Consider the following 72,089-nt stretch of genomic DNA (forward strand, 5'->3'; position numbering starts at 1 on the left):
TTTTCACTGCCTAGCTCATTTCTAGAAAGTCCAGTTGAGAAATGCTCACTTTGTCTGGGGAACGCCTTTATGCATCATGAATGAAAAATAAAATAAAATGGGCACGCGACCCTATGAAACTTACCTCTCTGCTCTTGCTGTCAGCCAGACACCTCAGATGAGCATGACGTGTCCCTGCTCCTGAATGAAGATTCACCCAAGTCTGTGTTCCTCTCTGCTCCATCTCTGGCTCTAAAAGAAACACAGACAGAGATGATTACAAGATCCTTTGTGCAGACGAAAGACAAGTGTGCACACGAATTCTGTTTAGCAAGAAATACTACATCCCCAATGGTAGTACTTGAATCCTCATTTGGGGCTGGAGCTCAACAGGTCAACACATCAGAAATAACACAAAGTGCATCTGGAAGACGTGTCTCAAAGCCCAGAAAATCCAACACGGGAGGGGGCTGGACAGTGGACCACAAGTGTCCATTTCCATTGCAGCTCCCTGTAGAGAACAGCACCAATCAGCAGGCGTGAATCAATTCATTCACAAACTGCACAATGACTCTGTTCTTTACATGATAAAGAAACACACAGAGATTCCTGACCAAAAAGTTGGGAGTTAATAACGACCAAAGAGGTTCCTGTTCCTACGCCTCATCCTCTCACCCCAACTCCTGGGTGATGCCCACAGGCTTCAAGTCAGCTCTCAAATCCATTGAACTCCAGTCACAGAACTCCATCAAAAAGGATGTCACACATGTGACACTTACATAAATTTTGCATCAGAAACAGTGACGCCAGCAGGAGCAGAGAGGTGACTGTCCCCCTGTACTCAGCACTGGTGAGGCCACAACTCTAATTCTGTGTCCAGTTTGTGGCCCCTCACTGAGAAAAAGACACTGAGGCATTGGAACGTGTTCAAAGAAGGGCAACAAAGCTGGTGAGGGGTCTGGAGCACAATGGGGCCATATGAGGAGAGGCTGCAGGAGATGGGAATGTCCAGCCTGGAGAAGAGGTGGCTCAGGGGAAACCTCATTGCTCTCTATAACTTCCTGAAGGGAGGTTGCAGTGAGCTGGGGGTCGGCCTCTTCTCTCGTGTCATTACTGATAGAACTAGAGGGAATGTTTTCAAGCTGCGGCAGGAGAGGTTCAGGCTGAACATTAGGAAATATTACTTCTCAGAAAGAGTGGCCAGGCACTGGAATGGACTGCCCAGGGAGGTGGTGGAGTCACCCACCCTGGGGGTGTTCAAGGAACGTCTGCAGAAATCCCTGCTGAAATCCTGACCTCTGCCACAGGTGGCTGAGTGACACAAAAGCTGTGTCCTTGGTTCCCGGCCTTACCTTCACATGCTGTTCATCTTGCTCTGCAGCTCCTGTTCTGAATAGTCTTCTTATATTCCCATGTGATGTACCCTGAAATACATCATTTAGTGAGTCTGAACAAAACATAAGACATTAATTGGAACTGTGAAGAAATGTTTTTTGCACTTTACTTGGAGGATGTTACATGCTATAACTTCTGCTCTCAATTGTAACACATGATTTTTTATAAAAAGAAAGATAACAAGTCAGCTCTTCAGTGTGCACATTGATGAAACTTGGTGAAATACACCTTTAAGAAAAGGTAATTTGAAAACTTCAATATTCTTATCAGAATCTCTGCTATTAGTTACCGTTCCAATGTTCTGATCTGATGATGATTCTCTCAGAGTTGTTTTGTCACTCCCCACCTAAAATGCACTTCAAGTGCTTTAGGAGCATCACTGGAATTTTGAATAAACTCGATATATTTTAGGAAAGCTGCTACAGATGCACGACTGCAGTACTTTGGAAAAATATAATCTTGATTGAACGCTGAACAGTGTTATTTAATTATAATCCAGGTAATTAAATTAATTAAACCAAGGGAATCACCTCCCAGTCAGTCAGCTCCCACCAGGGAACTCGCTTCCCTGCCAAGCAGATGCAACCAACACAAGCTGCTACATCACTCTAGGGCCCCACTGAGTCTTCCCAAGGGGTCTCCAAAGGCTTCCCTGTTGACTTCTGGGAACCTGGAAACACTCACATGGAAACCAGTGCCCCCTAATGTGCCCCAGAGGTTTCTCAGGGCCCTGCAATTAGCTCTACAGACATCCAGACATGCCCCAGAGCAAGTATGTGTGCTGTAGGGAGCCCAAGAGACATTCCAGAGTATGCTAGTACTCCTCAGTGCGCTCAAGGGTTCTTCACCTGTCTCTAAATATGCCATACTTGACTTTGTTTTCTCTTCTGGAGCTTAGTTCTCAGCTTTGCTTTCTCATGCCATTTATCATTCAGTTTAGAGATTATTTTAACTAAAATATTTTAATCCACCATATTTTCTGAAAACTAAGAATTGATCCCGCTCAAGGAAACAGAAGAGAAAAACATCACCCACAGGCTGCAGATATTTACCTCGACTTCTCTACATGCCATCCCCAGTGTGCTTTTCAACTCACCTTGCACAGTGACCCTGGCTTTTGTTTCAGAGTCCTCTGTCTCACAGGTGTACTCCCCACTGTCCTTGGCGGTAGAGTCATGGATGATCAGAATGGCCCCAGTTCCCTCCTGCTGCAAGTCGTACTTCTGGCTTTTTCTGATTGCTTTGCCATCCTTGTACCACCTGATGTTCACATCTGGTTTCGACAGCTCACGGCTCAGGCTGATGTCCTGCCCTGCTGCTGCTGTCTTATCCTCCAGCTGTTTTGTTACCTCAGTAGGTTTTTCTGAAAGAAAACATTGCTTTTTGAATAACATACACTTAGGGTAGGATGCCTCTCTCAAAATACACGCATCTACATGCTGGAGATAAGTTAGAGAGGCACTTGCAACAGAGGCCATCCTACAGCCAGCAGTAATCTGTAAAGTACAGACAATAGAATTCCAGGCACCATTAATTCTCTCTTAAATCTACCCCATTGAGGATGATGAACCATGTCTGAAAACTGCCTCTTCCTTCTCTCCACTGATCACACTGGGAGCCTCAGATGATGCTCTCAGATGCACATGTTCTAGATAGGAATTTGTTGTACAGCTAGATGATGTGAAGGCCATCCCTTCAGCTTATACTTAGAGGATATTGCTCCCACAGTTCCCTCAACAGATCATTCCTGATTTACTGTTAATGGAACAAGCTGTAGTGAGATGCCCATTTCCAACACTACCCCAGTGCTTTGGGTAGTTCTCACATTTGTGTCAAATGGTTCCTCCTTTTACTTATTTTTAAGAGAAATTCTCAGTGCTTCAAGGTTCAAGTAGAAGGTTGCTATTCACTTTAACCATATTATGAGTTAGCTCTCATGACAATCTTATCAGAAGACAGTTGAAGGAATCAGACCCCAGAATCTCTCCCATCTCATTACCTTTCACAGACAGAGAGGCTTTGGAGGTTAGACCACGGGCAATAAAAACGACTTCCCCAGCGTCAGTAGGAGTCACTCTTTTGATAAGGAGAGTCTCTTACCAACCCACGTTAGAAGCTTTAAATCGCCCACCACTTTCCACTCTGCTTCCATTCAGTGTCCACTTGAACTCATCAATGCTTTCATGGGACAGAATGCATTCAAAAGTGCCATCTTCTACCTCCTGGATTTCATTGTTTTTCAGCCGTTTGCTAATGCCAATATTCTGCTCTGGAAGATAAGATATAGGTTAGTATGAGGTTTAGATGGAGAAAAGGCATTCGTGACCAATGTGAGTAGCAGTACTGGTGTTTGAACTCAGGATTTGCAGATCATGGCTGCGTTCCTCACTGATGTATTCTCTAAGACATTCTCCTCTCAGAATTACCAGAAAGCTATAAAAAAAAAGAGACGTGAATCTCTTGTCTTTGCTCTGGAAGAACTACAAGGAGAGCAGCTCAGTCCATGGAGCACAATGAAGATTCAATGAGCTACAGAGGGAAAAACCTAACAGAGAGGACAACTCTAGGATGCTGCGTGAGAAAAAGGGTTTTGCCTACGACAAGACATTAAATGTTTCTATTAGCTAATTTGTTACCATCCTACCCCTACTGGTGTTCAAACCATTTCTCCATTTTAGGGATGTTTAGAAAGGAAACATTTCCAGGACATTCTTGACGTGTTTTGTGATTTTCATGGCAAAAGGAGATACATTTACTTCAAAAGCAATGGGAATTTTCCAGACATCACTGCGCTAAATTGCAGAAATACAGTTCTATTGTAGAAACTATTAAGGCTCGTGGGGGAATAGGTGTAAGACATAGTGACCACACTGAATGTGCTTTTAGCACTCCTTCACTTTCCACAGTACTTACCCTGAACGCCGACATTTGACTTGGCAACATCAGTGCCAATATCACAGGTATATAAACCTGCATCTGACTTCTCGAGGTCATGGAGAAGGAGACATAGGGTCTTCCCAGACTGTACCAGCTCATACTTGTTGCCAGAAGTGAGCACAACACCGTCCTTTTTCCACACTGGTTTGACCTTCTCTTTAGAGACTTCGCATTCCAATTTAATCACACCCCACTCCTCAACAAAAGCATCATTCAAACACTTCATGAAGACAGCAGGCTTCTCTGCAATTAAACAGGCAAAACAGAACAACGTGATACAGAAGTTGAGACATTTCCAGTTGTGTTCAGATTTTTAAAGAGGTATCAATAAATCTTTACCATTACTGACGACACCAATATAGAACCTAAAGTGGTTTCATGTCTGTTGACTGAATACGCTTTATGGAATTCTCAAGTATTCAGTAGGAGAATACAGGGAACAGGAGGGACAGCCTGCATTGCCGTGGGTGGGACTGATATCATATGAAAAAATTGGGATGTAGCTCTTCTAAAGCTGGAGAGCTGGCATTGCCCTCACGTGGAGCAGAGCTCATACAGCAGGCCACAGTATTAAGAGGATAAGCTGCTGAACACTTTTGATTTTCCTCTTTATTGACTCCTTTTATCTATCTTCTATTTCACACATCAGAGGTTTACACTGGGGAAAAAAGATCCACCAAATGCAAAAGAAAGGAGAAAGAGGAAATCCTTCAAACTCTGAGCACGTAGAGTAAAAGAGCTTAATTACTGGGGAGAGCAGATTAGAATCACAGTATCCTTAGAATTGGAAGAGACCCTTAAAGGCCATCTAGCCCAGCTCCCCTGCAATAAACAGGGACATTCACAGCTAGATCGGGTTGCTCACAGCCTGGTCATTAGTCATTCCAGAGGCAAAACACACACTGAATGATCTCTCCCTGCAGTCATGAATCCTTGGAGACAACAGCATTGACACTGCATGGCACTGAAGCAGTAAAAAAATTTGCTCCTGTAACTCTCCTTGTGTTAAGTAAAATGATGATAAAAAGCAATTGAATGCTTTGGCAGGACACCAAAACCATCCTCCTTCGTTGATATCTGCTGCAATGGAACCTTCCACTGGAAGAAAGCCCCTGATGACTTGTCACCCCAGAGAGGTGAGCTTTAGAAGCAGGACTGCTGCACAATGGAATGAACTGTCACTCCTTAGCATCTCTTACATCCAGGAGGGCTGTGATCAGACCCACCTCTCACCTTCAGGCGCGCGCTTTCTGACACCTTGTCTGACTTCACTGTCACTGGGCCAGCATCCTCAGGCTTAACCTGCTTCACTGTCAGTGTGCAGCAGTTGCCAACGTTCTTGATGTCATTGTAATTGTTGGTGTAAAGGAGGTTGCCATTCAGAAACCATTCCACATCCTCGTCATCATGGGACAGCTCGCAGGAGAAGACAGCAGAGCTCTCTTCTTCAATTTCCACATCCTGCAAGTGCTTCCTTACTTGTACATTGTGGGCTGTAGGGAAACAAGGTGAACTGTTACCACTGTTACTATAAAGCATACTGGGATGTGGTAGAATGGCTGGACTAGATAATCTTTGTGTAATCTTCTCAGTGAAGTTTATACATTTGCAAAGTTAGCAGGAGAGAACGGCAGAAATCAACCTCAAGAAGAGAAATCTGAGGTGAAATAGGACATGGAAGAGGCCACCCTCCCTGCTCATACCTTCAGCTGTCAGCGTGGCCTCAGTCTCTGCAATTCCCGCCTTGCACTTGTACACACCAGCATCATCGGGCTTCAGCTTCAGAATCTGGAGCTCTGCTGAATGCTTATCCCTCTTGATCTTGTACTTCTCAGAGGGCTCGATGGGTGTGTGGCCCTTGAACCATTTCACAACCTTTGGAGAAGGCCTGAAGTCACAGGACAGGATGACAGAATGACATTCCAAAGCTGTCTTGTCCTCCAACTTCCTGGTGATTTGTATATGGTAATCTGCAAAGCAGGGGTGGAAGAGAAGAAAGGATGAGGACAATTGGAAGAAGAGGAAAGTCTCTTGCATCTATTCCATTCCAATTAATTTCATGTTCACAATGGTTCTTTGAACAACTCTAAAGATAAAACAAATGATTGTCTATAGGGAAGGCCATTGATTACATTTCTATAAAGTAATACTGTATAGTATCTACCAAATGCAAGCTCCAGCTCTTGCTCTGTGCTTATTAAATTGCTCCCAGTTGAGGCTTTTATTCAAATAAGAGTGACTTGAAAATATAATAAGTACTTTAGGATGTGAATGGAGACTCTTACACTGGGGACAACAGGAGATAAAAAGCCTGCAAATTTCTTTCAGATAAAATCAATGACAAACTGCATCAAATTTAGGTGCTACCAAACTTAAACTTGTCTACTTCAGAAATACAATTAATTTCACCTGATTTGACTTCTTTGGTATAGCCAAGGACAAAACCTCAGCTCTGTAGATCTGAATAGTAAGCACATCACAACTATTCATACAGATCTTTTACTGAAACGCAGCTGTCTCATTTAGTGTCCAATGACTTTGAACTGGAAATGGAGCAGAACCTCCAGACACACACACAATATTTCAAAGACCCCAGTGAAGGAAGACTGTACATTAATTAATTCTCCATCTTCATGATGTAAACCAAGCCAGGATATGTTACCTCTGACGAGCAGATTGGCTGTGGATTTTGATTTGCCAATTGAGAACTGAATGGTGCCTGTCATATCAGTGGTGGTTTTCAGTATGGTCAGCCGGTGGATGGTGCCTTCTTAATGCATAATCAAGTTTCTGCCAGCCTGTAAGACTTCCCCACGTAGATACTACTTGGGAGGTTTCACAGAAGGAATGGATATCTCGCATTCAAATTTGGCTTCTTCAGGCTCAGTCACATCCTCATCACACAGCTCCTTTACTAGATTAATGGATTGCTCTTTAAGAAGGATGGAAGGAGAGAAAGCAGAGATTTAGAAGGAATGTAAAAAACCCTTACATTATCACCCTACTTACTCATGTCAGCATTACTGCACATGAACACTACACCTATCAGCTCAAAATGCCTTAAAACATCATTAAAAAATACTAGAAAGAAAGGAATGTTGTTAAGAAGTCAGACAATATGACTGACAACCTGAAGAGAGCCCAGATCTTCTGATTCCCAGTCCAACATCCAAATCAAAACATGACCTTCCCACCCCGATATCAAACTCCTCGCATTACGAAGCTGGGGACTGAACTCTTGAATAGTGTGCTAACTCAAATGTCTCCCTTTTCTTTATCACACTTAACATCATATATATACCCTAACATTGTATATAGTAAAAAAAACAAGCAAACTCTGTGCTCTTTTCAAACAGCATGAGAAAGTGAAGAAAAAGACAAGGTATGTTTTTTATCCCTCAACGTTCAAACATAAATCTGAAGTCTAGCGGTAGAAAATCAACCTCCTAAGAAAATAATCTGTTTTACTTAGCAAAAGTAAATCCCAAAAGACAAGCTGGATATTTTGAGGGCAGAAAGGTAGGTAGGTAGGAGTATTTATTTCTGTGAAAGGTCCTGGTGGTGTTTAACTTCCTTGACATTCAAGCAAAGGATGTTAGCTGGTTTATAACATAAGATAATTTAAGCAAAATGATCATCAGAAGCATAATTACCTTTAACTGTAAGATGGGCACAAGATTCTGCCTTTTCTGCTATAGATTTTATTTCTGCTGCATCCTTGACTTGGACGCGTGTGTAAGTCAGCGAGTAGGTCTTTCCTGAAGCAGAGAACCACAGAGTCACTAAGGCTGGAAAAGACCACTAAGGTCATCTAGTCCAACCACCAACTCATCCCTACCAAACTGTGCTCTTGAGAGCAAACCCACAACTACACTTGGCTTCCTTGAGCAAACAGCTCTGAGGCACATGGCCAGGCTGAGCATCATCCAACTGGTTTCACAGCATCACTGCCTGTTCTCTCATGTCAATGAAACCACCCATTCCACCCCAACCACATCCCACCAAAGCTGCTTAGTGCTCCCAAAGCGAATGCTCACCAGTTGTTTCCAACTTGAAGGTCATCTTCTGGCCAGCAGCCTCGCAGATGTATTCTCCAGCATCTTTCTTCTCCAGCTGCTCCACAACCAGACGCCGTGTTTTGCCCACAGATTCCATTCTGAACTTTCTGGAGGAGGCAAGCAGTCTTCCATCCTTGTACCATTTTACTTCGGTTGGATCCTGTGCTACTTCACAGCTGAGGGAGGCACTTGCTGCCAGGGCAGCACTCACCTCTTTCTGCACCTGCTCCTGGTTTATAAACACAGGTTTTGGCTCTGAGGGAAGAAAAGAAAAAGTATTGACTGAGGGACTGAAATGAGACCATCTTGCAGGTTTGTATGTACAGGTTGGAACAGGTTTAGGTTACCACTTGTGCCCAAACTAATAGCCTTCACTAGAGAATATCAGCTCTTCTGTTAAAACTAAGTGTCAAATCTAGGCAAGAAAGAACCGAGGAACTGAAGGAACCAAGAGGGTCCTTGAACACCAGTCCCATGGTTGCAAGTCACTATGCAAACATATTGAACCCAAAAGAACATCTGTCCTGCAGGCAACCAAAACCTGAGTTCCTTTTACTTAAGACCCACTGTGAAACATCAAAACACATAAACGTGTGATAGTCAAATCACTGGCTGCCTTTTCATGACCCAGAACAGTACTCCTGGCTTCCTGAACAGACTCCTCATGGCCTCTACCATTGCCACAACTGTGACTGTCAAAGGCACAAAGGAAATATGCTCACCAATGCAGTCCTTTCTTCTTTGTGTGTTATTTGCAGCTATCTATTTTGCTTTGAGCTCTGGGAATAGTCAGCTCTACCAGGTCTCTTACTGTGAGTAGCAGACTCACCTATCCAGATGCAGCCTCCAACATAAAGGCATAGTAAAAAGTCAGTGTACTACTAGGAGAAGTTCCTGCTTCTCCTGCCATGAAAGGCTGCACGTACAACATGCACTCCAGCCTCACTGCACATACTTATCTTAGTCAAATGTTTCTGTGAACAGGAATTACAGTTTGGGACCTCAGGCACAGGAGAGATTTGAATAATATCTTGAATATTGCTTCCACTGTACATATATCAGTAATTATTATTCTACAGACAGACTGAAACAGGTCTTTGTGCCATACTAAAACCAAATACTTTCTACAAACCCAGGCAATCAAGTCTAGGGAAAAAACCTCAGCACAGACTACTGCAACTGGATCACTGTATAATAGAAACTAGATTTTACTTTACTGTTCTCTGCTGTATTTCAGACAACACCTGTCTTACCTGTGACATGAATCTTGAAGGTGAGTTTCTGGCCAGCAGCCTCGCAGCTGTACTCCCCTGCATCTTTCTTCTCCACCTGGCTCACCACCAGCCGACGCTGTTTGCCCTCTGACTCCACCCTGAACTTCTTGCACCAGGTGATCAGTTTCCCCTCCTTGTACCACTTCACCTCCGTCTTCTCCTGGGCCACCTCGCAGCTCAGCGTGGCATTTTCTGTTGGTGCAGCCTTCACCTCCTTCTGCACCTTCTGCTTGTTGATAAAGGCATCCTCTGCTTCTGGAACTGGAAAACATTGGGTAAAATAGACATTAGATATGAACAGCTTGTGACTGGAAGATATTTAAAGTTGCTTCTGTGTCGTATTGGGCCATTTCCTGGAGCAACACTGCTTCACAGTGTTTATCACACATTATAAAGCATCCTCAGCACAGTCCATATGGTCATCCCATCCCTCTGGGTAGTCTTTACTATCAGCTGGGACTCTTTATTTTCAGATTTCTTCGAATGAAGACAATGACAGATCTATATATATAGATATATATATACCACACCTACACCCCCACAATCTGTTACAACTCCATATTTCTCCCCATATTTGCCCCCGACAGCCCCCAGTAGCCCCATATCACCCTAAGGCCCCCACAACCCTCTATCTCTCCATACACCACCCCTTAAAGCCCCATACCTGCCCATATCCTCCAATAGCTCCCCACAACCCCTACACACCCTCAGAGCCCCCTAGAGCCCCTAGTCCTCCTATGGCCCACCACAGCCCCATATCCCCCCTACAGTCCCCCTCAGCTCCCTTTACAGCCCCTGCACAGCTCTATAGAACAGTCTGATAGAACTACCTCTAGTAGAAGCAATCTCCACACAGAGATCCTTTCCCAGTGGCACTCAGCCCTTCAGTGGGGTCTAACAGAGCTGCAGCCAGACTCAAACACAACTGCTCACACAGCTCAGCTGCCTTCACCTGTGCTCCAGACGCTGACACATTGCAGCCCCACATCCCCCTCTGCCCCCCCACAGCCCCACACCCCCCTGTCCTCCCCGCACTCCCCATCAGCCCATCCCACCTCAGTGCTGCCTCTGTCTCTTCTCTCCTCTCCCCGTCCCAGCGCCGGCCTCCCCCGGCCTCCCATTGGGCAGCGGCAGCTCCGCCGGCTCCGATTGGCTGAGCTGCAGTGCGCGGGAGTGGCCATTGTGGGGGGGGGCAGAGGGGGATGTGGGGACTGCTTCCCAGTTGAGACTACCTCAGCTTTCTGGTCAAGGCATCGACACTGGTGAGTTTTCCTTTGCTAATAACTTTTGACTAAAAAATAACAAAATAAATAAATAAATAAATGCCACAACACAAAGCAGAACACACACACAAAAACCCACAAAAACAAGGAACTTGGATTTAATGGATGCTGAAGATTCAACACCTGTGCATTTGTCATGTGAGTTACTTATTTCTTTTGCCCTTAGTTTGGACACAAATGGCATTATTTTCTTCACAGTAACAGAAATGGGAAAAGGAACTGAACTTCTGAAGTTCAAACTTCTGGGTTTTTTTTTCTTTTTCTTTTTTTTTTTTTTTTGCCTCTTGGAGACACCTGTATTTGGTGGTGGAATGGAATTCCCCCATCCCATTTTAGTGCAGATTTTGTTGTGCTCGATGTGGAATAAACCCTACCCAGCCTGTTCCGCACCGTTCCCTCTGTTTGCAGTACGTAGCCTTTCAGGAGTGTTTATTTGTCATTTCTTGTTCTATGTGACCCTCTGTTTGGCTGACTTTCTTTTTAATTCCGTGCTTTAATCAAGCATGTTGTGAGCTTGTTAGTGCACCAATTATTCTGGAGGGCCAGACTCAATAAAATGTCAGGCTGAGAAGTTGTTTGGCTGTGTTATGTGGGACAAGAGCAAATTCATATAGAATCCAGCCCCAGAGAAAAGCAAATGTAGCCAGCAGGACTTGAGGGCTGAGCTGTAGGAATGGAAGCGTCCTCTGCTGTTTGAAACAGAGGGCTTTTCTAAGCTGTGTTTCAGCAGAAACCAGGTAGTGCTGGGAACAGGCAACTATTGGCAAGGGCTCAGTGCAGCTCTTCCCTCACCCTGCACCACGACTGACAGCATGCTCTGTTTTCTCTCTCCAGACCAAGTTCTCCCAGTAAGAGGGCAGAGTCAGCAGCTGGCAGTTGGCGTTCCTGCTTCTGCCTGGGCAAACCATCCCCTGTGGCCGAGAACCAACTGCAGAGCAGTGCCAGGGAGCCCTCTGAAGCTGAAGTCTTGGTCCTGGCAGGTAAGGGTGCAAATCCAGCTTTCAAAACACTGCTTGTCAGCAACACAGGTAGAATTCATGCTTTCAGTGGGCTTGTACCTCTTTCTGTATTCCTGCGTTCGAGCCGTGCCTGACATCTTTGGTTGACACTTGTCTTTCCCAAATGAGTCTCGCAAGCTGCTTGAAACCTGCTTGACAGGCAGCACCAAGCCTTTGCCTCCTTGGATAGTGAAAGTTTACACTAACTGCTGTGTATCTACTCTTTCCAGGTGAATCCATCCCTTGCCAGTGCAGGAACACCCCGGCAAGTAGCGATGATGCACGTTGTGCTTCCATCAATGGAGTGCAGTTAGGATGCATGAGTCACTGCAGTTCCAAGGACAGCCTTTCACGTGACAGCAATGATGGAGAGGAGGAGGTCTGACCTATTCAGTTTTGAGCCTCTCCATGCAGGAAAACCTTGCGGTTCTGGAATGTCTTCACCTACGAAGGTAGTGAGGGATTTGGAGCACAGGCCTTACAAGGAGCAGCTGACGGTGTTGGGATTGTTCAGCCTGTAGAAGAGGAGGCTCAGGGGAGACCTTATAACTCTCTATAACTTCCTGAAGGTAGGTTGTAGTGAGCTGGGGGTTGGCCTCTTCTCTCGAGTAATCAGTGATAGAACTAGAGGGAATGGTTTTAAGCTGCGCCAGGGAAGATTCAGGCTGGACATTAGGAAATATTACTTCTCAGAAAGGGTAGTCAGGCACTGGAATGAACTGCCCAGAGAGGTGGTGGAGTCACCGACCATGGGAGTGTTCAAGAAACGTTTTGATGTGATGTATGGAATATGATTTATCCGGGAAGTATTGGCAACGGTTGGACCAGATGATCTTCTAGGTCTTTTCCAACCTTGATAATTCTGTGATTCTGAGCTGAGAAGCTTTTCTTGCTCAAGTCCTGCTTCCAAGTTTAACCACCTATGGGGAAGTAGATGTCACTTTTCTAGTGTCCTTCAATTCCGTGTCCGCATTTTCCTAAAAGTAAAAGAATTTGGAGGTAACCAGCTGCAGTGAAGTGAGCGATTTCAGTGCCTGTTTCTGATGGTGGCAATGAGTTCAGAGGTCATACTTAATTGACGATTCCTGTTTCCATTCTGACAAAGGCTGTAGTTGCAGCTGACTTCCTGAGGCTGCCATACGTGGTGGTGATGCAGCCTTGGGCTTCTTGGGGATTTGCATGACTCCCACCTTTCCTTTCTGTGTCTTGCAGGTCAGCTGGTGCTGGAAGCGGCCGGTATCTGAGCAGGAATGAAGGTGAGTGCAGGAGCAGCTGCTGAGGGGAGGAAGGAAGTCCATGCTAATGAGCTCTGAAGCATCTGCAGGTACGGTACCAAAGGAGGCAGCAGTGATGCAGGGGGCTCCCCAGCAGGAAGCTGGCTGATCCAAATGCTTGCTGAGAGTTTGGAAGCCCAAACCCTTATGGTGTCTGTAAGGGTGGCTAATAAAAAGATGTTAACCAAGATGGTGGTAAATAGTCAAAGGTTGTTAGCAAAGGAAAACTCACCAATGTCGATGTTTTGACCAGAAAGCTGAGGCAGTCTCAACTGGGGAGCAATCTCCAAGAGATGCTGCCTCAGTGGTGGTCAGCCTTTAAATGAGGTCTCAGAGGAGGTGGAGTTGAGGTCCACCCCTTCTGTGAGCACAGCTCCATTACTCTCACCTGTGCTCCCGCAGCTGACCCAACACTTGCCTCAGCTGATTAATCAGAGGTTCAAGGTGTGATTTCCCATACAATCTCTAAGCTGAAGGCAGCATCTCCTTGATCTGATGGTGGTGTGCCTGAGTGAGGGAGTGATCCAAGCTGGATGCAGAAGAGTCATCTTGATTTCTCTCCTATTTTACTTCAGATAGCACCTATTGGGTGTTGGTTTCTTAAAATTTGGATCTAGGAGGTGGCCTCTCCCTTTGCTTCTGGTGAAAGCTGCAGCAGGAGTAGAAGACAAAGAGGTTTTCTTGGTGGCAGCAACACCAATTATTTGATTCAAATGTAGAACTGTGATGAAAATGCTGAAGAACAGATCTGCCTCAAAGACATGCTTGATCATATAAGGAATGAGCATGTGATCCAAGACAGCCAGCGTGGCTTTAGCAGGGGAGGGCCATGCCTAACCAATCTGGTGCTCTTCTATGATGGAGTGACGGCATTTGTGGACAAAAGGAAGGAAACTGATGTCATTGACCTGGACTTGAGCGAGATCTTTGACATGGCCCTCCACCACATCCTTATCTCTAAACTGGAGGGATGTGGATTTGACAGGTGGACCACCTGGTGGATAAGGGATTGGTTGAAAGGCCACAGATAGAGGGTGGTGATTCATGGTTCGATGTCCAGGTGAAGGCTGATAACAAGTGGTGTCATCCAGGAGTCTGTCTTGGGACCAGTGCTTTTTAACATGGTTATCAGTGACACCAATGATGCAATGGAGTGCACCCTCTGCTGTTTGCTGAGTGGTGCGGCTGATGCAGTGGAAGGAAGGGATGCCATTCAGAGGGAGCTCAACCGAGAGGTTGGCCTAGGTGAATCTAATGAGGTTCAACACAGCAAAGTGCAAGGTTTTGCACTTGGGCTGGAGGAATCCCAGGCATCTGTACAGCCTGGGAGGAGCAGTCCTTAAGAGAAGCCCCGCAGAGAAGGACCTGGGGGTCCTGGTGGATGAAAAACAGAACGTGAGCCATCAGCGTGCTCTTGCAGCTCAGAGAGCAAATGGTCCCCTGGGCTCCATCAGAAGAGGGGATGGCCAGCAGGGACAGGGAGGCGATTGATCTTCATGATCCTTGAGGTCCCTTCCAACCCGGGCCATTCTATGATTCTGTGATTACACTCACTGACAGAAATAACGGCAGCTGTACAGAAGCTGGATATATTTTGGGACAGTTCTTGTAACCAGCTGATTTTAAGACCTTGCCCAAGTCGTGAGTCTTAATTGCATGTCAGAAGAAAGCTGGGAAATTGGTTATTGCTCATTCTTTCTCATTTGCTGATTCTTTCTTTAGTGTTTCTTTTCCAAAGGAGATTCTGGTGATGGAAGCAGTTGAAGAAAGAACCAAAGCAGCTCTTGCCAATAGTGCTTGAAGTCCCTGTGGAGAGAAGCAAAGAACTTGGGCTTCCTCTGGGATGCTCCCCACCATGTCTCAGGAAGGAGACCAACTGCTGTTCCACTTTCTGCTCTGTGTGTGGAAAGGTACGTCTGGGTTTCTTCTGGTTGTTTTTTCTTTCTTTTTCTGGCTTTGAAGGAGAAGGGGTGGAGCAAAGGGAGACCCACTGGTCATTTGTTACCTCAAGAACAGGATGGATTTTACATTCATTGTGAAAAACCTGGGCTAGTAGCATGGGCATGTTTCAGGCTGGACTCTTCTTTTGCTGCTTGGTTTCCTTTTGGCTACAGGGAGACAGCTGTCTAAAGGTGTGTTTTCAAACCCACTCTCCAAAACCATGTTTCATTGTTGCAGGTGGTTCAGTGTGCTCTTGCAGTGCAGATGCTGTAGTTTGCTGTAGAATCTGAATGGTTTCTGTTCCTAGGAGAGGACTGGGAGGAGGTAGTGAGAAGAGAATTCAATGCCTGAGGTGTATCTTAGTGAGAAATGTTGGCATGAAGTGCTGAAAGTCTTGAGCTGTCAAAGGCCAGTGAGGCTCAGACTCCTTAACCTGCTGGAGCAGGGTGGAAGCAAGGAGTGGGCACTGCCGTCCCACAAACGGCACTTGGTTCTGGTCTTCCAGGTCTGTGCTGGCCTGGATTTCTTCTGAGAAGTTTGTTGGAGCTGCTTGGAGTAGTGAAGGGTGGGGAAGAAGTGCTGCTCAAGAGCTAAGGCTCGGCTTGATCATTTTGGATGGATTTAACCATGGTATCTGAAGACATAGTTTCCATCAGAATGATCCCAGCATTGTGCAAGTGTCTCAGCTGAAGCCCCTGAGCAGATGTGTGAGACCACCCGCCTCCTCCAGATGAGCCATAGGAAAGCTGACTGTGCCCAGTAATTACAGCTTCTGCAGATTGAATGTGCTTCCAAGTGTTTTCCTTAGTGATCAATCATGTCCCAGCACTCTGATATTCCATCTCTGTCACAATCTGGAGCATCTCTGCAAACCTTGGGTGCTCATTCCCACCAGAGTTTCTTCCTTTCTCTCTTTAGAATCAGTGTGGTGCAGTTCCCTGTGTTTGTGAGCAGCAGCCAGCAGGCTGCAAGAGATCCAATGGCAGCTTTCAGCACACAGAGGGATGTGATGGGGACAGACTGTCCTTACCGCCATGCATAAGTGAGTTTTTACCGTCCTCTCTCAAGAAGTATGAAAGAATAGAGTTTGAATGATACTTGTGAGCAGGTGCTGTGCTTTAGGGGATGTCAGGTAACCATTCCTATGGGGGTGCGGGAAGGAGCAGTGAAAGTGATGTATTAGTTTGTGTTTTGGCTGTTAAAGAGGAGTTCCATTTCTGGAAGCAAAACTATGGGCTAAGATGGAAAACAGAAGGGAGAAGGCTGATACCTGGATAGTGGGCTGAGCTTTGGTGACTGCAGCCATTTGCAGTAGAAGTTTTGCTGTTTTGCACAGTGGGGTTCAGAATGGGAGCTGATGATGAATGGGAGCTACTCAAGGGACAGACTTCCATGTACAAGTTCCAGTGCCTCAATGACTTTCTTGTAGCGAGGAACCCCAAACTGAACATAAGACTTGAGGCGCAGCCTCCCCAGTGTTGAGTCCAAGGGGATGATTACCTCTCTGCTCCTGCTGGCCACACTATTTCTTAGACAGGCCAGGATGCCGTGGGCCTTCTTGGCCACCTGGGCACACTGTTGGCTCATGTTCAGCTGAGCATCGACCAACAGCCCCAGGTCCATTTCCTCTGCACAGTCCTGCAGCCACTCAGCCCCAGGCCTATAGCGCTGCATGGGGTTATTGTGGCCAAAGTGCAGGACCTGGCACTTGGCCTGGGTGTACCACATCCCATTCACCTCAGCCCAGTGAGGTTGATCCAGCTTATCTAGATCCCTCTGAAGGGGCCTCCCTTCCCTCAGGCAGATCAACACCACCTCCCAGTCAAAAGACAAAAAGAGAAGAAAGCAGAAATGAAGAAGGCTTCTCTGAGAGCTGCCCCTGCACCTGCAGAGGTGAGTCCTTGTTATGGACAGACACAGCTCTTGTTGTCAGGGCCTCCATCTGTGAGACATGAATGAGACTGTAAAATCCTGAGGGAAGTGGTGTCCTGGTTCTGTACTTGCTTTTTTCCTTTGCAGTTTTTGAAGTGTTGCACAAAATGAAGGAGAAATCTCTAAAGCAGGTGGTCGGGATGCTGGCATGGTGATGTTACTTAGTAATTAGTGCTATTATTTTGTAGTATATTAATAGTTTGCTAATAAACAAAAAACAAGGGGGGGAGGAAGGCGTTCTGATAACAGAGGATGCTGAGAAGGCAGAAACACTGAATGCCTTCTTTGCTTCTGTCTTTAGTGAAAAGGCTCTCCCTCAGAAATCCCAGACCCTGGAGGTTAATGAGAGAGTCTGGACAATAGGAGATTTCTCTTTAGTCAGGGAAGAGGTGGTCTGTGATTGCCTAGGAAACATTAATGTCCATAAATACATGGGATGGGTGCATGGGGTGCATCCACGGGTGCTGAAAGAACTGGTGGAGGTCATTGCTGAGCTGCTCTCTGTAATCTTTCAGAGGTCTTGGAGAACTGGGGAGGTGCCTGAAGACTGGAGGATGATCAATGTCACTGCAGTCTTCAAAAAGGGCAAGAAGGAAGAGCCAGGTAATTATAGGCCAGTCAGCCTCACCTCTGTCCCAGGGAAGGTGATGGAACAGCTTGTGCTGGATGCCATCTCCAGAGAACTGGGTGATAAGGAGGTTATCAGGAGTACTCAGCATGGGTTCACCAAGGGGAGGTCGTGCTTGACCAACCTGGTGGCCTTTTATGAAGATGTCACTAGCTGGGTGGACGGGGCTAGAGTGGTAGATGTAGTCTACCTTGATTTCAGAAAGGTTTTTGATACTGTCCCCCACGACATCCTTATAACAAAGCTGAGGAAGTATGGGATAGATGAGTGGACAGTGAAGTGGGTCGTGAACTGTCTGACTGGCAGAGTGCAGAGGGTTGTCGTTGGCGGTGCTGAGAGGGGATTTGATCCAGGTTTATAAATACCTGAGGTGTGGGGGCACGGCACAGTGGCACGGCTGGTCTCTTTTCAGTAGTGCGTGGGGACAGGACTAGGGGTAATGGGCTGAAACTTCTGCATAGGAAGTTCTGCACAAATGTGTGCAAGAACCTCTTTACGGTGAGGCTGACGGAGCACTGGAACAGGCTGCCCAGGGAGGTGGTGGAGTCTCCTTCTCTGGAGATATTCAAGACCCGCCTGAACACCTACCTGTGCGACGTGGTGTAGGGAACCTGCCATGGCAGGGGGGTTGGACTCAATGATCACTAGAGGTCCCTTCCAACCCCTACAATTCTGTGATTCTGTTGGAAGGTGGGAATGCAAGAGAGAATATTGCGAGCAAAAGCTGTGGAGCGAGATAAATGGCATGAGAAAGCAAAGCTGAGAACTAAGGAAAGCTCCAGAAGAGAAAACAAAGTCCAGTAGGGCATATTTAGAGACAGGTGAAGCATCCATGAGTGCACTGAGGAGTACTAGGGTGCTCTGGAATGTCTCTTGGGCTCCCTACAGCACACATACTTGCTCTGGGGCATGTCTGGATGTCTGTAGAGCTAATTGTGGGGCCCTGAGAAACGTCTGGGGCACATTAGGGGGCACTGGCTTCCATGTGAGTGTTCCCAGGTTCCCAGAAGTCAACAGGGAAGCCTTTGGAGACCCCTTGGGAAGACTCAGTGGGGCCCTACAGTGATGTAGCAGCTTGTGTTGGTTGCATCTGCTTGGCAGGGAAGCGATTTCCCTGGTGAGAGCTGAGTGACTGGAAGGTGATTTCCTTGGTTTAATTAATTTAATTACCTGGATTATAATTAAATAACACTGTTCAGCGTTCATTAAAGATTTCTTTTTTTTCCAAAGTACTTCAGTTGTGCAGCTGTAGCAGCTTTGCTAAGATATATCGAGTTTATTCAAAATTCCAGTGATGCTCCTAAAGCACTTGAAGTGCATTTGAGGGGGGGAGTGACAAAACAGCTCTGAGAGACACATCATCAGATCAGAACATTGGAACGGTAACTAATAGCAGAGATTCTGATAAGAATATTGAAGTTTTCAAATTACCTTTTCTTAAAGGTGTATTTCACCAAGTTTCATCAATGTGCACACTGAAGAGCTGACTTGTTATCTTTCTTTTTATAAAAAATCATGTGTTACAATTGAGAGCAGAAGTTATAGGATGGAACATTCTCCAAGTAAAGTGCAAAAGACATTTCTTCATAGTTCCAATTAATGTCTTATGTTTTGTTCAGACTCACTAAATGATGTATTTCAGGGTACATCATGTGGGAATATAAGAAGACTATTCAGAGCAGGAGCTGCAGAGCAAGATGAACGACATGAGAAGGTAAGGCTGGGAACCAAGGACACAGCTTTTGTGTCACTCAGCCACCTGTGGCAGAGGTCAGGATTTCTGCAGGGATGGGAAATCATCCCATCACTTAGTGCCTTACAAGGAGCTGAGAAGCTTTTCTTGCTCAAGTCCTGCTTCCAAGCTTAACCACCTGCAATGAAGTAGATGTCACTTTGCTGGTGTCCTTCAATTCCGTGTCTGCATTTTCCCAAAATCAGGAGGTAACCAGCTGCAGTGAAGTGAGCGATTTCAGTGCCTGTTTCTGATGGTGGCAATGAGTTCAGAGGTCACAATTAACTGACGATTCCTGTTTCCATTCTGACAAAGTCTGTAGTTGCAGCTGACTTCCTGAGGCTGCCATACGTGGTGGTGATGCAGCCTTGGGCTTCTTGGGGATTTGCATGACTCCCACCTTTCCTTTCTGTGTCTTGCAGGTCAGCTGGTGCTGGAAGCAGCCGGTATCTGAGTAGGAATGAAGGTGAGTGCAGGAGCAGCTGCTGAGGGGAGGAAGGAAGTCCATGCTAATGAGCTCTGGAGCATCTGCAGGTCTGGTACCAGAGGAGGCAGCAGTGATGCTGGAGGGCACGTGGTGAGTGCGTGGACAGGGTGGCACAAACGTGTGCGTGTGCTGAGGAGTTGGGTTGCACACAGGTGCACACAAAGGGGTGTTTGTGGAAGGTGTAGGCACGTACGTGTTCCCAGGGGTGGTTTGCACACGTCTGTGAATACAAAGGAGGGCACACGATGCGGTGTGTGCATGGAGGTGTGCAAAGCAGGCAGGGTGGCACACGGGTGTGCATGTGCACATGGATAGGGGAAGGCTGGGGTTACAGGTTGACCTGTGCTGAGGTGAGTGGGGGCTCACGGTGTTGCTCAGTGGTAGATTTGTTTACACTGAGTGCTAACAGGAAATTCGCACACCCTTTTTGTTTCAGCTGTGCCAGCGCTGTGATCCCTTGCTGCTGGGATGTGCTGTTGGAAGGATGGTGTGCATGCCGAGCTCCCATCACTTCCAAGCCCTACAATTCTGTGATTCTGTGAATCAAGTGTAGAGCAAAAGGGATGTTTGGGCCAGGTGACTGTAAGAAGGCTGGCTGCTTTGGATGGTGGCAGCTGATGGAAACAGGTGCTCTGGGGACCGTTCAGCTTTTAACAGAAGACAGGGGTCCTGCAGGAAGAACGACTAGGTTCTCAAAAGGCTTCAGACGTGCACACAGAGTACATCTGTCCTGCCGTGCCATCTCTGCTTCTTTTTGATGAAAGCATTTTCATGACCACTTGTTGTGGCTGTTGCTTGTAGAAGGAGGAATGTTAGGTGCAGTTCTCACTGAGAACTTCTGCTAGGATTTCTGTGTAATTTGAATCATGAGTGTTAGCACAGTGAGTTGAAGGAGGGCCCTGGAAGCAAATTTGTTGCTGTTGAAGCACTGTGTGATGAGCAGGTGCGTGGTAAGACGTGCTGGCAGATGTTGAAGCCACTTTAAGATTGAGGTGAGAAGGAAAGGCGATGAAGGAGCTGATGGCAAAGAGCTTCCTTAGGAGGCTTGGTGCTTGCATGGGATTGTATCCGATCAACTTCTTGTGTGCTGGTGTCCATCTGTGGTTTGTGGAGCAGTTTTCATTCCAGGGTCTGTCTGGTAGGACTGTGGCTTGGGCCAGGCCAGGGCGAATCCAGTGTGCTTTACTCTCGTTCTTAGTGCTTGTTTTTGCTCAGGTGTCAATCCTCACAGAGCAAGGCCTAAGGGTGGGGTTTGCGGAGAAAGAGGACATGCAGGCCTTGTGTGACACCCACGGAGCTGCAGCGAGGCTGCATTGGTGTAAAACAAGGGAAATGCACAGAGATCTGAAGGTGGGTTTTGGGCTCGACTTATGCCAGAGGGGATGTGCGTGCTCCTTTACAATGTGCGTTTTCTGCCTACTGTATGGCAGGTGGGCTTGGAAAGTTGTTTCCGTGTTTCTGTTGTTGGGAGAAGCAGATATCAACTCTTCTCTCTATTGAAAGATTTAACAAAAGAGCCTCTCCTTGCTTCTTAGTGTATGAATCACAGAATCATAGAATCACCAGGGTTGGGAAAGACCTAAAAGAACAGTCCAACCGTTCTCTTATTACCAATAGCTCCCAATAAACCACGTCCTTCAACACAACATCCAGTCATTCCTTGAACACCCCCAGGTGGGATGGCTCCACCACCTCCCTGGGCAGTCCATTCCAGTGCCTGGCCACCCTTTCTGAGAAGTAATATTTCCTAATGTCCAGCCTGAACCTCTCCTGCCGCAGCTTGAAACCATTCCCTCTAGTTCTATCAGTAATGACATGAGAGAAGAGGCCGACCCCCAGCTCACTGCAACCTCCCTTCAGGAAGTTTTAGAGAGCAATGAGGTCTCCCCTGAGCCACCTCTTCTCCAGGCTGGACATTCCCAGCTCCCGCAGCCTCTTCTCATATGGCTCCATTGTGCTCCAGACCCCTCACCAGCTTTGTTGCCCTTCTTTGAACACGTTCCAATGCCTCAGTGTCTTTTTTGCAGTGAGGGGCCACAAACTGGAAACAGAATTAGAGTTGTGGCATCACCAGTGCTGAGTACAGGGGGACAATCGCCTCTCTGCTCCTGCTGGCATCAGTGTTTCTGATACATACATTCTCATGTATGTAAGTGTCACATGTGTGACATCCTTTTTGATGGAGTTCCGTGACGGGAGTTCAGTGGATTTGAGAGCTGACTTGAAGCCTGTGGGCATCACCCAGGAGTTGGGGTGAGAGGATGAGGCGTAGGAACAGGAACCTCTTTGGTCGTTATTAACTCCCAACTTTTTGGTCAGGAATCTCTGTGTGTTTTTTTATCATGTAAAGAACAGAGTCATTGTGCAGCTTGTGAATGAATTGATTCACGCCTGCTGATTGGTGCTGTTCTCTACAGGGAGCTGCAGTGGAAATGGACACTTGTGGTCCACTGTCTGCCCCCCTCCCGCATGCTCAGATCAGCCAAGTTGTCAAGGCCTGGCTCTTGGTTGGTGAATTGTGCCAAGGTCAGAGAGTTGGATTTTCTGGGCTTTGAGACACGTCTTCAAGATGCACGTTGTGTTATTTCTGATGTGTTGACCTGTTGAGGTCCAGCCCCAAATGAGGATTCAAGTACTACCACCGCAGGAATGGTTTAGATTGGAATTGGAATGCAGAAGGCTGAAGCCAGCAGGAGCAGGGAATCCATCATCCAAGGGCTTGGTGCAGCTCTTCTTTGCTCAGTTGTGGAAGCATCGTAAAGTTGCTGGGCGGACAGGCATCACGTAGCCTGAGACTCAGCATGACTTGCAGCAAGTGGATGGGACGGTTGTGCTGTGTGTGTTATTCCATGACTGTCTTAGCCCTGCTCACTGACCTGCTCTTTCTCTCTCCTCTCCTCGCCCTCCACCCACTGCCTTGGTGCAGCTTTTGCTCTCATTTCATCCGAGCAAAGCGACAAGGAACTGCTGCAGATAGCTTGAGGTGATCTCACTGCCAGGTACGTGCCATGTTTTGTCCCCCCCGCATGGTTTTGCAGGCCGTGTGGCACCGTGTTTAGTAACACAGCCTCATGCAGCTTTGATGTGACCCTGGTCACGGATGGGTTTCTCCACTGCCCTGCAGCTCAGCCCTCAGAAGGGCTGTCTCTCAGAATGGCCGCCCTAGACCCCGTCCCCATCTCTGCTGCCCTCCCCGTCCCTTCAGCCGTTCCCGGTTCGGGCCGGGCGACACCGGGCAGGTGGGTGAGTGGAGCGGGGCAAGATGGCGGCAGGGAGTGGGGTGTGAGGGGCAGGGCGGGGCCTAACGGGGGCGGGGGGCGGGGCTAAGGGGAGGGGAGAGCGGGGATTGGTGGGAGAGGGAGCCAATAGGAGGTAGAGAGGAGTTGGGCACAGGGTGATGTTAACACCCCTTTGTGACGTCATAATGCCCCTTTGTGATGTCATAATGCTTCTTTGTTACATCATAATGCCCCTTTGTGACATCATAATGCCCCCTTTGTGACGTCATAATGTCCCTTTGTGACGTCATAATGCCCCTTTGTGACGTCATAATGTCCTTTTCTGATGTCATAATGCCGCTTTGTGATGTCATAATGCTCCATTGTGACGTCATAAAGCTCCTTTGTGACGTCGTAATGCCCCTTTGTGACATCATATAGCTCCTTTGTGATGTCATAAAGCTCCTTTGTGACGTCATAATGCCCCTTTGTGACATCATAATGTCCTTTTGTGACGTCATGAAGCTCCTTCGTGATGTCATAATGCTTCTTCGTGACGTCATAATGTCCCTTTGTGACGTCATAATGCCCTCTGTGACGTCATAATGCGCCCTTTGACGTCATAATGCGCCTTTTGACGTCATGATGCACTTTGTGACATCATGAAGCTCCTTTGTGACATCATGAAGCTCCTTTGTGACATCATAATGCCCCTTTGTGACGTCATAATGTCAGTTTCGGATGTCATAATGCCCCTTTGTGATGTCATAATACCCCTTTGTGACGTCGCAGTGCTCCTTTGTGACGTCATAAAGCTCCTTTGTGACGTCGTAAAGCCCGTTTGTGACGTCATAAAGCTCTTTTGTGATGTCATAAAGCTCCTTTGTGACATCATAATGCCCCTTTGTGACATCATAATGCCTTTTGTGACATTATAAAGCTCCTTTGTGGCGTCATAATGCCCCTTTGTGACATCATAATGTTCTTTTCTGATATCATAATGCCCATTTGTGATGTCATAATACCCCTTTGTGACGTCATAATGCTCTTTGTGACGTCATAAAGCTCCTTTGTGATGTCATAATGCCCCTTTGTGACATCATAATGTTCTTTTGTGATGTTATAATGCCCCTTTGTGATGTCATAATGCTTCTTTGTTACATCATAATGCCCCTTTGTGACGTCATAATGCTTCTTTGTTACATCATAATGCCCCTTTGTGACGTCATAATGTCCTTTTCTGATATCATAATGCCCCTTTGTGACGTCATAATGCCCCTTTTTAAAGTCATAATGCCCCTTTGTGACGTCATAATGCTTATTTGTGACGTCATAATGCCCCTTTGTGACATCATATCACCCCTTTGTGATGTCATACTGCCCCATATGAAGTCCAGACAGAGTCAAAACTTATGGACCTGCACGAGGATCACTTTCAAGACAGTGGCTCTGTTGCTTCAAGCCTATTTGCTTCGTCCTGCCGCCACTCTACTACCAAATATCAACAACCTCTTTCATGATTGAAATTGCAAACATTTCACACTAACCCTTGTGTTTCTGTGCCTTCCTAGGTGATTTGAGCCCTTGTCAACCCCAATGATCCAAACCAAGTAGTGATGTGCAGTGTGTTTCCATCAATGGAGAGTTCTTATTAAGCACAAATCGCTGCAATTCGGATGACAGCCTTCCACATGGTAACAGTGATGGACACAAGGGGCTCATCCACGTTCATGCTCTCATATCTCCTGGCTCTGCTGAAGCTCCTGACCTGAGCCTGCCAGACACCACAGTCACCTGCCTGGATTGTGACCCAGCGCCTTTGCAGTGCTGCCCATCCCAAGCACAGCCCGAGTGCCCCAACAGCAGCACCACCATGCAGGAGCAGGGCAGCATCAGTGAGGTGAAGCTGAGCATCTTAGATGGGGACTTAGAGTCAGGCTGCCAGTCCCAGGCACCAGGCAGCAGCACCAGCTCTGAGCCACTCACATCTTGACAAGAGGAGTCCCATCTTCACCCTTGACCTCTCAAGCCCTCCTGTCTTTTATTGAATAAAGTCACTCTCATGCTCAATCATCGCCTTGGCTGCATTCCGAGTCTTCATTCACAGGGATTGGGATGAATGCAACAAACAGCAAGGCAGCTCAGCTTGCAATGCTATGGCTGTGGGGTTCGTGCAGGCAGAGCTCTGGGTTCCCATTTTGCATGGCTTTGGGATGTCAGCAGCAAGATCTCTACCATTTTGTATGGGAGCAAATAATCTCTAGCATCCAGGTTGCTGCTCATGATAATCCCAGTCTTCCTGGCTGTCGCTTTCTGATACCTTTTAAAGCCTTTTGATACTCTTTGATGCCTTGGCTGCTCCCTAACACCTCTGTCCTCCTGCCATGTTGACTCATGTCTCCCACTTTTAAGCTGGCTTTGCAGATCATCTCCAGCCCTGTCATCATCACGCTGCAGCAGGAGGTGCTCACCTGGCCCAATGTCTGGCAGTACTGCTTGTTCTGCAGATGAGCAGCTGCCTCCTCATCTCTTCAGCTACAGTAGTTTTTCTCAGGGCAGTTAGATGCAGTCATGCTCCTCTGGATTTGGTGTGTTAAATCCATGCTGCATGGCAGCAGTCAGTGCAATACAAAGGTGTTCTGTGTGCCACAGCATTTCTCCAGGGGCTGCCAAAGGTAGAAGCACAACACAGCACCATCCTTCTGACAGTAGTGTCTGTGAGTGTTAGACATATGAGCACTGCATCATCCCCAGCGTGTCAGTGCTTTTCCACACCAACCTGACTCTCACACTCTCTGCACTGAATGTAACTATGCTCTTGTGGAGACAAATGCTTTCTTTCACATCCTCCATCCCTGCAACCATTTGCCGGTAGGCAGCTCTTGCAGAAGAATCAGGCAGCAGAACCTTTTGCTCACCCTACAGCATGCAAATGCTATGAAAGCAGAAATAACCTGGCATGCTCTGGGTCTGCAAGGCTGCACAGATGGGAGAGGTAGATTGTGTTTTTGCAGTGGAAGTTTCCAGTATTTTCAGTACATAGTGTAGGCCCTAACTGAATGTATAACCCTCTTGTAAAACAGCTGTATAAGTAGTTTTTCCAACAAGAAAGTTGCTGAACAGAGTTAAGTTCAGACTGGGGGCATTCTGACATGGGGAGAATTGAGACAAGCACAAGATAAATACAGGGTGGGTAGAGCCCAGCACAGGACAGAATGAATGTACTGACTTATGGAAACATTGCCCTGCTCTGTCCGCAGAAAAGTACAAGGCAAACCTAAAAACAAGAGGTTGGTAATTGACCTTATATGGAAATGAATCCTAGCAACAGTCTCGAGGAGTGTGTGAGCCTGAGATGCTCAACCAATGAGAGCCATGAGAGCATCACCTGCATTGGGTTTAGGGCACAGAACAGAATTGATTTCACTGACTGGTGTGCAGTTTCTCCCTTGCCAATAGGGGATGTGCGCGCAGTATTGCAATAATGAATAAGCACTGCTGCTATCGCTGCCATCTTTGCCTAACTAGAAATCTTTGACTTTGAGAGTTTCTCACACAAGGGGAGAGGGTAACAAAGTAAAGAGGCACAGAAAACTAAGGAAAACTGTTCTTCTTATCTATAAAAATTGATACAATTGATGCTGTCGTGCATTTTTTTAATTATTATTTTTAATTTTTTGCCAGTGTCAGATTGTTTTAAAATATCCACACACCAAAATCTGACTACCAAGCAAATGTAATGAAAATGAAATGAAGGTGAGTTAGCGGAAAGCACAAGGCCATATTATATTAGGCTCTAGCAAATTTACAGGCAGTCACTGCACGAAGAGGTAGATCTGAGTTGCACATTATATGATTTCCACAAAGATTAAGGAAATCTGAAGCTTTCAATATATTTTTTTTATGCTTTTTTCATTTCATTTTTTAAACACCTGACCCAGACCCAAACCCTCACAGGAACTGTAGAGATAACAGCATTAACCCGCAATGTAACTCTAATCCTAACCCTTACCCTGATTCTAAAATCATCTCTAACTCCAAATGTAACAACAAAAATGATGCTAGAAGTTTGTAGCAAAAGGAACCTTAACCCTGATCATAATACAAAAACAATCATTAAGGTAACAATAATCTTTACCTTAAGAGTAATATTAATCAGAGCCCAGATGATGCCTGCATCCAATCAGAAGCATGCTTTGTATTATTTAAGAGTTGTATTTTTTCCAATGAACTCTCTCTATTATCACTTTTATAAAGTAACAGAGTCTGTTCTTTTTCTCCTGACACTGTGCCTTACTCCTGACATCCCCTGGAAATGACCCAGATAGGGCACCATCAAAGTAATGCTAATAGTAATGTCAATCCTAAGGGTATCTCTAGCCTCAGTGTTAATGGGACGCTAACAACAGTCCCAACAGCCTTAAACATTCTGGTGGTGTGAAAGAGGTGCTGCCTTGCACATGCTGGGCAGTCCCATTGCCTGTTAAATGCAGGCGGCAGCGTAGAAACATGATGCCCGTGGTCAGAATGCCCTGTGGCAGATCCTGGCACCGGAGAACTGACCGGAGAACCATGAGAGAACTGACAACAAATCACTCGACATCAGAATCGACCCAGTGGTTATTTACAAGCCTTGGGTGACCCAGACAGGATCTCAGAGTGGTGAATGTAGGTACAGAAGTTGTTACTACTCTGTTTTCTTCTAAAAGCTGCTCAGCTGCTTTGCGTTTCAGACCATCCCTGGCTTCACTGTGTGCATCTGTCCAATTGATACCAGGTGTTTTTTCATCTCGGAAGTTGGGGGGAGCGGGGGAGAGGGGAAACAGACATCAATTCAATTACTCATTTATTTATTGACAGAGATTCACGTTTGCTACGTTTGGAGAAGTTTTTATTTGTTTGCTGTGGTTTGGTTTTTTCTTTTTTTCTTTTTTTTTTCCCCCTTCCCTCCTCTTCCATCTTTGTGTTCTTCCCCTATAATCAAAAGAGAACGGATCCCCAGGGTCTGTCCCGCAGACGTTCTTTCCGTGGTCTCTGCTGCCACCTGCTGGCCAATACACGGAACTGCCACTGGTGGGCGTTTGGTGCCGCAGGAAGCACAACGCAGATCTGAGTTCTGACCGGTCTACGCAGCAAATCCGCCAATCTTTATTGCGATAAGCCCTCCACATGGCATTGCGCATGCACTCGAACACGCAACAGGCACAGATTTCTCCTAACTCCTTGAGGAGCAGGCAAGCAGAACAACTGAGCGCACCACTGCTTGTGATTGGGCCACCCCCATCATAGAGATGTGTGTTAGATCTTTTACCCACCCCTGGACTGGCCTTGTTGTTTAACGATAACCTCTGAAATCTGAGTTACTGGTTCTACCACCTGTAGTGTAGAATAGGTAGCCAATAAATGCTTTTCAACTGTGATGTATCTTTATTCTTCTCCATGCCAAACCTGTGACCAAAACCTCATAGGGGTTCACAAAGAACTCTGGCTCTGCCAGAGCCCCCATCCAGACCCTTCTTGAGTTACATTCACATCTAGTTTGGCTGAAAAGGTTGGACTGAAAATACTCAGTGCTTGGGCCTGTTTAACAGTTATTTTTTCCTGATTATGCTGTCCATCGATCTTTTTAAACTGAACTCCTGCTCTAATCTGGTCTTTAAACATTTGTTGTCTCAAGACCCTAATGGGTCCAGACTGGATTACCTTAGGGGCTGGACGCCTAAGTCATGGCAGCAGATGGTTCTCTGACCTTTTCACCACCATTCAGAGCCTGCATCTGGCCGTAGGCACTCTTGTCTCCCCATCAATTGGGCAGCCTGTTGTATTACAGCACCTGAGGGCCACTGGGGGGTTCAGTATGGATAACATAGACCCATCCTGATGTAAAGGTGATGGCTGTAGGATGAGATCCCTCGTTCCTGATGAAAAATTTATTGACTGGGCTCTCAAAATCATCTTCATAGATTGCCTCTTTCATGCCTAATTCTCTAATATAATTTTGTTAGTCCTCCATAGAGGACCACAGGCTGATATTTAATGGTATGTCATTCTTATTCGGCCATGTTATATGACACACAGCCATAAATCATTCACTGATCAAATGGCTATCCTCATTATGTTGGACAGAGCATACAGTCTTTGACTGAGGGCAGGGTGAGTAGTAATGGATGTCAGTTTTGAAATTTCTAGTCCGTTCACCACAGTGCTTTCTGCCTCCATGTCCCATAACCAGAGCAGCTATGCTGGCATGCTCTCTTGGTTTCTGTCTAAATCACTGTACTATATCCATCAGTTCAGCTGCTGTATAATGGGCAGCAGGGTTTGGGGGGTTGGACACTGGTCAGGGCACTCCCACCAGCCTATCCTGCATTTTTTTTTCATTTTTGGGTTACAATCAGTCAGATCTCAAATAGATCTAGTCCAAATGGAACCTCAAAATCTGATCTTTTAGTGCCTTCATTTACAGAGTCCATTTTATACAGATTCCCTGTACAGGGTCCCCATGGTCCTCCAGAGAGTTGTTACTGATCTTCCATAGGAGAATGATTGAATTAGGTTTTTTTCCCATCAAAACTGCCACCTGTCTTTCCAGTTTTTCAACACTGTCATTCAATAGCTGATTTGCATCAGCCTGAGCCTCTTCAGTTATGTTCAGACAGTTCAAGGCCATCAGCAGTGGCCATGCCACCATGAACGCAGCTGTCATTCTCAAGTTGTAAGTATGTCTTTGCTAAGACCATGGAAATACTCAGTCAGGTGGGCCAGGGACTCATGGACCCTCCCTCCGTCCCACACAGGGCCCCATTTTTCAGTGACAGAAGCAGTGCTGCATTTTGAGGATCCTAGGAATCCCAGGACATGCCCTGACAAAAGGTCATTCAAAGGGGTAGTCTTTCCCCATCCAAACCACCCCATGATATTCACAGAATCACAGAATTGTAGGGGTTGGAAGGGACCTCCAGAGACCATTGAGTCCAACCCCCCTGCCAAAGCAGGTTCCCTACACCACGTCGCACAGCTCGGCATCCAGGCAGGTCTTGAATATCTCCAGAGAAGGAGATTCCACAACCACCCTGGGCAGCCTGTTCCAGTGCTCTGTCACTCTCACCATAAAGAAGTTATTGCACACATTAGTGCAGAACTTCCTATGGTCCAGTTTCTGTCTGTTTCCCCTTGTCCCGTCTCCACACACTGCTGAAAAGAGTCTCGCCTCACCACTATGACCCCCACACCTCAGGTATTTATAAACCTGGATCCTGTCCCCTCTCAGCCTTCTTTTCTCAAGGCTAAACAGACCCAGTTCCCTAAGTCTCTCCTCATAGGTGAGATGCTCCAGGCCCTTCACCATCTTTGTGGCCCTCCGCTGGACTCTTTCCAAGAGATCCCTGTCTTTTTTGTACTGGGGAGCCCAGAACTGGACACAATATTCCAGATGAGGCCTCACCAGGGCAGAGTAGAGGGGGAGGATCACCTCCTTCGACCTGCTGGAAACACTCTTTTTAATGCACCCCAGTATGCCATTGGCTTTTTTGGCTACAAGGGCACACTGCTGGCTCATGGTCAATCTGTCGTCCACCAGGACGCCCAGGTCCCTCTCAGCAGAGCTCCTCTCCAGCAGCTCATTCCCCAAACTGTCCTGGTGTGTACAGTCCTGGTGTGTGATCTCACTGAATGGCAGCACAGCCTTCAGGCGTGTCAGCCAATCCTACCAACTTTGTATAATCAGCAAACTTGCTGAGGGTGGCCACTATCCCCTTGTCAAGGTCACTGATGAAGAAGCTGAACAAGACCAGACTCAGCACCAACCCCTGGGGAACACCGCTACTTACAGGTCTCCAAATGGACTCTGCTTTGACATCGACAACCCTCTGTGCTCTGTCAGTCAGACAGTTCTCAACCCACCTCACTGTTCACTCATCTTTCCCACATTTCCTTATCTTTGTTATAAGGATATTGTGGGAGACAGTATCAAATGCCTTTCTGAAATCAAGGTAGACAAAATTTACCGCTCTCCCCCCATCCACCCAGCCAGTGACAGTGTTATAGAAGTGACCTCCACTTGGTAAACCCATGCTGACAACTCCTGATAACTTCCTTTTCTTCCAACTGTCTGAAGATAGCATTCAGCACAAGCTGTTCCATCTCCTTTCCAGGGACAGAGCTGAGGCTCCCTGGCCTGTAATTACCCGGATCTTCCTTCATGCACTTTTTTGAAGACAGGGTTGACACTGGCTATCCCCCAGTCTTCAGGCACCTCCCCCACTCTCCAAGACCTCTCAAAGATGATAGAGAGTGGTTCTGCAGTCAACTCTGCCAGCTCCCTCAGCACGCATGGATGCACCCCATCAGGTCCCATGGATTTCTGAAAATTGTTGTGGCCTAGGCGCTCATGGACCAACTCTACCTTGACTAAAGGCAAGTCCTCCATTCCCCAGATGCTCTCACTAAGCTCCAGGGTCTGGGATTCCTGAGGGAGAGCTTTTACACTGAAGACAGAAGCAAAGTAGGCCTTCAATATCTCCACCGTTTCAACATCCCCCATTACCAGAACACCCCCCTCACTTAGTAGGGACCCACAGTCTCACTAGTCTTCATTTTATTCTTAACATAATTTCAAAAGCCTTTTTTATTATCCTATTTAATGAGTGTCAACCTATTTATGTAATACTATGTTCTACCTGTGAGGAAGTGTGAGAGTGAGGGGGGGCAATCAGTGCTGGTTCTGTGGCAAGGTGTTTATCACTGAAGAATACAAACTCTTAATGGAAAGATATATGGTATTAAGGCTGTTTGTGGGAACTGAAGCACTGTATTGTTTGACAGACTGTTTTGATGGTATAAGAAAGCGTAACTGTTAATGGCATATGGAAGTGTAGTTGAGGGAACGTGGAAGTGTGTCTTTGAGTACAAATAGTGGAATCTTTTATAGAGGAAAAAGGATTAAAGAGAAAGTGAGTTTATCTGCACTGACATAAGAGCAACCCCCCACTCCAATCCCCTGCAAGCAGAGCAGAGCAGAGTAGAGCAGAGCAGAGCAGAGACACTGTCCCGATGTAGCATGTAGTGTTATTCTGCTTACGAAATGGATGAGATCACCACAGAAGAGGCAAATCTTCTGCTCTGCTCCATCTCTGGCATACTCTGGAGTTCAAGGCATTTCAAAGCTATGGCACACCTACGTTCTTTCAATGATGACATATTAGTATGCTCTTGGCTCTCATTTCAATTGCATCTAAGTACGTTAAGGGTCATGACAGTTGACAGGAAGGCCAACGGTCCCTTGGAGTGCATCAAGCACTTTATTGCCTTCTGGGTGAGGGAAAGGGTCATCCCTGTCTGCTCTGCATTGCTACAGCCTCACCTGGAGCACTGGGTGCACTTCTGGGCACCACAGAAGATAAAATGCATTAAACTATGGGAGAGTGTGCACAGGAGGGCACTGGAACTGAGAGATCTGAAGTTCAGAGTTTCATTGGGATTGACTGCTTGTTCACACTAGGCCCTTCTCACATCCCACATCCTGCAACGAGACACAGGGCACATATGGGAGATGATCTTCACACTGTCCTTGCACCCCATGCACAGCCTGGGATCTTCTGTCCCCATGTCTTTCATTAAACATCATACAGGCTTCCAACTCACTGTTCCAGTAAGGATCCTTAGTCAGCATGAGGTCCTCCCTGCCAAGGGTCTGGGGATCAGGGCTTGGCCTTTCTGCTTCATAAAACAAAGGAGGGGTTTCTCAGCATCACAGCCACCATGCCAGTTCGTTTGCCTGCCTGTAGTCTTGGCTTCCAATTATCTGCTCTAACAAGTCCCTTGGTAAGCTTTCTTGTTAATGTTCCTGAGTGGGCCCATTAATACTCCAAGAAACTTCACTGTTACTTATGACTTTGTCTTGATGAGCACTCTGTGCAAACTTCTCTCTACACTGGAGGTTGATGGACTCAGCATCAAATGTGCCCTGGGGCCCATTATAACTTAAAGAGCCACCAGTGACTTGTGCCTTCCTGTTACCTTATTCACGTTTTCAGAACTTACTCAACAAAATGGAGAGAGCTTAAAGAGCAAGAATCCAAAATGCATTTATTGTCTATTTATTTATATTTGGGTTTATATAAGAAGTTAAAGAAGCACTTTGCAACTGATGTCAATCCAGGATGTCCCAATGAGTTCTGTACTGTTACTGTGTAGACAAAGTTCCTCCTCAACCTCCCCATTCCACTCCTACTCACACTGGCCCCATGGGACTTGCATCACTTTTCCTCACATCACTCTTCTCCTCTACCGTCACCAGCTCAGTGTTAAACCTCCTTTGTACCAGCTCCCACTGGCTTTCCACAGAGAACCAGCTGCACACAGAAAAAGAAAGAATTCTCTTTATTTATGGCCAACAAACAGAAGGAAAGGTGATGCAATTGAATGAACAGTAAAACACAGTGATCAACTGCATGCCATGTCCAAGCAGCTTCTATTGAGGTTTATTTTTCATAGGGAATATTTGCACAAGAAATGAGTTAGAAACAGATAGGATGGGACAGATAGAATCACGGTGAAGGATTTGTCAACAGACTTTGGAGGAATGGAGCAAATTTCAGTAATCTCTCTGGGATAGATCAGCCAGGGAGTTGGGAGGTATCAACTTAGAATTGAACAGGACTCGTGTGTATTTCACACACTGAGACGGGTTAACACTTTCTTCTTGATTTCTATCTTTGTCTTCAACTCTTTTTTTCACTTTTACTGACATTAATGAACATCTTTCAGAATTCATGCTTTCTTTAAAGCATGAAAAAATGAAAGAGAGAAAGAGAAAAAAAAAGAAATAGAAATAGAAAAAGGAAAAAAAAAGGATATGGAAAGGGAAAAGGAAAAAGAAAAGGAAAAGAAAAAGGAAAAAGAAAAGGATAAGGAAAAGGAAAAGAAAAAGGATAAGGAAAAGGAAAAGGAAAAGGAAAAGGAAAAGGAAAAGGAAAAGGAAAAGGAAAAGGAAAAGGAAAAGGAAAAGGAAAAGGAAAAGGAAAAGGAAAAGGAAAAGGAAAAGGAAAAGGAAAAGGAAAAGGAGAAGGAAACGACATAGAAAAAGAAAAAGTAAGAGAAAAAGAAAAGATAGGAAGGGATAGATAGAATCACAGTGAAGGAGTTGACAACACAGTCCATCAGTCTTTGGCAAGATGGAGCAAATTTTAGTCATCCCCCTAAAAGTCACAAATCAGACAGATAATTGGGAGGTATCTGACTGAACAATAAGAAAGGGATGGGGAAATCTGGCAGGCTGTGGCAGGAGCATGTGTCTAAATGGCCTGCTGAAAACATGCCTTTAACCACAACCATTTATTTAGGAGAGCTGGAGACACCTGGAGGATGAGGGATCAAATAGGCAGCAGGGAAGAGCAGCGGTGGGCGCCGGGATTTAGTCACAGGGCAATGATGGCACTGGCATCGCTGTCTGTGTCTCTGTACCTGAAAGAATCTGAATTAAAGGAAAAAAAAAAAAAAAAAAAAAAAAAAGACACAAAATCCCTACAAAGACTCATATTTACAACTAAAAATGGAACAAGACTCATGAGAATTTCTCATGTTGAAAAGGGTTAACACATTTTCATTGATTTCTATCTTTGTCTTCAATTATTTGTTTCAGTTTTATTGACATATATGTTCATCTTTTAAGCTTACAGCCTCAAAATAAATAAATAAATAAATAAATAAATAAATAAATAAAAATAAATAAAAAGAGAACCATTTGTCTTTTGCACGTGGCCTGATGCCCCTTTCACCCTCACAATTCCCACCAGACCTTCCATGCTGGAGAGTATGAGATCCAGCAGAGCACCTCTCCTCTTTGGTTCCTCCATGGCTTGGTCAAGAAGCTGCCATCTGTGCTCTCCATGGATCTGCTGGATGGCACATGCCCTGCTGTTCTGTCCCTGCAGCACATACTGGAGTGAAAAAGGCTCCCAAAGGGGACAATGGCCAGACAACATGAGACTCCCATCTGTCTGCAGAGGGCACCTTCCACTTGCTCTCCCTGATCAGGGAAGACAGGTACAGACACTGTTGGTCTCCTCTGTTGGCCATTTCCATTAGCTCTGACCTGGCTGCTCTGCCATCCCCAGGCAGAGCTCAGTGCACTCTCACAGAGGGCATTCACCCTTCCTTGTCTTCTCGCCCATCCATCCTGAAGTCTCTGTGTCCCCTTTGTGCTACAGTGCAGTTGTGGAAGCCATTCAACTGTGTCCCAAACAGGAGCTCAGGACTGCAGCTCTACCAAGATTTCTAGCTTCTTGTGTGTTGGTGTTTGCATTAGTGCAAAAATACAGGAGTAAACATCTACACTGGAAAGCATCACTGGACATAGCCGGACTGGATAGCTCGTCTATGGTATCAGTGTGCAGAAGGTGGCACACAAACATTAGACCTATCGTGGATCTTGGAGGTGACGTAGCAGCACAATCACACCATGGGCATGGCTTTGCTGAAGGCCCTGTGCTGCACTTGCAGCTGCATGTGAATTCACCAGACAGCCGGTGCTATCCCCTCTCTGGCCCTCAGCTGATGCCCAGGAAGGGGCTGTCTATCTCAGGGATTTCCCACACAGTTTATAAGCACTGGCACACATCAGGAGCAGCCCAGCAACAGTCTTGAGGAGTCTGTGAGCCTGAGATGCTCAACCAATGAGAGCCATGAGAGCATTACCTGCATTGGGTTTAGGGCATAGAAGAGAATTGATTTCACTGACTGGTGTGCAATTTCTCCCTGGCCAATAGGGGATGTGCGCGCAGTATTGCAATAATGAATAAGCACTGCTGCTATCGCTGTCATCTTTGCCTAACTAGAAATCTTTGACTTTGAGAGTTTCTCACACAAGGGGAGAGGGTAAGAAAGTAAAGAGGCACAGAAAACTAAAGAAAACTGCTCTTCTTTATCTTATCTATAAAAATTGATACAATTGATGCTGTCGTGATTTTTTTAAATTATTTTTAATTTTTACCCAATGTTGGTTAGATTGTTTTAAAATATCCACACACCAAAATCTGACTACCAAGCAAATTTAATGAAAATGAAATGAAGGTGAGTTAGCGGAAAGCACAAGGCCATATTATATTAGGCTCTAGCAAATTTACAGGCAGTCACTGCACGAAGAGGTAGATCTGAGTTGCACATTATATGATTTCCACAAAGATTAAGGAAATCTGAAGCTTTCAATATATTTTTTTAATTCTTTTTTCATTTCATTTTTTAAACACCTGACCCAGACCCCAACCCTCACAGGAGCTGTAAAGATAACAGCAATAACCCGCAATGTAACTCTAATCCTAACCCTTACCCTGATTCTAAAATTGTCCCTAACTCCAAATGTAACAACAAAAATGATGCTAGAAGTTTGTAGCAAAAGGAACCTTAACCCTGATCATAATCCAAAACACAATCATTAAGGTAACAATAATCTTTACCTTAAAAGTAATATTAATCAGAGCCCAGATGATGCCTGCATCCAATCAGAAGCATGCTTTGTATTATTTAAGAGTTGTATTTTTTCCAATGAACTGTCTCTATTATCACTTTTATAAAGTAACAGAGTCTGTTCTTTTTCTCCTGACACTGTGCCTTACTCCAGACATCCCCTGGAAATGACCCAGATAGGGCACCATCAAAGTAATGCTAATAGTAATGTCAATCCTAAGGGTATCTCTAGCCTCAGTGTTAATGGGACGCTAACAACAGTCCCAACAGCCTTAAACATTCTGGTGGTGTGAAAGAGGTGCTGCCTTGCACATGCTGGGCAGTCCCATTGCCTGTTAAATGCAGGCGGCAGCGTAGAAACATGATGCCCGTGGTCAGAATGCCCTGTGGCAGATCCTGGCACCGGAGAACTGACCGGAGAACCATGAGAGAACTGACAACAAATCACTCGACATCAGAACCGACCCAGTGGTTATTTACAAGCCTTGGGTGACCCAGACAGGATCTCAGAGTGGTGAATGTAGGTACAGAAGTTGTTACTACTCTGTTTTCTTCTAAAAGCTGCTCAGCTGCTTTGCGTTTCAGACCATCCCTGGCTTCACTGTGTGCATCTGTCCAATTGATACCAGGTGTTTTTTCATCTCGGAAGTTGGGGGGAGCGGGGGAGAGGGGAAACAGAAATCAATTCAATTACTCATTTATTTATTGACAGAGATTCACGTTTGCTACGTGTGGAGAAGTTTTTATTTGTTTGCTGTGGTTTGTTTTTTTCTTTTTTTCTTTTTTTTTTTCCCCCCCTTCCCTCCTCTTCCATCTTTGTGTTCTTCCCCTATAATCAAAAGAGAACGGATCCCCAGGGTCTGTCCCGCAGACGTTCTTTCCGTGGTCTCTGCTGCCACCTGCTGGCCAATACACGGAACTGCCACTGGTGGGCGTTTGGTGCCGCAGGAAGCACAACGCAGATCTGAGTTCTGACCGGTCTACGCAGCAAATCCGCCAATCTTTATTGCGATAAGCCCTCCACATGGCATTGCGCATGCACTCGAACACGCAACAGGCACAGATTTCTCCTAACTCCTTGAGGAGCAGGCAAGCAGAACAACTGAGCGCACCACTGCTTGTGATTGGGCCACCCCCATCATAGAGATGTGTGTTAGATCTTTTACCCACCCCTGGACTGGCCTTGTTGTTTAACGATAACCTCTGAAATCTGAGTTACTGGTTCTACCACCTGTAGTGTAGAATAGGTAGCCAATAAATGCTTTTCAACTGTGATGTATCTTTATTCTGCTCCATGCCAAACCTGTGACCAAAACCTCATAGGGGTTCACAAAGAACTCTGGCTCTGCCAGAGCCCCCATCCAGACCCTTCTTGAGTTACATTCACATCTAGTTTGGCTGAAAAGGTTGGACTGAAAATACTCAGTGCTTGGGCCTGTTTAACAGTTATTTTTTCCTGATTATGCTGTCCATCGATCTTTTTAAACTGAACTCCTGCTCTAATCTGGTCTTTAAACATTTGTTGTCTCAGGACCCTAATGGGTCCAGACTGGATTACCTTAGGGGCTGGACGCCTAAGTCATGGCAGCAGATGGTTCTCTGACCTTTTCACCACCATTCAGAGCCTGCATCTGGCCATAGGCACTCTTGTCTCCCCATCAATTGGGCAGCCTGTTGTATTACAGCACCTGAGGGCCACTGGGGGGTTCAGTATGGATAACATAGACCCATCCTGATGTAAAGGTGATGGCTGTAGGATGAGATCCCTCGTTCCTGATGAAAAATTTATTGACTGGGCTCTCAAAATCATCTTCATAGATTGCCTCTTTCATGCCTAATTCTCTAATATAATTTTGTTAGTCCTCCATAGAGGACCACAGGCTGATATTTAATGGTATGTCATTCTTATTCGGCCATGTTATATGACACACAGCCATAAATCATTCACTGATCAAATGGCTATCCTCATTATGTTGGACAGAGCATACAGTCTTTGACTGAGGGCAGGGTGAGTAGTAATGGATGTCAGTTTTGAAATTTCTAGTCCGTTCACCACAGTGCTTTCTGCCTCCATGTCCCATAACCAGAGCAGCTATGCTGGCATGCTCTCTTGGTTTCTGTCTAAACCACTGTACTATATCCATCAGTTCAGCTGCTGTATAATGGGCAGCAGGGTTTGGGGGGTTGGACACTGGTCAGAGCACTCCCACCAGCCTATCCTGCATTTTTTTTTCATTTTTGGGTTACAATCAGTCAGATCTCAAATAGATCTAGTCCAAATGGAACCTCAAAATCTGATCTTTTAGTGCCTTCATTTACAGAGTCCATTTTATACAGATTCCCTGTACAGGGTCCCCATGGTCCTCCAGAGAGTTGTTACTGATCTTCCATAGGAGAATGATTGAATTAGGTTTTTTTCCCATCAAAACTGCCACCTGTCTTTCCAGTTTTTCAACACTGTCATTCAATAGCTGATTTGCATCAGCCTGAGCCTCTTCAGTTATGTTCAGACAGTTCAAGGCCATCAGCAGTGGCCATGCCACCATGAACGCAGCTGTCATTTTCAAGTTGTAAGTATGTCTTTGCTAAGACCATGGAAATACTCAGTCAGGTGGGCCAGGGACTCATGGACCCTCCCTCCGTCCCACACAGTGCCCCATTTTTCAGTGACAGAAGCAGTGCTGCATTTTGAGGATCCTAGGAATCCCAGGACATGCCCTGACAAAAGGTCATTCAAAGGGGTAGTCTTTCCCCATCCAAACCACCCCATTGATATTCACAGAATCACAGAATTGTAGGGGTTGGAAGGGACCTCCAGAGACCATTGAGTCCAACCCCCCTGCTAAAGCAGGTTCCCTACACCACGTCGCACAGCTCGGCATCCAGGCTGGTCTTGAATATCTCCAGAGAAGGAGATTCCACAACCACTCTGGGCAGCCTGTTCCAGTGCTCTGTCACTCTCGCCATAAAGAAGTTATTGCACACATTAGTGCAGAACTTACTATGGTCCAGTTTCTGTCTGTTTCCCCTTGTCCCGTCTCCACACACTGCTGAAAAGAGTCTCGCCTCACCACTATGACCCCCACACCTCAGGTATTTATAAACCTGGATCCTGTCCCCTCTCAGCCTTCTTTTCTCAAGGCTAAACAGACCCAGTTCCCTAAGTCTCTCCTCATAGGTGAGATGCTCCAGGCCCTTCACCATCTTTGTGGCCCTCCGCTGGACTCTTTCCAAGAGATCCCTGTCTTTTTTGTACTGGGGAGCCCAGAACTGGACACAATATTCCAGATGAGGCCTCACCAGGGCAGAGTAGAGGGGGAGGATCACCTCCTTCGACCTGCTGGACACGCTCTTTTTAATGCACCCCATGATGCCATTGGCTTTTTTGGCTACAAGGGCACACTGCTGGCTCATGGCCAATCTGTCGTCCACCAGGACGCCCAGGTCCCTCTCAGCAGAGCTCCTCTCCAGCAGCTCTTCCCCCAGCCTCTACCGGTGCATGCAATTATTTCTACCCAGGTGCAAGACTCTACACTTGCTTTTGTTAAACCTCATCCGGTGTCTTACTGCCCAGCTCTCCAGCCTGTCCAGGTCTCGCTGAATGGCAGCACAGCCTTCAGGTGTGTCAGCCAATCCTCCCAACTTCGTGTCATCAGCAAACTTGCTGAGGGTGGTCGTTGATGAAGATGTTGAACAAGACCGGACCCAGCACAGACCCCTGGGGGACGCCGCTAGTTACAGCCCTGCAGCCAGACACTGCACCGCCAACGACAACCCTCTGCACTCTGCCAGTCAGCCAATTCTCAACCCACTTCACTGTCCACTCACCTATCCCATACTTCCTCAACTTTGGTATAAGTATTTCATGGGAGACTGTATGAGTTATAGAGGTTATAGAGTTCAATTCCTGTAGTCAATTTGGCGGCCCAGGTGGGACCAGCTCTGTTCGCTGCGGGACCAGCTGAGAGGGAGACACTTTTGGCACACCCTGAGATTTCTCTGAAGGACTCCCTTCCTCACCTGATCACTGCAGGGACAGACAAGGACAACCCATAGGTGGACCAGGTATGTGTATGGTAAGTGGAGCCCATATGTCTTGAGGAGACATCCTACACAGTTTACAGCCATACGTGCTGCTCCCAGGGAGGTGAGCTCATGGCTTTGGTTGCCAGCTGGGGTAGGAAGACTCCTTGGGTGAGTTCCTATGAAAGGGAACTGTATGTCATATGAATGGAAACAAGAACAAGTACTCTCTCCCAGGTAGTTGACAATAGGAGGGACCTAAGTTGGTCTCTCCTACGGGTATGGGATATAGTGGATAGCCTGTCAAATGGTAGCCTGGGTTCTCCAAGGTGGAATCATGGGGCTTATAGGTTGTATGTTCAATATTATCATCTGCTTTAAGTGTTTGGTACTGTGTGTCAAGCCGACTGGGAAAAAAAATTAACGTTTCCAACAGGTCAACCAGATTATGAGTGTTATTAAGATTCCAGATAGAAAACCTTGTCAGCATTGTGTAGTATGAATAAACCATGGTTTTTGATCTAAATGTCAGAGTGAGTGTGGTGTGAGTGAGACACAGAACAGCTGCAGGGTGAGTGCCGAGTCCCGATCCATGTTTCCTTCCTCCTGTGAGGGAAATGGCCAGACACGGACAAAGTGAAAGACTGTGTTGTCTGTCCACTCATAAGTACTTTCTGCTTGTATGTAAGAAGACGGGAGTTTGCACTCTGTAGATTAGTAAGATTTTCCTGAGGAGAGGTGTACATTCCACCCGACCAATGAGTGTCAACCCATTTATGTAATACTATGTACTGCTTGTGAGGAAGTGTGTGAGGGAGGTGGTTCAATCAGTGCTGGTTCTGTGGCACAGTGTTTATAACTGAAGAATACAGACTGTATTAAGGGAGTTTATGTGAACTGAAGAACTGTACTGTTTGAGAAACAGTTTTGATGGTATAAGAAAGTGTAATTGTTAATGATATATGGAAGTGTACTTGAGGGAATGTGGAAGTGTATCTGAGCATACAAACAGAGGAAGCATTTACAGAGGAAAAAGGATTAAAGTGAGTTTACCTGCACTGACATGAGAGCAACACCCTGCACCGCTGCCCTGTGAGCTTAGCAGAGCAGAGCAGATACACAGTCCCCATGTATCAGGTAGTGTTATTCTGCTTACCAAAAGAATGAGTTCACTACAGAAGAGGCAAATCTTCCCCTCTGCTCCATCTGTGGCATACTCTGGAGTTCAAGGCATTGCAAAGCTATGGCACATCTACTTTCTTTCAATGATGACACCTTAGTATGCTCTGGGCTCTCATTTCAATTGCATCTATAGAAGTCTAGGGTCATACCAGCTGACAGGAAGCTGGCAAATGTTGTCTCATTTTAAGGAAGAGCAAGAAAGATGACATGGGCAATTATGGACCTGTCAGTCCAGAGCCAGGTAAAATTATGGAGAAAATGATGGTGGGAGTTATGAACAAACAGCTGAAGGACAATTCTGTCATTGGTCGCAGCCAACACAAGTTTGTGAGGCGAAGGTCCTGTTTAATTTAAGCTCATTTTGTGACACAGTTATCCGTTTAGTTGACCAAGGGAAGCCAGTTGATGTAATCCTTGAGGATTTTAGTGGAGATTTTGATACTGTTTCTCACAACAACCTTCTGGACAGAATGTTCTGCATATGGCTAGACAGAAACACAATGTGGTGGGTGAGCAGTTGGCCAGTAGGTCAGTCCCAAAGGATTATAGTCAGTTTTTTCCATCAGGATGGTAGATGGTCACTGTCGGGGTCCCCAGGGTTCCATTTTGGGGCCACGTTCCTTTCATGTTTATGCAGATGACTTGAATACAGGACTAGAAGACGTTCTGAGCAAGTTTGCTGATGAGACCAGATGAGGAGGTGCTGTTGCCTCCACTGAGGGTGGAGAGGACTTGCAGAGAGATGTGGACAAGTCAGAGAAGTGGGTACCAGTTGGTACTAAGCACCAAGTGCATAAAATATAACAAGAACAAGTGCCTGATTGTGCACCTGGGTAGGGGCAACGCTGGACATACATACTGACTGGATATGGGACACTGGAGAGGATTCTGACTGGAAAGGATTGGGGTGCTGGTCAGCATCACACTGAATGTGAGTCAGCAGTGTGCCAAGGCAGCCAGGAAAGACAACGGTCCCCTGGAGTGCATGAAGCAACTTATTGCCAGCTGGGTGAGGGAAAGGATCGTCCCTCTCTGCTCTGCATTGCTACTGCCTCACTAGCAGCACTAGGTGCACTTCTGGGCACCGCAGAACATAAAGGACATCAAACTCTGGGAGAATGTGCAAACGAGGGCACTGGAACTGAGAGATATGAAATTCAGAGTTTCACAGGGATTGACTGCTTGTTCAGACTGGGCCCTTCTCACATCCCTTCTCACATCCTGCAATGAAACATAGGTCTCATATGGGACATGAACCTCACAGCATCCTTGCACCACATGTAGAGAGTGGGATCTTCTGTCCCCATGTCTATCATTTAACATCATACAAAATTCCAACCCATTGCCCCAGGAAATGCCCGGAGCCAACATGAGATACAGGACCTCTCTACCACTGGTCTTGCAATCAGGGCTTGACCTGTCTGCTTCGTAAGGCAAAGGAGACGTTTTTTAGCATGCCAGTGCCTTTGCCTGACTGTAGTCATGGCTTCCAGTTATCTTCTCTAACAAGTCCCTTGGGAAACTTGCTTGTTAATGTTCCTCAGTGGGCCCATTAGTACTCCAAGAAACTTCACTGTTACTTCTGACTTTGTCTTGTTGAGCACTTTGTGCAAACTTCTCTCTGCACTGGAGGCTGATGAACTCAGCATCAAATGCACCCTGGGACCATTATAATCTAAACAATCTCCTGTGCCTTATGCCATCTTGTTATCTTCTTCAGGTTATCAGGACTTGTTCAGCAAAAAGGAGGGATATCTGGAGAGAGCTTAAAGAATCCATTATAAATTTATTGTCTATTTATTTATAGTTGGGTTTAAAGAAGACATTAAAGCAGCACTCTGCAACTGATACCAATCCAGGTTGTCCCAATGAGTTCTGTACTGTTACTGTGTTGACAAAGGTCCTTCTCAACCTCCCTACCCAATTTCTGCTCACAATGGACCTATGGGACTTGCATCACTTTTCTTCACATCACTCTTCTCCTCTGCATTCATCCGCTCAGTGTTAAAACTGCTATGCACCAACTCCCACTGGCTTTCCTCAGAGAACCAGCTACACATGGAAAAGGAAAGATTTCTCTTTTTTATCTGGCCAGCAAATGGAAAGAAAGGTGATGCAATTGAATGAACAGTAAAACACAGTGATCAACTGCATGCCATGTTCAAGCTGCATCTATTGAAGTTTGTCTTTCATATGGAATACTGTTAAAAGAAATGATTTATACTGAGGTAGGATAGGATAGATTGAATCACAGTGAAGTAGTTGACAACAGAGGCCATCAGACTCTGGTAGATAGAGCAAATTCCAGTAATCTCCCTGGGATAGATCAGCCAGGTAGTTGAGAGGTATCAACTTAAAACTGAACAGGACTTGTGAGTATTTCCCACATTGAGACGAGTTAACACATTCTCACTGATTCTCAGAATTTGGGGAGATGGAACAAATTCCAGTAATCCCCCTGAAAGTCAGAAATCAGACAGATAATTGGGAGGTATCTGACTGAACAAAGAGCAAGGGATGGAGAAATCTGCAGGGCAGTGGGAGTAGTTTGTGCCCAAATGGCCTGCTGAAAACATGCCCTTAACCATGGCCATTTATTTAGGAGAGTTGAAAACACCTGGAGGATGAGACACATCAAATAGGCAGCAGGGAAGAGTAGTGCTGGGCACCAGGCTATAGTCACAGGGCATTGGCACTGGCACCGCTGTCTGTGTCTCTGAACCTGAAGGCATTTGTGTCCAGCGAACACAGTTCTGGAAAACACTGTAGTTTCAGTAAAAGAAAAAAAAAGAAAGAAAAAAAAAAGACATCAAATCACCTCAAAGATTCATATATACAACTTAAAATGGAACAAGACTCATGAGAATTTCTCATGTTGAGAAGGGTTAACACATTTTCATTGATTTCCATCTTTGTCTTCAATTATTTGTTTCAGTTTTATTGACATTTATGATCAACTATTAAGCTTACAGCCTCAAAATAAATAAATAAATTAAAAGAGATACATTTGCATCTTGCACATGGCCTGATGCCCCTTTGACCTTCATAGTTCCCACAAGTCCTTCCATGCCGGAGAGTATAAGATCCAGCAGAGCACCTCTCCTCTTTGGTTCCTCCACTGTTTGGTCAAGAAGCTGCCATCTGTACTCTCCATGGATCTGCTGAGTCCCACATGCCCTGCTGTGCTGTCCCTGCTGCAGATAATGGAGTGACAAAGGCCACCAAATGGGACAAGGGACAGACAACATCAGATTCCCATTTGTCTGCAGAGGGCACCTTCCATTTTCTCTCCCTGATCAGGAAGACAGGAAAAGACACTGATGGTCTCCTCTGTTGGCCATTTCCATTAGCTCTGACCTGTCTGCTCTTCCATCCCCAGGCAGAGCTCAGTGCACTCTCACAGAGGGCAGTCACCCTTCTTTATCTCCTCGCCCATCCATCCTAAAGACTCGGTATCCCCCTTGTGCTACAGTGCAGTTGTGGAAACAATTAAACTCTGTCCCCATGGTCCAAACAGGAGCACAGGCCAGCAGCTCTATCAAGATTTCTAGCTTCTTGTGTGTTGGTGTTTGCATTAGTGCAAAAGCACAGAAGTAAGCATCCTAATTGAAAAGCATCACTGGACATAGCCTGACTGGATAGCTCATCTATGGCATCAGTGTGCAGAAGGCGGCACACAGACATTAGACCAATCGTGGGTCTTGGAGGTGACGTAGCAGCACAAACACTCCTAGGGCATGGCTTTGCTGAAGGCCCTGTGCTGCACTTGCAGCTGCATGTGAATTCACCAGACAGCCGGTGCTATCCCCTCTCTGGCCCTCGGCTGATGCCCAGAAAGGAGCTGTCTATCTCAGGGACTTCCCACATGGTTTACAAGCACTTGCACACATCAGGAGCAGCCCAGGCACCTTGGGCATCACCCAGTGTCTGTGTGTGAGCAGCTGCCTCCCCGCTGAAGGACTGAGGACTCAGAGCAGGAGCTCACATGCAGGCAACTCCTTGTGCACTTCTGAGCTTAACCAGAGGAATCCCAGCTCCTGAGGGTGTGTAGGGAGCTGAATCCCATTTCAGCTCCAGGATTTCTATCAACGGATGAGACTCCTGCACTGCCTCAGCTGGATCACTGTCCTGCACAGGGAAAGTCCAAACCTTGCCTTCCTTGTCTGGGTGCCCTTATTGTTTCATCAAACGAACTCTGGGAGCACTCCCCATATGTCTCCAATCAGTCACTGACCACTGGACATGTGGTGGTTAATAGAGCGGATTTCAACGCACAGTCATGATGCTGTTGTCTTTCAGGAGCTGTTGGCCATGAGAACCCAGGGATGTGTCAGGGGAGACGAGTGGGAAGGATAAAAATGACATCATCTGCTGCTTGCTTTTCAAGGCTCCTGGGACACAGGGAGCTCATAAAAGTGGGCAGAGCTGTAGTGAGACAGCTATGCCCAGGAGCAGCTCTTGTGCACAGCACAGCCTGCAGGTGACAGAAGGAGGGGAGAGAAACTTGAGAGAGCTTGCAGGATGTGTATGGTGTGAGCGGGCTGTGAGCTCACTGCAGGAGCATTGCTCACAGACCATGACAGGGTAAGTCTCACTGCAGACCATGAGCTGCTTTTCCTGGAGGGATCACCAAATCTGGGACATCCCATAGCAGATCTGGATGCAGGCACTGCATGTTTCTTTACTGTGGAAAAAGCCTTCTGCTCCAGCTGAGGTCTTCCCTGCTTCAGTGTCAGAGCACAGCCCTGAGGGCTGTGTGTCCCAGCACGGCTGCAGGCTGTGCAGCCGGGGCTGCAGGCGGGTGCCCAGGGCTGTCCTGCAGAGCAGGGCCCCTGTTGTGCCCCAGGGGCTGTGTGCCGGGTATGGGACTCTGCCGCCTGCCAGGCTCAGCACTCAGCCTGCCCGGGGAGCTGCCCAGGGCGCTGCGGGGAGACGTGTGGGGGGAAGGAGCCCCCTGGCAGGGCTTTTGCTGCCACAGCTGCTGCCTGGGGCAGGGGGATCACAGCTCCACTGCACAACGGAATGTTTGTGAAGGCCATTTGAAAGAGGAGAGCCAAGGCAGGGGTTTTTTTTTTATTTCCTGTTCAGAGGGAAGGGAGAAAGGATTGGGGGCAGAAATCTAAAAGTGGATGTCTGATTTAAACACAGCTCTGAAACTCACAATTATTTAGTCAATCCATCAGTTGTTCTCTGAACAGTCAGTGAACAAGGTGAAAAGTCACACAGGTTGTGCATTCAGCCTCTCCTTTCTAGAAGGAAACAATCAGTTTAACTTATCATTGTCTTCTGCAGACATTAGTATTTGATTTGCCCTGAAAACAGGCAGATTTCTCTAAGAAAAACTGAAGTGCACAGAGGCTTGTGTTGGGGTCTGAATGAACAGCTGTAGCAAAAAGGAACATATCCAGGAGGCTGGGATATGTTTAGGAAATAAGAAGAAAGGAAAAGCTCCTTAATCTTCTAATCCTGAAGGAGTGGTGAAACTAATGAAAACAAATACAAGTTCTGGAGTTAAATGAACATTTTCCAAAGAGAAAGGAGAAATTAAATTGTATAGCAGGAGGAGTGTCTGAGAATGGTTTGAACCTGTCATTTTCTTCTGCACTCTGAACAGGACTCCAAGCCCAGGAACAACTGCAGATGCCCAACAGCAGCTCCATCAGCGAGTTCCTCCTGCTGCCGTTGGCAGACACGCGGCAGCTGCAGCTCCTGCACTTCTGGCTCTTCCTGGGCATCTACCTGGCTGCCCTCCTGGGCAACGGCCTCATCAGCACAGCCGTAGCCTGCGACTGCCGCCTGCACACCCCCATGTACTTCTTCCTCCTCAACCTGGCCCTCCTCGACCTGGGCTGCATCTCCACCACTCTCCCCAAAGCCATGGCCAACGCCCTCTGGGACACAAGGGCCATCTCCTACACAGGATGTGCTGCACAGCTCTTTTTCTTTTCCTTCTTCGCCTCAGCAGAGTGTTCCCTTCTCACCATCATGTCCTATGACCGCTACGTTGCCATCTGCAAGCCCCTGCACTACGAGACCTTGATGGACAGCAGAGCTTGTGCCACCATGGCAGCAGCTGCCTGGGGCACTGGGGTTCTCTATTCCCTGCTGCACACTGCCAGTACGTTTTCACTGCCTCTCTGCCAAGGCAATGTTGTCAACCAGTTTTTCTGTGAAATCCCCCAGATCCTCAAGCTGTCCTGCTCAACCTCCTACCTCAGGGAAGTTGTGCTTCTATTTTTTGGTGCCAGTTTGTTCTTTGGCTGCTTTGTTTTTGTAGTTGTGTCCTATGTGCACATCTTCATTACTGTGCTGAGGATGCCCTCTGAGCAGGGTAGGCACAAAGCCTTCTCCACGTGCCTCCCTCACCTGGCTGTGGTCTCCCTGTTTCTCAGCACTGCCTTTTTTGCCTACCTGAAACCCCGCTCCGCTTCCTCCCCACTCCTTGATCTGACAGTGGCTCTTCTGTACGCAGTGGTTCCTCCAACACTGAACCCTATTATCTACAGCATGAGGAACAGGGAGATCAAGCACGCTCTCAGGAAGGCGTTGCACTAAGCACTATTCCAGCTTCTATATAGTGAACATATTCCTCACACGATTCCCAGTGATGGTTCTTTATGTTTTACTCATCTTTGATTGATTGTTTGTGTGTGATATAGCAACCTGAAAAAAAAAAAAAAAAAAAAAAAAAAAAGTGATAGAACTTATAAACAAATAATTAATATCACTTCTTTCCTACCTAATTTCCATTTTTTCACTCCAAGAGCTTGTGTAAACATGGAACCAGATTCCCTGAATAGTTTAAAAGATTCCTAAGAGGCTTTCAAAATAGTCTTTTCCTTATCTCTTCTCTCTTCCTACTTTGTATGGGTCTGGGGGAGGTACAGCCGCAGACAGCTGCACAACATGCTCTTTTCATTACTGCTCGCTTTACACTGCCACAGTGCCCTCAAGTCCTCTCACTTGTGCAGGACTGAAGGTCTTGTGTGTCTCATAACAGTCCTGTTGTCTCCACAGCAGTGGAGCAGACAGTTGCTGGCAATAGGAATGGCTGTGTCAGAGCTGGTCTCCTTGCTGGCACTGCCATAACAAGAGGTCCCCTTTAGAGCAGGACCAGAGAACTGGAGGCCTGTTCCAAAGCTGGTGTAAAGAATATACCTCAGAAGCTGCTCCATGAGATGATCTCGAGATCTGCTGCTCTTCTGTGCATGTCCTTGTCTGATTGAATAGTCCCAAGGAGATCTGTAAAGGACTCGGCAGTGCTGTGGTTTAGATTTTTCTTGTTTAAAGCTATTTACTAAGACAGAGAAAAAGGATTATGATTATGACATAGATCTATATGTATACATATAAACACCTGCTTACATACGGTATATTTTCACATAGATATAACATGTGCAGTTGCAAACATATATGCATAGTTACTAATTCACATGCATATCTGTTTGCAAGTCCAGGACTAGTTGCATGGGTTTTAACAGCCAGAGGTTCACTGTAGGAGCTGAATGACTGTCGGGCTGTTGCAGGAGTTGGAGCAGCTGCAGAGCTCATTGCCAGAGCTGGAATCACCACAGGACCTGTGTTTGAAGTTGGAGCAGCCACTGGGCTCATCGGAGGGGCTGGAGTGACCACATGGCTGTACCTGCTGGCACAGTGCATCTCCCTTGGGAAGCATTTGATTCATTTTCTTATTGCAATACTTGGAACAACTGTGGGGAACTGAATCCCTTTTCAACCACAGGGTTTTACATCTGGAGATGAGATACCCGCACCGACTGCCTCAGCTGAATGACAGCCCTGCAAAGGGGAATTCAGAGGGTCTCTTTCCTTGTCTGCATGTTTTTTTTTATTAAGGCCCGGGAGCAGAGCTTTCCAGATGAGACATTTGCATTTCTGCCAGGCAAACACGATCTGTTAGGGCAAACTGATTCAGTAGAACAGTTAATCTCAAAGTCAAAAGTTTGGTATGTGGGCCCATAAACAAGTAAGATGTGTAGTTAAAATAAAGGAAGAACATCCTGCATGCTAAAGGGAACACTGTCCAAGAAGCTGTCCAGGACCAGACTACTTGTATCAAACATGAAAGGGTAAAAAGGACAGAGGAAGGAAGACATTGAGCCTTTGTGAGAAAGACGTCTGAGTTCATCCCCACAGCCACTGGAGGGAGACCCCCTGCTACAAACTGTGCATGTGCCAGAGGGAGAGGCAGTGTGTAAAATATCTACTGGAAATGATGAATAAGTAGTTGGGTTCCAGAAAATTTATTGAATTTATTGAATTAGTTTGATTTCTCAAGTTACTTTGGCAGCCCAGATGGGACCAGCTCTATTCGGCGGCAGGACCAGCTGAGAGGGAGACAATTTTGGCGCACCCTGAGATTTCTCTGAAGGACTCCTTTTCTCACCTGATCACTGCAGGGACAGACAAGGACCACCTGTACGTGGACCAAGTATGTGTATGGTAAGGGGAGCCCATAAGTCCTGAGGAGACATCCTACACAGGCTATAGCCATCCGTGCTGCCCCTAGGGAGGTGAGCTCATGGCTTATGTAGCCAGCTGGGGTAGGGAGACTCCTTGGGGGAGTTCCTGTGAAGGGGACCTGCAAGTCATACGCATGGAATCAAGAGCAAGTTCTCTCTCCCAGGTGGTTGGCAGTAGGACAGACCTAGGTTGGTCTCTCCTACGGGCATGGGATATAGTGGATATCCTGTCAAATGGTAACCTGGGTTCTCCTTGCTGTAATCATGGGGCTTATAGGCTGTATGGCCATTATTATCATCTGCTGTAAGTGTTCAGTACTATGTATCTAATCATTAAAGGTCAAGCTGACTGGGAAGAATCTTAAAGTTTGCAACTGGTCGACCAGGGTATGAGCATTATTAAGATTCCAGCTAAAAGACATTGTCAGCATTGTGTATTATGAATAAACCATGGTTTTTGATCTAAATGTCAGAGTGAGTGTGGTGTGAGTGAGACACAGCATAGCTGCGTTGAGTGCTGAGTCCCATTCCGTGGTTCCTTCTTCCTGCGAGGGATATGGCCGGAAACAGATGAAGTGAAAGACTCTGTGTTGTCTGTCCATTCATATGTACTTTCTGCTTGTATGTAAGAAGATGGGAGTTTGTACTCTGTAGATTAGGAAGAGGGTCCTCAGGAGAGGTTTACATTCCACCTGACAAAAGAGTGTCCACCCATTTATGTAATACTATGTACTGCTTGCGAGGAAGTGTGCGAGGGAGGTGGTTCAATCAGCGCTGGTTCTGTGGAGAAGTGTTTATAACTGAACAATACAGATTGTAAAGGGAAAGTTACATACTATTAAGCGTGTATATGGAAACTAAAAAACAGTATTGTATCACAAGCTATTTTGATGTTATAAGAAAGTGTAATAGTTAATGGCATATGGAAGTGTACTTGAGGGTATGTGGAAGTGTAACCGAGGGTACAAATAGCGGAATAGTGTACAGAGGAAAAAGGGTTAAAGAGAAAGTGAGCTAATCTTCACGGAAATGAGAGCAACCCCCCTGCACCATTCCCCTACGAGCTGAGCAGAGCAGAGCAGAGACACAGTCCCCATGTATCAGGTAGTGTTATTCTGCTTACCAAATAGAAGAGCTCACAACAGAAGAAGAAGATTTTTCTTCCTGCTCCATCTGTGACATACTCTGGAGTTTAAGGCATTGCAAAATGTCACAGGTTAACCGAAAATCTACCTGTGCCCGTGACAGGGGGGAAGCTGGCGCGCAGGGCCGCTGGCCCAAAAAGGAAAGGGAAGAAGGGAAAGGGAAAAGAAAACAGCAGCAATGATCTAAGGAGGCTGGCTGCACTCCCCCAACGTGAAATTCCCTTGTGTTACACATCGGACATTCCCATATTTGTGCATTACTCACCAAGTGCACCCAGGTCCCTGGGCAAAGACAGTACCTCGGAGAGGTTTGCCCTTTCCAGACACTGGAAGGACCCAAACTGCTTTTCCCAACACGCTCTTTATGTGTACTACAGGAACCTTATCTCCCTCCACAGTACGTAGGGAGCTGGATTGGTTAGGACCATTACAATTACTAGATCCTCGAGTTTTGACTAACCAGGTGGCTTCTGCTAAATGGTTTTCTCAATTTTTATGTGTTCTGCCACCCATTGCTTTCAACATAGTTTTCAACAACCCGTTGAATCATTCAATCTTACCAGAAGCTGGTGCATGATAGGGAATATGGTAAATCCACTCAATGCCATGATTTTTGGCCCAAGTGGTTACAAGGGAATTCTTGAAATGAGTCCCATTATCTGATTCAGTTCTTTCCAGAATGCCATGACGCCACAGGATTTGTTTCTCAAGACCTAATTTGGTGTTTCGGGAGGTAGCATGGGGTACTGCGTATGTTTCGAGACACCCAGTGGTTGCCTCCACCATGGTGAGTACATAACGCTTACCATTGTGAGATCGTGGCAAGGTGATATAATCAACCTGCCATGCCTCTCCATATCTATACTTCTGCCATCGTCATTTCCCCCAAAAAGGTTTCATCCTCTTGACTTGTTTAATTATGGCGCATGTTTCGCAGTCATGAATAACCTGAGCAATAGCGTCCATAGTTAAGTCCACCCCTTGGTCTCTGGCCCACTTATATGTTGCATCCCTTCCTTGATGACCTGAAGTCTCATGGGCCCACCGAGCTAGGAATAATTCACCCTTGTTCTGCCAGTCCAAGTCTATTTGAGCCACCTCAATTTTGGCAGATCAACCAACCTGATGGTTATTTTTATGTTCTTCAGTAGCCTTACTTTTAGGCATATGGGCATCTACATGGCACACCTTTACAACAATGTTCCTTATTCGGGCAGCAATGTCTTCCCACAGTTCAGCAGCCCAAACAGGTTTACCCTTTCGTTGCCAATTATCATCTTCCCACTGTTGCAACCACCCCCATAAGGCATTTGCCACCATCCATGAATCAGTATAAAGATGAAGCATTGGCCACCTCTCCCGTTCAGCCACATCTAAAGCCAGCTGAACAGCCTTTACCTCTGCAATTTGACTTGATTCTCCTTTACCTTCATTGGCCTCTGCAACTTGTCGAGTGGAGCTCCATACAGCAGCTTTCCATCTGCGATGCTTCCCTACAATACGACATGATCCGTCTGTGAATAGGGCAAATTTCTTTTCGTTTTCTGGTAGCTCATTGTATGGTGGTGCCTCTTTAGCACGTGATACCTCTTCTGTAGGTGGTGTTTCAATTTTTTTACTCTCAGGCCAGTCCATGATCACTTCTAGAATTCCAGGACGGCTGAGTTTTCCCATTCGAGCTCGTTGAGTAATTAATGAAATCCACTTACTCCAAGTGGCATCAGTAGCATGATGGGTGGAGGGAACCTGTCCTTTAAACATCCAGTTTATTACTGGCAAGCGAGTTGCTAGAAGAAGCTGAACCTCTGTCCCAACTACTTCAGAAGCAGCCCGAACCCGCTCATACACGGCTAAGATCTCCTTCTCAGAGTGTAGCGCTCCTCAGACCCTTTATATGATCGACTCCACAATCCTAGGGGTCGACCTCAGGTCTCTCCTGAGGCTCTTTGCCACGAACTCCAGGTGGGACCTTTCTCTCCAGCAGCAGTGTAGAGGATATTCTTCACATCCTGTCCCGTCCGTACTGGCCCCAAGGCCACGGCACTGGCTATTTCTTATTTTATCTGCTCAAAAGCCTGCTGCTGCTCAGGACCCCATGAGAAATTATTCTTCTTCTGTGTTACCTGATAGAGGGGGCTCACTATGTGGCTGTAGTTTGGGACATGCATTCTCCAAAAGCCCACTACTCCCAGAAAAGATTGGGTCTCTGTCTTGTCGGTGGGCGGAGACATAGCAGTGATTTTGTCCATCTTGCCATTTTATACCTAAGAACTGGATTTCCTGGGCAGGCCCCTTCACCTTGCTGTGCTTAATGGCAAAACCAACATGCAAAAGATTTTGGATTATCTGTTTCCCTTTCTTGAAAACCTCTGCTGCTGTACGGCCCCACACTACAATATCATCAATATACTGCAAGTGCTCAGGAGCATCACCCTGTTCCAAGACAGCTTGGATCAATCCATGGCAAATTGTTGGGCTGTGCTTTACCCTTGAGTTAAACGGTTCCAGGTATACTGAATACCTCTCCAGGTAAAAGCAAACTGTGGCCTACATTTTGCAGCCAGTGGGATGGAAAAGAAGGCATTAGCAATGTCAATGGTGGCATACCACCTAGCTTCTTTTGACTCCAATTCATACTGGAGTTCTAGGATGTCTGGTACAGCAGCACTTAATGGAGGTGTGACTTTATACAGGCCATGGTAATCTACCGTCAGCCTCCATTCCCCACTGGTTTTACGCACTGGCCATATGGGGCTGTTAAAAGGCGAGTGAGTTTTGCAAATATCTCCCTAATTCTCTAATTGGCGAATTAGCTTGTGAATGGGGAGCAATGAGTCCCTATTGGTGCGGTACTGCCGTCTGTGAACCACTTTGGTGGCAGTTGGTACCTCTTTGTAATTTACCTGGAGCAACCCCACAGCAGAAGGATCATCTGACAGACCAGGTAATGTTGACAGCTGCTTAACACCATTTGTGTTAACAGCAGCTATCCCAAAGGCCCATCGATACCCCTTGGGATCCTTGAAATATCCCATCCTAAGGTAATCAATTCCCAGTATACATGGAGCCTCTGGACCAGTCACAATAGGGTGTCTCTGCCAGTTTTTACCAGTGAGGCTTATTTCGGCCTCCAACATAGTCAATTCTTGGGAACCCCCAGTCACTCCATGGATATATATTGGTTGTGTCCCTTGGTGACTTGAGGGCATTAGGGTGCATTGTGCACCAGTGTCCACCAAGGCTTTATATTTCTGTGGTTGAGATGTGCCAGGCCACTTAATCCACACAGTCCAGTATACTCTATTGTCCCTTTCCCCCCCCTGACTGGGGGCAGGGCCCCTCTATTGTTTACCTCGGTGGCTTGCAGCAACTGGAACTTTCCCCCTTTTGGAAGAGTTCACCTTGGTGGTTGTTTTGCATTGTAATTCTTTCACTCGTGCCTGAAGTGCAGAAGTGGATGAATTATACCACTTCTTTATATTCTCCCCATGATTACTCAAGAAATATAACAAAGCAAAACTTATGGTCTTATCGTTGTCATTCGCTTGAATACGAGGTGTCTTGTTGTTGTCATTTGCTTGAATACGAGGATGTCTCTTTTTTATGGTTGAGATTTTCGATGATACGGGTCGAGAGGAACTCAAGTTGTTTAGCTTTTTCAATAGGCGATCGTGGGAATCCTGGTCCCCATCATCTGGTACCACCATGGATTCATCTACATCAGGCACGTTAGTCAACAAGTCAATAATATCATTTTGTGTTCCCTCTATTCTGTTTAACCTTTCAGCTATTTTGACAATGGCTGAAGTATAACGATTAACTTCTGTAGTTCTTATAAATAATTCAAGTTCCTGAAGTTTAGCAATTAGTTCATTCACAAGGGGTTTCCTTTCCCCCTGGCCATATACTAATGCAAGTGCACTGGCATGCTTTTCTGGAGCAGCCCTTGTAAAGTCACACCACATTTGTCGTGGAACATGGACTGTCTCAGGATCATGTAATTGGTTCGGGTCATGACGGTTGAAGTGGGGGCTGTATAGCATTTCCACCAGAGCACTTTCTCTCAAAGTTTGGATACCTTTATATCAGTCCATTTCTTTTTCTCAGGCTCCAAGTCCCGTTTAAAGGGGAATCTATCTTTTACCGCTATCGACATCCGCTTCCAGAGGGTGTAGGACTGATCCTGGCATGTGCCAATAGCTTTGTCCACATGTGAGTCCCTGGAAATGCCACCCAGTTGGCGAGCTTCACTGCCATCGAGCCACGCACTGCTGGCACCATTGTCCCAGCAGCGAAGTAACCAAGTGACCATATGTTCTTTTGGCTGACGTGTGAAATCCTTTCTTAGATCCCGATTTTCACTCAGTTTTAAAGATCTATCAATAATGGTCGTAATACTTTGCTTGCCTTTTGCTCTGTCAAGAGTCCCAGGTGTTGATGGTGGCAACTGTGTTGATGAGGTCACCCCATCTAGAATTTTGGACTTGAGAAATTCTCGTAAAGAAAAAGTAGCTTTTGGCTCCTCTTCTTCTGACTCAGACTCTTCTGTTTCCTCCAGTTTACTTTCTTTTTTTCCTCCCTTCTAACTTCCTCTGCTCTTCTAACTTCCTCTGCTCTTCTGACTCCCCCTGCTCTTCTGACTGCCCCTGCTCTCCTAACTCCCTCCGCTCTTCTAACTCCTTCTGCGTTTTCTCTAACTGAGTTGAAACTCGTTTTGTTTTTCACCCTCTTACAGGGGCAACCAACATTGTATCTGGTGCCCCCGGTGTTTGGTCAAATTGGACTACATGTGCCCCCAGTGGTTGGTCAAATCGGACTACATGTGCCCCCGGTAGTTGCTCAAATACATTCAGTTCACCCCAGAGGGTGCATAGCTGGAATCAGAGAGTGTTCTGATCGAACTGGACAGCGCCAAACTCAGTCTGGAGGCTGTCGTACTTCCACTGGAGGGTGTTGCGCTCGGATTGGAGGGTGTTACACTCGAACTGGAGAATGTTATTCTTAGACTGGAGGGCGTTGTGCTCAGTCCAGAGAGTGTTGTGCTTTGTCTGGAGGGCATTGTGCTCTGACTGGAGAGTGTCATACTTGGACTGGAAGGTGTCGCGCTCGGATTGGAATGCGTCGTGTTTGGGCTGGAGGGTGTTGCGCTCAGACTGGAGGGCATCGTACTTGGACTGGAGAATGTTGTACCCAGACTGGAGGGCGTTATGCTCTGACTGGAAGGTGTTGTGCTCGGACTGGAGGGCATTGCGCTCAGCCCGGAGGGCGTTGTGCTCAGTCTGGAGAGTGTGGTGCTCGGACTGGAGGGTGTCGCACTCGGATTGGAAGGCATTGTGCTTGGGTTGGAGGATGTCATGCTCAGACTGGAGGGTGTCGTACTTGGACTGGAGAGTGTTGTACTTGGACCAGAGGGCGTTGTGCTCTGACCGGAGGATGTTACACTCAGACCAAAGGGCACTGTGCTCTGACTGGAGGGCGTTATGCTCAGACTGGAGAGTGTCGAGTTTGGATTGCATACTCTCATTCTCGGCCCTGAGACTCACTCTCTCAACCTCAAAAACTTCCCTCTCAGGAATGGTATTGAATAAAGCCCGATAAGCGTTAGCTAGGCCCCAAGTCATTTGTGCCTCCTTAGATCTGCCTGAGCCACAACACTCCTGTCTCAAATATGCGGTCAAACTCTCAGGATTCTTTAAGTGTTCAGGAGTAAAGCTCCATGACACTAAAGACGTCTGTGTATTAAAAGTCTCTCCAAAGTCTCTCCACGCTCCCTGCCACTCAGTATTCTCTGGTTCTAGGGAGGACTTCCTCCGGATGTAACAAATGTAATAAATCCAAGAACCGGCAAGTAAAAAAGTCAACAGTAAGTTAAGGGAGATTGACAGTGTGTTCAACTGGGTCAACTGGTCATTCGAAGACTGCTTAAAACTAATGACACGCAGTCCCTTGTAAAACAAATTAGAAAACATTTTTTTTTTTCCCCCGTGATAGAGAGAAAAAAAAAAAAAAAAAAAAGGCAAAGCTCAACAGTGTTTATAAATAATCTGGGGTACTGGCAGTCTGCCCAGATTTCAGGAATTTAAAGTTTACAAAAATCCCATAGTACTGGCAGTCTGCCGGGACTTTCAAGGTCAAACTCACAGGTGCAGAAACACAAACCTAAGATAGCTCCTTAACGGGGGAAAAAAATCCTCATAGCTCTGTTAAAAGCTAAAAGAGCAACAGAAGAATAAAACAGAAAAACAGCAACTCATCTTGCCCAGCATCTCCACCAAAATCTGTCACGGTTTAAACAAAATCTACCTGCGTCCATGACAGGGGGCTGTGGGCCCCACAAGGGCCCTAGGCCGAAAGGAAAAGTTAATTAGGAAAAGAAAACAGTGGCAACGATCTAAGGAGGCACACTTATTTACTAAATACTATATGAAATACAGGATAACACAATATAAAATAATATAATTGAAATTAAGCTAACGAATCAAGCAAAATAGGAGAGAGAATGAGTCCCAAAACCAAGAGGCCAACTGTTAACTCTAGGCGAAACAGTGAAGGCTCCCACACACTTCTCTGAACGACAGAACTTGAAAGACGTCAGTCCAGCCTGGGAGTGAGATAATATAGTGTCCAGGTCCCGTGACAAATCTCTGACCATGTTGTTCACTGGGAGATGCAGTCTTCTTCTGTAAGTTGAAGATTCAGTAAAATTATTCATGCTTTATATGATGTTATAATGTGGAATACTGATAGTAAAATTACAAAATTATTAAACCATGACACGGGTCTTGAATATCTCCAAAGAAGGAGACAACACAACCCCCTTGGGCAGCCTGTTCCAGTGCTCCATCACCCTCACCATAAAGAAGTTCTTGCACAAATTCTTGTAAAACTTCCTATGCTCCAGTTTCTGTTCATTTCCCCTACTCATGTTTCCACATTCTGACATCAGGACACCCAGGTCCCCCTCTGCAGAGCTCCTCTCCAGCAGCTCATTCCCCAAACTGTCCTGGTGTGTACAATCCTGGTGTGTGGTCTCGCTGAATGGCAGCACAGCCTTCAGGCGTGTCAGCCAATCCTACCAACTTTGTATAATCAGCAAACTTGCTGAGGGTGGCCACTATCCCCTTGTCAAGGTCACTGATGAAGAAGCTGAACAAGACCAGACTCAGCACCAACCCCTGGGGAACACCGCTACTTACAGGTCTCCAAATGGACTCTGCTTTGACATCGACAACCCTCTGTGCTCTGTCAGTCAGACAGTTCTCAACCCACCTCACTGTTCACTCATCTTTCCCACATTTCCTTATCTTTGTTATAAGGATATTGTGGGAGACAGTATCAAATGCCTTCCTGAAATCAAGGTAGACAAAATCTACCGCTCTCCCCCCATCCACCCAGCCAGTGACAGTGTTATAGAAGTGACCTCCACTTGGTAAACCCATGCTGACAACTCCTGATAACTTCCTTTTCTTCCAACTGTCTGAAGATAGCATTCAGCACAAGCTGTTCCATCTCCTTTCCAGGGACAGAGCTGAGGCTCCCTGGCCTGTAATTACCCGGATCTTCCTTCATGCACTTTTTTGAAGACAGGATTGACACTGGCTATCCCCCAGTCTTCAGGCACCTCCCCCATTCTCCAAGACCTCTCAAAGATGATAGAGAGTGGTTCTGCAGTCAACTCTGCCAGCTCCCTCAGCACGCATGGATGCACCCCATCAGGTCCCATGGATTTCTGAAAATTGTTGTGGCCTAGGCGCTCATGGACCAACTCTACCTTGACTAAAGGCAAGTCCTCCATTCCCCAGATGCTCTCACTAAGCTCCAGGGTCTGGGATTCCTGAGGGAGAGCTTTTACACTGAAGACAGAAGCAAAGTAGGCCTTCAATATCTCCACCGTTTCAACATCCCCCATTACCAGAACACCCCCCTCACTTAGTAGGGACCCACAGTCTCACTAGTGTTCATTTTATTCTTAACATAATTTCAAAAGCCTTTTTTATTATCCTATTTAATGAGTGTCAACCTATTTATGTAATACTATGTTCTACCTGTGAGGAAGTGTGAGAGTGAGGGGGGGCAATCAGTGCTGGTTCTGTGGCAAGGTGTTTATCACTGAAGAATACAAACTCTTAATGGAAAGATATATGGTATTAAGGCTGTTTGTGGGAACTGAAGCACTGTATTGTTTGACAGACTGTTTTGATGGTATAAGAAAGCGTAACTGTTAATGGCATATGGAAGTGTAGTTGAGGGAACGTGGAAGTGTGTCTTTGAGTACAAATAGTGGAATCTTTTATAGAGGAAAAAGGATTAAAGAGAAAGTGAGTTTATCTGCACTGACATAAGAGCAACCCCCCACTCCAATCCCCTGCAAGCAGAGCAGAGCAGAGTAGAGCAGAGCAGAGCAGAGACACTGTCCCGATGTAGCATGTAGTGTTATTCTGCTTACGAAATGGATGAGATCACCACAGAAGAGGCAAATCTTCTGCTCTGCTCCATCTCTGGCATACTCTGGAGTTCAAGGCATTTCAAAGCTATGGCACACCTACGTTCTTTCAATGATGACATATTAGTATGCTCTTGGCTCTCATTTCAATTGCATCTAAGTACGTTAAGGGTCATGACAGTTGACAGGAAGGCCAACGGTCCCTTGGAGTGCATCAAGCACTTTATTGCCTTCTGGGTGAGGGAAAGGGTCATCCCTGTCTGCTCTGCATTGCTACAGCCTCACCTGGAGCACTGGGTGCACTTCTGGGCACCACAGAAGATAAAATGCATTAAACTATGGGAGAGTGTGCACAGGAGGGCACTGGAACTGAGAGATCTGAAGTTCAGAGTTTCATTGGGATTGACTGCTTGTTCACACTAGGCCCTTCTCACATCCCACATCCTGCAACGAGACACAGGGCACATATGGGAGATGATCTTCACACTGTCCTTGCACCCCATGCACAGCCTGGGATCTTCTGTCCCCATGTCTTTCATTAAACATCATACAGGCTTCCAACTCACTGTTCCAGTAAGGATCCTTAGTCAGCATGAGGTCCTCCCTGCCAAGGGTCTGGGGATCAGGGCTTGGCCTTTCTGCTTCATAAAACAAAGGAGGGGTTTCTCAGCATCACAGCCACCATGCCAGTTCGTTTGCCTGCCTGTAGTCTTGGCTTCCAATTATCTGCTCTAACAAGTCCCTTGGTAAGCTTTCTTGTTAATGTTCCTGAGTGGGCCCATTAATACTCCAAGAAACTTCACTGTTACTTATGACTTTGTCTTGATGAGCACTCTGTGCAAACTTCTCTCTACACTGGAGGTTGATGGACTCAGCATCAAATGTGCCCTGGGGCCCATTATAACTTAAAGAGCCACCAGTGACTTGTGCCTTCCTGTTACCTTATTCACGTTTTCAGAACTTACTCAACAAAATGGAGAGAGCTTAAAGAGCAAGAATCCAAAATGCATTTATTGTCTATTTATTTATATTTGGGTTTATATAAGAAGTTAAAGAAGCACTTTGCAACTGATGTCAATCCAGGATGTCCCAATGAGTTCTGTACTGTTACTGTGTAGACAAAGTTCCTCCTCAACCTCCCCATCCCACTCCTACTCACACTGGCCCCATGGGACTTGCATCACTTTTCCTCACATCACTCTTCTCCTCTACCGTCACCAGCTCAGTGTTAAACCTCCTTTGTACCAGCTCCCACTGGCTTTCCACAGAGAACCAGCTGCACACAGAAAAAGAAAGAATTCTCTTTATTTATGGCCAACAAACAGAAGGAAAGGTGATGCAATTGAATGAACAGTAAAACACAGTGATCAACTGCATGCCATGTCCAAGCAGCTTCTATTGAGGTTTATTTTTCATAGGGAATATTTGCACAAGAAATGAGTTAGAAACAGATAGGATGGGATAGATAGAATCACGGTGAAGGAGGGTAAGAAAGTAAAGAGGAACAGAAAACAAAGGAAAACTGCTCTTCTTTATCTTATCTATAAAAATTGATACAATTGATGCTGTCGTGATTTTTTAAAATTATTTTTAATTTTTACCCAATGTCGGTTAGATTGTTTTAAAATATCCACACACCAAAATCTGACTACCAAGCAAATTTAATGAAAATGAAATGAAGGTGAGTTAGCGGAAAGCACAAGGCCATATTATATTAGGCTCTAGCAAATTTACAGGCAGTCACTGCACGAAGAGGTAGATCTGAGTTGCACATTATATGATTTCCACAAAGATTAAGGAAATCTGAAGCTTTCAATATATTTTTTTAATTCTTTTATCATTTCATTTTTTAAACACCTGACCCAGACCCCAACCCTCACAGGAGCTGTAAAGATAACAGCAATAACCCGCAATGTAACTCTAATCCTAACCCTTACCCTGATTCTAAAATCGTCCCTAACTCCAAATGTAACAACAAAAATGATGCTAGAAGTTTGTAGCAAAAGGAACCTTAACCCTGATCATAATCCAAAAAACAATCAGTAAGGTAACAATAATCTTTACCTTAAAAGTAATATTAATCAGAGCCCAGATGATGCCTGCATCCAATCAGAAGCATGCTTTGTATTATTTAAGAGTTGTATTTTTTCCAATGAACTGTCTCTATTATCACTTTTATAAAGTAACAGAGTCTGTTCTTTTTCTCCTGACACTGTGCCTTACTCCAGACATCCCCTGGAAATGACCCAGATAGGGCACCATCAAAGTAATGCTAATAGTAATGTCAATCCTAAGGGTATCACTAGCCTCAGTGTTAATGGGACGCTAACAACAATTCCAACAGCCTTAAACATTCCGGTGGTGTGAAAGAGGTGCTGCCTTGCACATGCTGGGCAGTCCCATTGCCTGCTAAATGCAGGCGGCAGCGTAGAAACATGATGCCCGTGGTCAGAATGCCCTGTGGCAGATCCTGGCACCGGAGAACTGACCGGAGAACCATGAGAGAACTGACAACAAATCACTCGACATCAGAACCGACCCAGTGGTTATTTACAAGCCTTGGGTGACCCAGACAGGATCTCAGAGTGGTGAATGTAGGTACAGAAGTTGTTACTACTCTGTTTTCTTCTAAAAGCTGCTCAGCTGCTTTGCGTTTCAGACCATCCCTGGCTTCACTGTGTGCATCTGTCCAATTGATACCAGGTGTTTTTTCTCATCTCCGAAGTTTGGGGGAAGAGAGGGGGGAGGGGAAACGGACATCAATTCAATTACTCATTTATTTATTGACAGAGATTCACGTTTGCTACGTTTGGAGAAGTTTTTATTTGTTTGCTGTGGTTTGTTTTTTTCTTTTTTTCTTTTTTTTTTCCCCCCCTTCCCTCCTCTTCCATCTTTGTGTTCTTCCCCTATAATCAAAAGAGAACGGATCCCCAGGGTCTGTCCCGCAGACGTTCTTTCCGTGGTCTCTGCTGCCACCTGCTGGCCAATACACGGAACTGCCACTGGTGGGCGTTTGGTGCCGCAGGAAGCACAACGCAGATCTGAGTTCTGACCGGTCTACGCAGCAAATCCGCCAATCTTTATTGCGATAAGCCCTCCACATGGCATTGCGCATGCACTCGAACACGCAACAGGCACAGATTTCTCCTAACTCCTTGAGGAGCAGGCAAGCAGAACAACTGAGCGCACCACTGCTTGTGATTGGGCCACCCCCATCATAGAGATGTGTGTTAGATCTTTTACCCACCCCTGGACTGGCCTTGTTGTTTAACGATAACCTCTGAAATCTGAGTTACTGGTTCTACCACCTGTAGTGTAGAATAGGTAGCCAATAAATGCTTTTCAACTGTGATGTATCTTTATTCTGCTCCATGCCAAACCTGTGACCAAAACCTCATAGGGGTTCACAAAGAACTCTGGCTCTGCCAGAGCCCCCATCCAGACCCTTCTTGAGTTACATTCACATCTAGTTTGGCTGAAAAGGTTGGACTGAAAATACTCAGTGCTTGGGCCTGTTTAACAGATATTTTCCTGATTATGCTGTCCATCGATCTTTTTAAACTGAGCTCCTGCTCTAATCTGGTCTTTAAACATTTGTTGTCTCAAGACCCTAATGGGTCCAGACTGGATTACCTTAGGGGCTGGACGCCTAAGTCATGGCAGCAGATAGTTCTCTGACCTTTCCACCACCATTCAGAGCCTGCATCTGGCCATAGGCACTCTTGTCTCCCCATCAATTGGGCAGCCTGTTGTATTACAGCACCTGAGGGCCACTGGGGGGTTCAGTATGGATAACATAGACCCATCCTGATGTAAAGGTGATGGCTGTAGGATGAGATCCCTCGTTCCTGATGAAAAATTTATTGACTGGGCTCTCAAAATCATCTTCATAGATTGCCTCTTTCATGCCTAATTCTCTAATATAATTTTGTTAGTCCTCCAAAGAGTACCACAGGCTGATATTTAATGGTATGTCATTCTTATTTGGCCGTGTTATATGACACACAGCCATAAATCATTCTCTGATCAAATGGCTATCCTCATTCTGTTGGACTGAGCATACAGTCTTTGCCTGAGGGCAGGGTTAGTAGTAATGGATGTCAGTTTTGAAATTTCCAGTCCGTTCACCACAGCGCTTTCTGCCCCCATGTCCCATAACCAGAGCAGCTATGCTGGCATGCTCTCTTGGTTTCTGTCTAAACCACTGTACTGTATCCATCAGTTCAGCTGCTGTATTATGGGCAGCAGGGTTTGGGGGGTTGGACACTGGTCAGGGCACTCCCACAAGCCTATTCTGCATTTTTTTTTTTTTTTCATTTTTTTCATTTCAGTCAGATCTCAAATAGATCTAGTCCAAATGGAACCTCAAAATCTGACCTTTTAGTGCCTTCATTTACAGAGTCCATTTTATACAGATTCCCTTGTACAGGGTCCCCATGTTCCTCCAGAGAGTTGTTACTGATCTTCCATAGGAGAATGATTGAATTAGGTTTTTTCCCAATCAAAACTGCCACCTGTCTTTCCAGTTTTTCAACACTGTCATTCAATAGCTGATTTGCATCAGCCTGAGCCTCTTCAGTTATGTTCAGACAGTTCAAGGCCATTAAAAGTGGCCATGCCACCATGAACGCAGCTAACTGTCATTCTCAAGTTGTAAGTATGTCTTTGCTAAGACCATGGAAATACTCAGTCAGGTGGGCCAGGGACTCATGGACCCTCCCTCTGTCCCACACAGTGCCCCATTTTTCAGTGACAGAAGCAATGCTGCATTTTGAGGATCCTAGGAATCCCAGGACATGCCCTGACAAAAGGTCATTCAAAGGGGTAGTCTTTCCCCATCCAAACCACCCCATGATATTCACAGAATCACAGAATTGTAGGGGTTGGAAGGGACCTCCAGAGACCATTGAGTCCAACCCCCCTACCAAAGCAGGTTCCCTACACCACGTTGCACAGCTCGGCATCCAGGCAGGTCTTGAATATCTCCAGAGAAGGAGATTACACAACCACACTGGGCAGCCTGTCCCATTGCTCTGTCACTCTCGCCATAAAGAAGTTATTGCACACATTAGTGCAGAACTTACTATGGTCCAGTTTCTGTCTGTTTCCCCTTGTCCCGTCTCCACACACTGCTGAAAAGAGTCTCGCCTCACCACTATGACCCCCACACCTCAGGTATTTATAAACCTGGATCCTGTCCCCTCTCAGCCTTCTTTTCTCAAGGCTAAACAGACCCAGTTCCCTAAGTCTCTCCTCATAGGTGAGATGCTCCAGGCCCTTCACCATCTTTGTGGCCCTCCGCTGGACTCTTTCTAAGAGATCCCTGTCTTTTTTGTACTGGGGAGCCCAGAACTGGACACAGTATTCCAGATGAGGCCTCACCAGGGCAGAGTAGAGGGGGAGGATCACCTCCTTCGACCTGCTGGACACGCTCTTTTTAATGCACCCCATGATGCCATTGGCTTTTTTGGCTACAAGGGCACACTGCTGGCTCATGGCCAATCTGTCGTCCACCAGGACGCCCAGGTCCCTCTCAGCAGAGCTCCTCTCCAGCAGCTCTTCCCCCAGCCTGTACTGGTGCATGCAATTATTTCTACCCAGGTGCAAGACTCTACATTTGCTTTTGTTAAACCTCATCCGGTTTCTTACTGCCCAGCTCTCCAGCCTGTCCAGGTCTCGCTGAATGGCAGCACAGCCTTCAGGTGTGTCAGCCAATCCTCCCAACTTCGTGTCATCAGCAAACTTGCTGAGGGTGGTCGTTGATGAAGATGTTGAACAAGACCGGACCCAGCACAGACCCCTGGGGGACGCTGCTAGTTACAGCCCTGCAGCCAGACACTGCACCGCCAACAACAACCCTCTGCGCTCTGCCAGTCAGCCAGTTCTCAACCTACTTCACTGTCCACTCACCTATCGCATACTTCCTCAACTTTGGTATAAGTATGTCATGGGAGACTGTATCAGTTATAGAGGTTATAGAGTTCAATTCCTGTAGTCAATTTGGCGGCCCAGGTGGGACCAGCTCTCTTCGCTGCAGGACCAGCTGAGAGGGAGACACTTTTGGCGCACCCTGAGATTTCTCTGAATGACTCCCTTCCTCACCTGATCACTGCAGGGACAGACAAGGACCACCCATAGGTGGACCAGGTATGTGTATGGTAAGTGGAGCCCATATGTCTTGAGGAGACATCCTACACAGTTTACAGCCATACGTGCTGCTCCCAGGGAGGTGAGCTCATGGCTTTGGTTGCAAGCTGGGGTAGGAAGACTCCTTGGGTGAGTTCCTATGAAAGGGAACTGTATGTCATATGAATGGAAACAAGAACAAATACTCTCTCCAAGGTAGTTGACAATAGGAGGGACCTAGGTTGGTCTCTCCTACGGGTATGGGATATAGTGGATAGCCTGTCAAATGGTAGCCTGGGTTCTCCAAGGTGGAATCATGGGGCTTATAGGTTGTATGTTCAATATTATCATCTGCTTTAAGTGTTTGGTACCGTGTGTGAAGCCGACTCTGGGAAAAAAATTAACGTTTGCAACTGGTCGACCAGTGTATGAGTGTTATTAAGATTCCAGCTAGAAAACGTTGTCAGCATTGTGTAGTATGAATAAACCATGGTTTTTGATCTAAATGTCAGAGTGAGTGTGGTGTGAGTGAGACACAGAACATCTGCAGGGTGAGTGCCGAGTCCCGATCCATGTTTCCTTCCTCCTGTGAGGGAAATGGCCAGACACGGACAAAGTGAAAGACTGTGTTGTCTGTCCACTCATAAGTACTTTCTGCTTGTATGTAAGAAGATGGGGGTTTGCACTCTGTAGATTAGTAAGATTGTCCTGAGGAGAGGTGTACATTCCACCACCAATGAGTGTCAACCCATTTATGTAATACTATGTACTGCTTGAGAGGAAGTGTGTGAGGGAGGTGGTTCAATCAGTGCTGGTTCTGTGGCACAGTGTTTATAACTGAAGAATACAGACTGTATTAAGGGAGTATATGTGCACTGAAGAACTGTACTGTTTGACAAACAGTTTTGATGGTATAAGAAAGTGTAATTGTTAATGATATATGGAAGTGTACTTGAGGGAATGTGGAAGTGTATCTGAGCATACAAATAGAGGAAGCATTTACAGAGGAAAAAGGATTAAAGTGAGTTTACCTGCACTGACATGAGAGCAACACCATGCACCGCTACCCTGTGAGCTGAGCAGAGAATAGTGGAGACACAGTCCCCGTGTATCAGGTAGTGTTATTCTGCTTACCAAATGAATGAGTTCACTACAGAAGAGGCAAATCTTCCCCTCTGCACCATCTGTGGCATACTCTGGAATTCAAGGCATTGCAAAGCTATGGCACATCTACTTTCTTTCAATGATGACACCTTAGTATGCTCTGGGCTCTCATTTCAATTGCATCTATAGAAGTCTAGGGTCATACCAGCTGACAGGAAGCTGGAAAATGTTGTCTCATTGTAAGGAAGAGCAAGAAAGATGACATGGGCAATTATGGACCTTTCAGTCTCACTCCAGTGCCTGGTAAAATTATGGAGAAAATGATGGTGGGAGTTATGGAAAAACAGCTGAAGGACAATTCTGTCATTGGTCGCAGCCAACACAAGTTTGTGAGGCAAAGGTCCTGTTTAATTTAAGCTCATTTTGTGACACAGTTATCCGTTTAGTTGACCAAGGGAAGCCAGTTGATGTAATCCTTGAGGATTTCAGTAGAGATTTTGACACTGTTTCTCACAACAACCTTCTGGACAGAATGTTCTGAATATGGCTAGACAGAAACACAACCTGGTGGGTGAGCAGTTGGCCAGTAGGTCAGTCCCACTGGATTATAGTCAGTGGGTTCCATTGGGCTGGTAGATGTTCACTTCCAGAGTTCCCCAGGGTTCCATTTGGGGGCCACTTTCCTTTCATGTTTATGCAGATGACTTGAATGCAGGACTAGAAGATGTCCTGAGCAAGTTTGCTGATGAGACCAGATGAGGAGGTGCTGTTGCCTCCACTGAGGGTGGAGAGGACTTGCAGAGAGATGTGGACAAGTCAGAAAACTGGGTACCAGTTGGTACTAAGCACCAAGTGCATAAAGTATAACAAGAACAAGTGCCTGATTGTGCACCTGGGTAGGGGCAACGCTGGACATACACACTGACTGGATATGGGACACTGGAGAGAAGTCTGACTGGAAAGGATTGGGGTGCTGGTCAGCATCACACTGAATGTGAGTCAGCAGTGTGCCAAGGCAGCCAGGAAAGCCAACAGTCCCCTGGAGTGCATGAAGCAACTTATTGTCAGCTGGGTGAGGGAAAGGATCGTCCCTCTCTGCTCTGCATTGCTACTGCCTCACTAGCAGCACTAGGTGCACTTCTGGGCACCGCAGAACATAAAGGACATCAAACTCTGGGAGAATGTGCAAACGAGGGCACTGGAACTGAGAGATCTGAAGTTCAGAGTTTTACAGGGATTGACTGCTTGTTCAGACTGGGCCCTTCTCACATCCCTTCTCACATCCTGCAATGAAACATAGGTCTCATATGGGACATGAACCTCACAGCGTCCTTGCACCCCATGCACAGCCTGGGATCTTCTGTCCCCATGTCTATCATTTAACATCATACAAAATTCCAACCCATTGCCCCAGGAAATGCCCGGAGCCAACATGAGATACAGGATCTCTCTACCACTGGTCTTGCAATCAGGGCTTGACCTGTCTGCTTCGTAAGGCAAAGGAGAGGTTTCTTAGCATGCCAGTGCCTTTGCCTGCCTGTAGTCATGGCTTCCAGTTATCTTCTCTAACAAGTCCCTTGGGAAGCTTGCTTGTTAATGTTCCTCAGTGGGCCCATTAATACTCCAAGAAACTTCACTGTTACTTCTGACTTTGTGTTTTTGAGCACTTTGTTCAAACTTCTCTCTGCACTGGAGGCTGATGAACTCAGCATCAAATGCGCCCTGGGACAATTATAACCTAAAGAATCTCCTGTGTTTTATGCCATCTTGTTATCTTCTTCAGGTTATCAGAACTTGTTCAGCAAAAAGGAGGGATATCTGGAGAGAGCTTAAAGAGAAATAATCCATTATAAATTTATTGTCTCTTTATTTATAGCTGGGTTTAAAGCAGCACTGTGCAACTGATACCAATCCAGGATGTCCCAATGAGTTCTGTACTGTTACTGTGTTGACAAAGGTCCTTCTCAACCTCCCCACCCAATTTCTGCTCACAATGGACCTATGGGACTTGCATCACTTTTCTTCACATCACTCTTCTCCTCTGCATTCATCCGCTCAGTGTTAAAACTGCTTTGCACCAACTCCCACTGGCTTTCCTCAGAGAACCAGCTACACATGGAAAAGGAAAGATTTCTCTTTTTTATCTGGCCAGCAAATGGAAAGAAATGTGATGCAATTGAATGAACAGTAAAACACAGTGTTCAACTGCATGCCATGTTCAAGCTGCATCTATTGATGTTTGTCTTTCATATGGAATACTTTTAAAAGAAATGATTTATACTGAGGTAGGATAGGATAGATTGAATCACAGTGAAGTAGTTGACAACAGAGGCCATCAGACTCTGGTAGATAGAGCAAATTCCAGTAATCTCCCTGGGATAGATCAGCCAGGTAGTCGAGAGGTATCAACTTAAAAATGAACAGGACTTGTGAGTATTTCACACATTGAGACGAGTTAACATATTCTCACTGATTTCTATTTTTGTCTCCAACTCTATTTTACACTTTTACTGACATTAATGAACATCTTTCAGACTTCGTGCCTTAATAAAAAAGAGACATTGATTGAGAAAAAGAAAAATTATAAGAAGAACAAGAAAAAGAATAGATAGCAAGGGATAGATCAAATCACAGTGAAGGAGTTGACAACACATTCCATCAGACTTTGGGGAGATGGAACAAATTCCAGTAATCCCCCTAAAAGTCAGAAATCAGACATATAATTGGGAGGTATCTGACTGAACAAAGAGCAAGGGATGGCGAAATCTGGAGGGCAGTGGGAGTAGTGTGTGCCCAAATGGCCTGCTGAAAACATGCCCTTAACCATGGCCATTTATTTAGGAGAGTTGAAAACACCTGGAGGATGAGACACATCAAATAGGCAGCAGGGAAGAGTAGTGCTGGGCACCGGGCTATAGTCACAGGGCATTGGCACTGGCACTGCTGTCTGTGTCTCTGAATCTGAAGACATTTGTGTCCAGCGAACACAGTTCTGGAAAACATTGTAGTTTCAGTAAAAGAAAAAAAAAGACATCAAATCACCTCAAAGATTCATATTTACAACTTAAAATGGAACAAGACTCATGAGAATTTTTCATGTTGAGAAGGGTTAACACATTTTCATTGATTTCCATCTTTGTCTTCAATTATTTGTTTCAGTTTTATTGACATTTATGATCAACTATTAAGCTTACAGCCTCAAAATAAATAAATAAATTAAAAGAGATACATTTGCATCTTGCACGTGGACTGATGCCCCTTTGACCTTCACAGTTCCCACAAGTCCTTCCATGACAGAAAGTATGAGATCCAGCAGAGCACCTCTCCTCTTTGGTTCCTCCATGACTTGGTCAAGAAGCTGCCATCTGTGCTCTCCATGGATCTGCTGGATGCCACATGCCCTGCTGTGCTGTCCCTGCCGCAGATAATGGAGTGAAAAAGGCCACCAAATAGGACAAGGGACAGACAACATCAGATTCCCATTTGTCTGCAGAGGGCACCTTCCATTTTCTCTCCCTGATCAGGAAGACAGGAAAAGACACTGATGGTCTCCTCTGTTGGCCATTTCCATAAGCTCTGACCTGTCTGCTCTTCCATCCCCAGGCAGAGCTCAGTGCACTCTCACAGAGGGCAGTCACCCTTCTTTATCTCCTCGCCCACCCATCCTAAAGACTCGGTATCCCCCTTGTGCTACAGTGCAGTTGTGGAAGCCATTAAACTGTGTCACCATGGTCCAAACAGGAGCTCAAACCAGCAGCTCTACTAAGATTTCTAGCTTACTGTTTGTTGGTGTTTGCATTAGTGCAAAACCACAGAAGTAAACATCCTAATTGAAAAGCATCACTGGACATAGCCTGACTGGATAGCTCATCTATGGTATCAGTGTGCAGAAGGTGGCACACAGACATTAGACCGATCGTGGGTCTTGGAGGTGACGTAGCAGCATGGACACACCATAGGCATGGCTTTGCTGAAGGCCCTGTACTGCTCTTGTAGCTGCGTGTGAATTTACCAGACAGCCGGTGCTATTCCTTCTCTGGTCCTCAGATGATGCCCAGGAAGGAGCTGTCTATCTCAGGGACTTCCCACACGGTTTACAAGCACTGGCACACATCAGGAACAGCCCAGGCACCTTGGGCATCACCCAGTGTCTGTGTGTGAGCAACTGCCTCCCTGCTGAAGGACCAAGGACTCAGAGCAGGAGCTCACATGCAGGCAACTCCTTGTGCACTTCTGAACTGAACCAGAGGAATCCCTGCTCCTGTGGGTGTGTAGGGAGCTGAATCCCATTTCAGCTCCAGGATTTCTGTCAAGGGATGAGATTCCTGCACTGCCTCAGCTGGATCACTGCCCTGCACAGGGAAAGTCCAAACCTCGCCTTCCTTGTCTGGGTGCCCTTATTGTTTCATCAAATGAACTCTGGGAGCACTCCCCATATGTCTCCAATCAGTCACTGACCACTGGACATGTGGTGGTTAATTGAGCGGATTTCAAAGCACAGTCATGATGCTGTTGTCTTTCAGGAGCTGTTGGCCATGAAGACCCAGGGATGTGTCAGGAGACACGAGTGGGAAGGATAAAAATGACATAATCTGCTGCTTGCTTGTCCAGGCTCCTGGGACACTGGGAGCTCATAAAAGTGTGCAGGGCTGCAGAGAGAAAGTTGTGCCCAGGAGCAGCTCTTGTGCACAGCACAGCCTGCAGGTGACAGAAGGAGAGGAGAGAAATTGAAGAGAACTTACAGGAAGTGTGCAGTGTGAGTGGGCTGTGAGCTCACTGCAGGAGCATTGCTCACAGACCATGACAAGGTAAGTCTCACAGCTGACCATGAGCTGCTTTTAATTAAGGGATAACTATAACTGGGACATCCCATAGGAGATCTGACTGCAGGCACTGCATGTTTCTTTACTGTGGAAAAAGCTTTCTGCTCCAGCTGAGATTGGTGCCCAGGGCTGTCCTGCAGAGCAGGGTCCCTGCTGTGCCCCA

The 72,089-nt window shown here is 46.2% G+C and overlaps 1 long non-coding RNA gene across 2 annotated transcripts; it reads left to right on the forward strand.

The window, feature by feature from the left end:
* Positions 1–15,669: 15,669 nt before the first annotated feature.
* On the forward strand, positions 15,670–20,279 carry LOC146752762 (uncharacterized). Of its 2 annotated transcripts, none has more exons than XR_014940401.1 (3): positions 15,670–16,181; positions 19,342–19,413; positions 19,854–20,279. It is a non-coding gene; the product is annotated as an uncharacterized LOC146752762 (long non-coding RNA). The 2 variants fall into 2 exon arrangements; XR_014940400.1 differs by lacking the exon at positions 15,670–16,181 and adding an exon at positions 17,610–17,674.
* Positions 20,280–72,089: the final 51,810 nt, after the last annotated feature.

Source organism: Coturnix japonica, unplaced genomic scaffold, assembly GCF_054131305.1.
Source record: "Coturnix japonica strain WE unplaced genomic scaffold, WE-NBRP24 Scf041, whole genome shotgun sequence".
NCBI lineage: Eukaryota > Metazoa > Chordata > Aves > Galliformes > Phasianidae > Coturnix > Coturnix japonica.